The 72,089-nt window shown below is 35.2% G+C and overlaps 2 protein-coding genes across 2 annotated transcripts; one reads left to right on the forward strand and one right to left on the reverse strand.

Annotated features, from left to right (window-relative positions):
- Nucleotides 1-24,819: 24,819 nt before the first annotated feature.
- Nucleotides 24,820-39,788, reverse strand: LOC123527946 (L-amino-acid oxidase-like). Its single transcript, XM_053524304.1, has 10 exons — nt 39,590-39,788; nt 37,662-37,851; nt 37,266-37,349; nt 36,404-36,631; nt 35,159-35,323; nt 33,413-33,416; nt 32,913-33,041; nt 30,029-30,143; nt 27,123-27,283; nt 24,820-25,536 (listed from the first exon to the last, which is right to left on the reverse strand). Exons 1-10 carry the CDS (start codon nt 39,786-39,788, stop codon nt 25,330-25,332), a joined length of 1,482 nt encoding a protein of 493 aa, XP_053380279.1. The 3' UTR covers nt 24,820-25,329.
- Nucleotides 39,789-51,421: 11,633 nt separating this feature from the next.
- On the forward strand, nt 51,422-53,538 carry LOC128549145 (uncharacterized). The gene has a single exon (XM_053525511.1). It carries the CDS (start codon nt 51,514-51,516, stop codon nt 53,536-53,538), a length of 2,025 nt encoding a protein of 674 aa, XP_053381486.1. The 5' UTR covers nt 51,422-51,513.
- Nucleotides 53,539-72,089: the final 18,551 nt, after the last annotated feature.

Consider the following 72,089-nt stretch of genomic DNA (forward strand, 5'->3'; position numbering starts at 1 on the left):
CATAATCAACCTACGCGTGTCATGTATATATGACAAGATACCCGATTTATTGAATTTAATCAAACGTTTCACTATTCTGTAAACTAATACGGTATTTCGAGTTTAACTTTCCATTTGAATCAACTCAGTTTTGAAAAACAAAACAAAACACAATAACAACGTTCACCGCTAAGTAAATATTTATTTCTCGTGATATTTTTTATGCAAAGTAGACCAACTTCAATGAGTCCAATTACTATTTATGAAGTTTGTCTATGGATTAATATCCTTATACAATATACTAACGGTCAGAGGTAAAAGATTTATATTTCAAACGCAGATTAACTTAGTCTTTAACAAAATTTATGCTCATTTTAGCAAATGATGATATAGAGAATAATAGGTTAGTGCCGTAGATGAGAAAGTTTATCTGGCGAGGTGGAGGAGGTTATCGGGTGAGCCGAAGGCGAACCTGATAACGTTAGGAACCGAGCCAGATAAACTTTCTCCATCTTAGGCACTAACCTATTATTCTATTTATCTTGTCATTACTTCATTTTCCGATATCTGGCAATTTATTTTACAAAAATAAGTGTGCGACAACCGCTTTAATGACGTCATATTCGTAATGACGTCACTTATATAATGACGTGGTTACCGGCAAAATCGCAATAACTTCTTCGTTTTTGAATAAAAACTCATTATTTGACCACTCATTTTCTTAGTTCGGACATTTCCAACACAATGATGATGGTTTCGTTGCAAAATTTCTTATGACAACAATATCGATCATAAGGTCACATGATCAATTGACCGTATATCACTGGTCACATGATCAACTGACGGTATATCAAGAAAGATATACGACACCCTGATATCGGGTCGAAAATACTGCAAGTGACAGGATAAATATGTTTATATAACTAATTGTACAGAACAAATCAGAAAGGACGAAACCCATAATTTCATGTTGACGAGATGGTATCTCGAACCTTCGCTATGTCGTCCATTCTACAGGTAGAGGAGCAACTTGGACAGCAAAAATGTGCCCACATCTGATGTTCCCAAATGTAATCAGATTTGTATTCATTTAGTAGTTTCATGCCTTTGGAGTACACCAATTAAATATTTTAGTTAACTATCGACGACTTTTCGTTATTTCGTTGATTTTGCAAAGATAGCTGTAAATCAGCGACAGATACGTTACGCTGCGAATTTTCCTTCAAAAATATTTAGAAATAACTCATAGCAATATTTGTGTCCGTTATTTACGAACTAGAAGAAGAAAGCGACGATTCGAGCGTGTTATTGAATTATATCGATTTAAAGTTAAGTCTATAAATGGCATCTGGTGACAATTAAATTTTAACATTCTTCCCGGAGAGATGCTTCATTTATTGTACATATCTGGTGCTGCATATTTCCGTTCTGAGATATCGACCAAAGGCTGCATCCGCTCTGTAACCTATACAGTCACGGATGATAATTTATATTTTATACTTCTGTTTATTTTCGAAACGGAAGTTCCTGCTCAAGAAGAGTGATTAGGCTTGGTAATTAACAACAAAGCTAGAACTGCTTTAGATGTTCAGACTGTATCTAATGTAGAAACCTAACCTAAGCCATCTTGTCCCTAAGGAAAAAATCTGTTTATAGAGGGAAGTTATTGAATGAACACCGTTCGCCAATCCTTATCCTGCCCATGTTATATCAATGCAATGCAAAAGCAAGATATCTATTTTTACTTGCTATACAAGATAACACAGTTATGCATCTAACAGTCCTGAAATTATGTTCTTTGATTTTCTTGTATTTCTAGATACTCGTATTTTCCAGTATTTTGATGGATTTTTATGGGTAGCAGAATGGTTCTCTTTACAGCAATAGCTTTCTCAATATATTTTACCATGTGAAATTCTGAGGGATTTTACTTTTCTATAAAAATCGTCTGTTTATTGACAAATTTCACCCCACGTGTCTGTTACAAGACTTTACACATGGAATGTGTTCTTTTTGACATGACGTCACAATGTTTACTATTGCACCAACCGCCGCAAGGTAACGATTTGTCGATTCAGACAGCTATGAATGCCAAACTTACTAGGCAATATTGAATCCATGTTAACACACCTCTAGATATGTATTATACATCATGGGTGTAGTAAATAACTCATGCATTTTTCTCTAAGTTAATCTAATATTTCCATTACATACGCATCTAGTCTTAAGTTGATATATAAATGATACATAATACAAATATCATCGTTAAAGAACTTTTCAACGCGACGATATACATGAAACTGACGTCACAAATATCGTCACATACCCGATGGAATTTTAAAATCAATACGGAAAATTATTGACGTTTCAAGCTCCATTGAATCAATTACGGAGTTATTAAATTTATAATACAGACTTACTGTACTAAGTCTTTCATGCCCGCCCGCGTAGCTCAGTAGGGAGAGCGTTGGTCTACGGATCGCGGGGTCGCGAGTTCGATCCCGGGCGGGACACATGTTTTCCGTGACGATTTGATCTTTGTCTGAAATCATTCGTCCTTCACCTCTGATAATTCATGTGGGGAAGTTGGCAGTTACCTGCGAAGAACAGGTTTGTACTGCTATAGAATCCAAGAACACTGGTTAGGTTAAATGCCCGCCCTAAGCCTACTTGACTGAAATACTGTTGAAAAACGACGTTAAGTTAAACCCAAAACAAACAAACAAACAAACAAACAAACTAAGTCTTTTATCCTTGCATAAAACTTTATGTAAATTTAATCAGTTTTAACAGTTTTAAAGGTATCGCGGTGAGACGGGGTGCAAAGCACGTTAAGTTACAAAATGAATCATAGGCCTTAACATTTCATTTGTATAAAGAGTATCGGGTATCGATTTTTAGCTCACCTGTCACAAAGTGACAAGGTGAGCTTTTGTGATCGCGCAGCGTCCGTCGTCCGTCCGTCCGTACGTGCGTCCGTCCGTCCGTAAACTTTTGCTTGTGGCCACTCTAGAGGTCACATTTTTAATGGGGTCTTTATGAAAATTGGTCAGAATGTTCAACTTAATGATATCTAGGTCAAGTTCGAAACTGGATCACGTGCGGTTAAAAACTAGGTCAATAGGTCTAAAAATAGAAAAACCTTGTGACCTCTCTAGAGGCCATATTTTTCAGAAGATCTTCATGAAAATTGGTCAGAATGTTCAACTTGATGATATCTAGGTTATATTTGAAACTGGATTACGTGCCTTCAAAAACTAGGTCAGTAGGTCAAATAATAGAAAAACCTTGTAACCTCTCTAGAGGCCATATTTTTCATGGGATCTGTATGTAAATTGGTCTGAATGTTTATCTTGATGATATCTAGGTTAAGTTCGAAACTGGATCACGTGCTTCAAAAACTAGGTCAGTAGGTCTAAAAATAGAAAAACCTTGTCACCTCTCTAGAGGCCATATTTTTCATGGGATCTGTATGAATGTTGGTCTGAATGTTTATCTTGATGATATCTAGGTCAAGTTCGAAACTGGGTTACGTGCGATCAAAAACTAGGTCAGTAGGTCTAAAAATAGAAAAACATTGTGACCTCTCTAGAGGCCATACTTTCGAATGGATCTTCATGAAATTTGGTCAGAATGTTTACCTTGATGATATCTAGGTCAAGTTCGAAACTGGGTTAAACGCCCTCAATAACTACGTCAGGAAGTCAAATAATATAAAAAACATTGTGACCTCTCTAGAGGCCATATTTTTCAGGGGATCTGTATGAAAGTTGGTCTGAATGTTTATCTTGATGATATCTAGGTCAAATTTGATACTGGGTCAACTGCGGACAAAAAACTAGGTCAGTAGGTCTAAAAATAGAAAAACCTTTTGACCTCTCTTGAGGCCATACTTTCAAATGAATCTTCATAAAAATTGGTCAGAATGTTCATCTTGATATCTAGGTCAAGTTCGAAACTGGGTTAGGTGCCATCAATACCTAGGTCAGTAGGTCAAATAATATTAAAACCTTGTGACCTCTCTAGAGGCCATATTGTTCATAGGATCTGTATGAAAGTTGGTCTGAATGTTCATCTTGATGATACTTAGGTCGAGTTTGAAACTGGGTCAACTGCGGTCAAAAACTAGGTCAGTAGGTCTAAAAATAGAAAAACCTTGTGACCTCTATAGAGGCCATACTTTTGAATGGAACTTCATGGAAATTGGTAAGAATGTTCACCTTGATGATATCTAGGTCAGATTCGAAACTGGGTCACGTGCGTCAATATCTAGGTCAGTAGGTCAAATAATAATAAACCTTGTGACCTCTCTAGAGGCCACATTTTTCAATGGATCTTCATGAAAATTGGTCAGAATGTTCAACTTGATGATATCTAGGTCAAGTTCGAAACTGGGTCAACTGCGATCAAAAACTAGGTCAGTAGGTCTAAAAATAGAAAAACCTTGTGACCTCTATAGAGGCCATACTTTTGAATGGAACTTCATGGAAATTGGTAAGAATGTTCACCTTGATGATATCTAGGTCAGATTCGAAACTGGGTCACGTGCGTCAATATCTAGGTCAGTAGGTCAAATAATAATAAACCTTGTGACCTCTCTAGAGGCCACATTTTTCAATGGATCTTCATGAAAATTGGTCAGAATGTTCACCTTGATGATATCTAGGTCAGGTTCAAAACTGGGTCGCATGAGCCCAAAAACTAGGTAACTATGTCAAATAATAGAAAAAACAACGTCAAACTCAGTTCAAAACTGGGTCATGTGGGGACAGGTGAGCGATTCAGGACCATCATGGTCCTCTTGTTCACATGGTAATGTTTGCAATTTTAGTAAAATGCGCAAGGGACTGAGTGAACCAGGCAGAATTATGTTCTGTCGGCACCTCACTACACTTGCACGTTGTGTAAAAGACAGGGTGCCGTGTAAGGCTTAAATTTTCATTGTACATATATATATATATATATATATATATATATATATATATATATATATATATATATATATATATATATATATATCGATTATATCGAAGAAAGGCTGAGTTACGCTTATTTCACACATATATTCAATATTAAAGAAATTACCACATGTCGAGAAATGCTACAATTGTAAATGTATAAAATACTCACCGTTACTGAAGGCACCGGAAATACATAAAACATGTTTAACAGCCGACTTCGATCGTAAAAATCAGCTGAACAGTCTTGCTTTTTCCTATATTTCCAGCATTTTAATGGTGTTTTATGTAAGAATAGCGATAGCACACGCTTGTTTCGTGAAACAGCATCTGAAGAATCTCTTTGGCTATGTTGGTGCATAAACCATTCACTCGGGATTCTGTAGATGTTGTTACAAGAAAAAGCCATACATTCAGTACGTAATTTATCAAGACAGATTTACGAGATTGTTCGTCCAGATCCATTATTCTTCGAGTTTTTTCTTTGGTATAAATGGCAATACTGCGCACTACGTCATGTCGCCACTACCTAAATGCTGAAAATGAAGGAATGAGAGTACTTTTCCGAGTAGCCATTGAACACCCCTCGTATTGATCTTGTTGATAATTACTACATCCATGTCTTTATTAAAATATTATTGTTGTCGTCTGATATATAAAAGAATGTTGAGCGAATTGAAAACTGTTCATGAAGGTCCTAAAATAAACTCGTATGTTATTTCTGACAGGGCGCATCTGCATATTGATCATTCATATTTCGGTAAATATAAGCACATTTGTGATTGCTTTATATCAGTATTTGAAAAAATAAGCTTTAAACAAATGTAGTACATGTACGCAATTTTGTTGTTTAAGTCATAGTCTTTGTCTTACTTTTACGGAGTCTCTGCAATCACACTAGGTTTGTCAAGACTTATATATTTAAATATTTATCCATTAATTTATTATTCTAATCTATCAGAATTTTCATCGTAGAATGTAAACAAACCGAATGAAAACTGACTCAGAGTTATTTTATGAGAGGTAATGAAAAGTGCAACATTCCGCAGCCCCTAGCACTGGCCTAACTGCAGTTCTATGACAAATATATTAAAAGTACTACATGATCCCAACGAACCAAAAATATAATAACACAGTGTCCAAGTGGGGGAGGGGCTGTTACGACAATCACGTAAAGACTGCTATTATGATAGAAACACAGAACGCAGACAAACAAGATAATATCTCATTTTGAAAGGGTCTGTCAATAAAAGGAAAGATTAAACTGTGAGTATCATTTTAAGGATGACTGCCCGTAATAGGCCTCAATTTCAACAAACGCGTACATACAACTTGATAATGTAAGCTTTGAAAAAGTCAAACGATAGAAATAAAGTGCATATTGACAAGTTATATAGTGACAGATCCTTTACATTACCTCCCCTGAAAAGTTTGGTTTTTCATGAGTTATCTCCCCTGAAAACTAGAAAAAAATAATTTTCGCCTTTTCCCTACGGGGAATTTTAGATTTCTTTTTGATATTTGTTTCAGAATCATAAAATGCAGCTTTCTACCGCAAAATTATTTCGAAACTCAAGCTCAGATTCTCATAATCAAAGAAATTATATATTTCCCATAGGCATCAATGTTAACTTCAATACCGATTATCTCCCCCAAAAATGATAAAATTCGAAAAATCTCTCGGTGAAACGTTTTAAATTTTGAATGTCTTTAAAGTTACCAAATTTCATTTAAATATTACCATCCAGTTACAAGATATGAAATATGGCTATTACACCATGTTATCCTTAAGGAAAAGTTGGAACCTAGAAACTTGAGAATCAACCTTAACCCTTACCTTGCTTAATTTCTATAATGAACTTGTCCATCTTCTTCAATTTGGACAGTGCCGTTAACTGTTAAAGGGAGTGCATAACATAAAGATACTGACCGAATGGCTAAGAGTGCAGATAATGATCAGCACGGATGAGCAGGTTGATCTTGATCTGCACTAGTCGCAAAGGCAGAATCATTCGTGTCCAGCACGATAAGGGTTAACTTCTCTGCCACAGGAAAGTTTTTATATACATCTACTTGTATTCTAAGTGTGTCAAGAAATGCAATATATTAAAACAACAGCAAGAACAGATCAGATATCATTACATTTATCTATTGTCGTGTTTTATCTCACAACAGAAAGAAAATTAAGAAAAAACAAGTAAACGTACCAACAAAACGCATAAACAATTTTTAGGATGTACTTTGGTGTTACAACGTGCTTTAATCGTTATCCTTTCATTTATCGCTTAAAGTTGATAAAGTGAGAGAGGAATAACATTATGTATTTTGTCTATGAAAACGTATCATACAATAATAAATCGATATATAGGGTTTCAATTTTAAGACTTTGGAATACGATTTCCCTAACAAATGTTACCTTTTCTGTCTTCTTAAGTTTTGTATTGTATCAATAAGGCCGCGATGAGAATTTAATTTCAAGGATCTTTTCTTATCCTTCATTTAATACTTGCTAAATCATGCGATAAACAAGAGATATTGGTAATTTCTTTCACATTTTCATGTAGCATGTAAACAAAACCTGACATATGCAGGAAAAGTCACTGTGCAGAGGTAACCTCGAAACTTGTGCGTATTGCAGGGCAAACAGAGACATTCCTTGAAACATTGCTCTAGTGTATGTACTGAGAGCTGGGCTGTTTCAAAGAAGATGGTAAAAATAACTCAATAAACGACCAACTAGAGTTCGTAGCGGTATAAAATCGATGTAAACATGATCCATACAGCAGGTGCGCGTGACGTATATGCCTATCATTGGTTAGTTAAGCAAACTTTAGTTTCAGAATTACAATATTCAAACTAATAAATATCAAGCTGAAGTGGAAGAAGTGACAGTGTTGCATTAAAGAAGGCATGGGAAAGGGCGCGGAATGTAGAAATTAAATATATTCGATCTGAATGCAGTACTTATTTGTGGGTTTAGTTTGCCGAAACTATAGGACTTTTATTTTTAAAGTAGGTGATTTTTATGTGTTAAAGGAGAAAAGTTATTCGTGCAAGTATTTTTTATTTTGAATCGGAAATTCCATTTCTCACATGTAAGCAATTCATTAAAGACTATAATTAATGCAAGTATCTGTGATGTTGAATTGGTCATTAAATTCTGGTCTGTGAAATTGCTTAAATTTTATACATAGAGACACATTTATCCGAATTTAAATGCTAGTTCTGAGAACATTCGTGAAGTGTTTTTCTGAATCTTTTACGAACTTATCAAGACAAATGTCGCTGAAGTTATAACGAATTATTCTTGACAAATTTAGTGATAGTAAATCTAAAACTTTTTTGACGTTTACTTGAAATAACACTTGTATGAAGAAATAAAATCATGATGGGACTGCCCAAGTGGTTATTCGTGTGTTTTACGTTAATGACATATGTACATATTCGCGAATACATCGTAACTATGCAAAATGTCAAATACATCGCAGTGTCAGAGTCAGAAATGTGGTCATCGGTCGAAACAATGTCTGTTCCCTCTAAATTGTCTTGCGGACTCGTGTGCGAAGAAAATGATGAATGTGTCTCGTTTAGTTATAATAATGCAAGCGAAATATGTCAGTTGAGTGATAAAGATCCAATGATTGCACCACTGGAAGTTGTAGAAAGCTATGGGAGCACTTTGTATTATCTGAAAGGTAAGCAATCTTTTGTCATGACATATTAGAAATAAAACTGTTTGTAAAAGCCATATCTACTTTTTTGTTGGAAGTTCGCATACATTTGACTACATTCGAACTATTGCCTTTTTCTTTATGTGTACTTTGAAATAATTTATATGCAAATAAGATTGATCCAAAGGTCACTTTAAAATGTTTAAGGTTTTCTTGATAACAAAAATTAGAACGCGGTTAAATTTTATGAATTTCGATTTGTTTTCGAATTATTTTATTACTTTTAGAATATATTAGAATCTAGTTTTAATTTTAATGCTCTTGAAAATACGTAAAATTATGTTAAAAAGAAATAGGTAAAACGGTAATAAAACAGGAACAAATTCGTCACATTAATTACATGACTCTTTTAGTTGTGCACAATTTCCATACTTTATAATTTTCGTTTTGTGTTCATGTTTGGGTAGCCATTTTGACTTTTAGTCTATACAATATAAAGTCTAGATCTGTTCACAATAATCCCATTGAAATATGACTGTGACGCTGGTATATGATTTCAGGATGCGAAGAAGGTTGGGACGTTTATAAACGCTCGTGCTATTTGTTCACAAATACGTGGTTCACTCGGGAATCTTCTAAGGTTTGTTACTGTTTCAAAAACCCGAAGTTGGAAATCAGTTTTCTATATATTTTGCACTCTACTTAGATGTAATCGTTATCTGATCAAGAAAACAAAACTTCTCTTCAAACATTTAAGTTTTGATCTGTTATTACTATAGCGTGAACTTTACTTCTGTAGAAGGCCAGAGGTGTTTTTTTATTGATGTCAATTTTTTCCCAATATCTTATTCTCGCCTAATTATAATTCGACACTGTCCTTATAAAATGAGTAAACTGTTATGATGCTCGGTAATAGACTTTTCAAGACATGCTTAAAAATCCATAGCTTTGCTTTATCTTTTCACCAGCAAGTTTTATTTTCATTTAAATCTAGGTCATTCTCATTCTATTATATTACTTTGTATTATATTACAGTCATACTGCGAATCCCTAGGTGCCAGCCTTGTAAAAGTTGAAACTCACGACGAACATCAATTTGTTCAACAAAGGTTACAAATAATAAGTAAGTATCAAGCTTTTTTCTAAGTAGAGCAAAGCTTAAGCCTTTCATTTATTTAGTTCGATCTTCGAAATGCCACATTATTGCTGTGCGGTGAACACCACACATTGAGAAGGTAATATATGACTAGTTAACCCAATAAGACACTGTTATGACATAATAACATAATGTTTTAACATAAGAAGACACTGTCTTGACAAGTTAACACCACACTCTGACATGATGAAATTTGCCGACATAAGAAAGCTGCGGCGTTCCATAGGATTACGACTATTTAAGCGAAAAAAAATCATTTTTGCTTTGAGTAATGTGAAAGGTACGCTGCATAAAGTGTTTCATTCTATGAAAGGTAATTCAAGATGGTACTTCTGGATCGGAGCACGCTATAATGAAACAGCTCGAGAATATCGCTGGATTGATGACACTGAAATATCGCACACTTTTTGGGGTGCTGGGAAGCCGGGAACAGTAAAAGCCTGCGTTGATTATTTGGTTGTGTTAGGCTGGTTATGGAATACGGCTAGATGCAACGATGAAGCTGGACCCTGCATTTGTGAAAAAGGTACAGTTAATGTCATGATGCAACGATATACTATATATGAGCCGCGCATGAGAAAACCAACATAGTGGGTTTGCGACCAGCATGGATCCAGACCAGCCTGCGCATCCGTGCAGTCTGGTCAGGATCCATGCTGTTCGCTATTAGTTTCTCTAATTCCATTAGGCTTTGAAAGCGAACAGCATGGATCCTGACCAGACTGCGCAGATGCGCAGGCTGGTCTGGATCCATGCTGGTCGCAAACCCACTATGTTGGTTTTCTCATGGCACGGTTCATATGATTATAGTTTTACTTAAAATGCTCATATTTCTTGATTTGATTTAGCAAATAAAGTTAAAAAATAACTCTTGGAAAAAAACATGATTTTATGTTATATATCTGTTGAAAGTAATTCATACTATACATTTTAGACACATTGAAAAATGCTTCAGCTAATGAATATCTCCTCGAGCTTCATCCTTAATATAACCACCAGCAGCAGGTTCGATTGTAATCCAGACAGATAAAATAATGTTTTGTGCTTTCTATACAAACTTTGTGACTACATTGTTATGTAAAATAAGATAAAAATAAAGAATAAGGGAAAATATTGTTCTTGAAAAAATACAACAATTATCAAACTTGTGCCTTTATATAGCATTGAGACATATGTTTTGTTTCACGTTTTTGCGGGGAAAAAATAAAGAACGAAAATTTGCTTTCAGGGCGCTAAGAAATGCGCTAAAGGAAGACGCCATTGTCGTCTGCTGTAGCAGGAATATATCTGCAATAGTCCAAACAGATGATAACGAGTCGAGAAGGAAGTTACAAGTTGTGTGACTTTACATATTGTTTTATTAAGAAAGTGATTGATTTTAGTGACTTAGTGACGTTGTTTATTTGTTTTTTTTCTTGAATATTTACGCTATATATTTTGATGGAGGAAATGATGTTTCTGAATGTGAATTGAGCCACACCATGAGAAAACCAACATAGTGCATTTGCGATCAGCATGGATCCAGACCAGCTTGCGCATCCGCAGACCAGGCTGGTCTGGATCCATGTTGGTCGCAAATGCACTATGTTTGGTTTCTCATGGCGCGGCTCATTTGATTAATTTCATTTCAGTTTAAAAATGTGTATAACTGCGGTCCACTGCCTTTTGCGAATTAGTATTTTTCTTAAAAAGATGCTTTGATTGATTGAATGTAAATTTTATGTTATTTGTGACTATTGTTATTTGCTTTGAGTTTTATGACATAGTATATAAGGGTAATTATGTTTGTGCTTTGGTAAATGAGCAGATGTATTATGAAAACATGTTTGTACACTTAGCAAATTTAATTTTATAATAGGTCAATACCATATTTAATGATAAAATTCAAGTGGTTTTTTAGAGCATGAAGGAAATTTGTAGACTTTTGTAAGATATCAATGTAAATAACATCTCCCGAAAAGAGGATTGCATAATACGCGGTAGTTATAAAAGTACAGTTTTTAAAACTGTGTCAGTTCTAAAATAAAAAGATTTGAAAAATAGTATGATAATAATTCAGCAAATTTAATTGTACACCTGTGTTAATTTCGCATGCAACGTGCATTGGTAATTGAAAGTAGACATTTGCAAATCAAACTGTTTCTAATTTAAAGCCACATGAACACAAGTTAGTCGAAACAGTTTGGTGTTATTGAACGTGTCTATTACATACCAATTGAAAAGTTCAACCCTTTTAATCAAAGTTGCTGTACATGAACTAAATATTTTGATTTATTGTCTGAAATGTATGTACGGAAGGCCAATAAATGGAAATTTTTAAAATGCTAAGGTAAAATGCAGGTGATTTTACAGTTTTAAGATAAAGAGCGATTAAGCAAAGGATTACTTGATCCTGCTAATGGCCATTTTGCAGTAACTGTTATCAACAAAGAAAGAAAAAACAACCTTTACCTAAGTTATGAAACTAATTATATGAACATATGTATGTTTGCGTATATTGTAAGTTTTCTTTAGTGTTTATTAATCTTTTGAAATAAGAATAATAAAAAAAAATAAAAAAAAATAAATAAATAAAACAAAATGCAACGAAGCGCTTACATTGTTGAGACTGTTGTAAAAAGTACCTAAACTTGGTATAGTTGTTTTTTTTTTTCGCTCGACTTAGCGCAGAAGTCTTAGGGTGAGCTATCTCAATCGATCTGTGATCTTCGTCCATCTTGCATCGTCCGTTGTCCTTCCTTTGCAAAAATTAGACTTTTAACATACTAAAGGTTTTAAGTTTGTCCCACAAACTTCGTCAGAATATGAATGTCAATAAAACCACCAGTTCGTTTCAGGGTCACCTTGGACAGAAACTACATGTAGGTAACTAGGTCAGAAAATATGAAATCTTTGTAAACACTATTATGGAGGCCACGTTTACTACTTGATCTGCATAGACCTTTGTCAGAATACTTATGCCTGTGGAATCTAGGTCAGCTTTAACTTTAATGGATTAATTTTAAAACTTGACCGTTTGTTCAATTCATACACCTTTTGTACAATAATTTCTCACTCATCAGCTTTCATATGCCTTTCATTATTTAATCAATCAGTGTGCTTATTTACATTACACTTTATCTGTCATTATTTTGGGGGAACATTCAAATAATACTTATTAATTTGTTTATGTTTTCGATAATTATTGATACTTACTTCGCTGGAGAATGTCGCAGTGGTTGAATGTTTCATACACTAAAAAAGATAATAGGTAAGGGTAGATTTCTCGTAAGCACAGAGCACCAAAAACACAGCCCTAGAGCCACGCATTTACATAGTAGGCACACAACAAAAAGAAGCTGTAATGGAAAAATATTTCAGACGGGTTGCTTCAAACATCCAACAAGTACATATTGATTTAATCTAAATATTGATAAAGGGTAAGGAAATGGTTAGGGGCGAAATAGGGCTTAACTAAGTTAAGCTTAAATTTACTAATATTTAGATATTGCCAACTTAAATCTTAAAAAACTATTTCATCAGTCTTTTATATGGATTTTCATTTATTGTTCAGAAGTGTTATTTCTGTGACACAGTTTACCTGGTTAGCAAATTAGTTAAAAACATAAAAGAAACAAAAATATCTATATAGATATTGCTACAATATTTGTTGTAATTGTTGTTTGTGGTTATATGTATACTTTATAGATGTTTTAAATGACATGTTTTTGACATTTCTTTGAATATTTTGAATAAAAGAAAACCTTTTAAATATGATATTGCAACGTGGTTTTGGAAACGGTACAAATACTCAAGAAAATGCTTAGATGTTGGTGAGCGAAGTGAGGAGAACGTGTGGGGTAGTGAAGTTGTGCGAGATGAGAAGGACAGAAAACTAAGATTAGGATTTGCGGAAAGAGGTAAAATGTATAGAAGATTTGGTGTTGGTAGCGTTGATAGGTTTATACAGAATAGAACTTTTGGCTATCATAAATTACTTAAATGTGGGACAAAATCATTTAAAAAGCCAATGTATTTATACCTTGACCCATTTTCTTTTCTTCATATTGTAAATAAATATGAATAAACTCGTTTGTGCTAAAACATCTGACTTTCTTTGTCTATACAACCTGCAAAGAGGCGTGTGATGTTACGTTGGGCGTTTCTCGTGCACATGTGACCAGGATTTTCCAACAGAGCATTTTGAATGGACAAAATTATTGGTACAGATATCACAACGGAATCGATGTTCTACGTGTTTCAAAAAAAAAAAAAAAAAAAAAAAAAAAAAAAACAAATTGACCGTTATTGTTTGGCCGGAATTCGCTTTAGTCTGATATAAGATGCACTCTGGGGAAAAGATTGGAAATTTCAAATATCAAATAAATATTTAAGCTATTTCGAAGACAAAGTTGTTTTTAATATTGTAATGTCACACATATTGTTCAAGCAAATCCAAAAACCAGAATTATTTTTTTAAAAGCTCTCTACTCACAAGAATATCAAATGGTCGGCCCGTTATATTACAATTGTATTCATTCAAACAACTGGAGGAAAAATTTAAAACTGAAATAGAACGAAGGCTCTGATCACAGTTCAGAATGTTAGTTATATAAAAGAGGCTGCTTAAGAAGCTCCATTTACAATATACAATAGCCTGAATCTTGCATTATCTTTTAACTTGGAAACAAGGTGTAGAGACAAAAATGTTTAAAACGTAAAAGGAAATGGTCCATAATCGTCTAAATCTAGAATTAAGTTATGAAAATAAAATTAGATTTTATGTCAAGTTCCGAAATTCTATTAAGAAAATCTTACAGCTTGATTTAAACATTCTGCAACAGGTCTTTTTTTCTTTTTGTGTTCAACAGTTCCTAGCTGGTGGTGGGGGAGAGGCGTTCAGAGAAGCCCTTGTCCGTCAGTCTGTCTCTCTCTGTCCAAATTTCCGGCATGCATATCTCTAAAAGTATTTGAGTCATCAAACCTCAAAGGGCTGTTTTTCAGTGTAATACTCTAAAGTTGTCCAGCTAGTGTTTTCACTGGTATTTCAAACCACCAGGCCAAAGTTATGACCCTTTGCTTATTCAAAAATATGCATAAAAATAAAAAAAAAGACTTAAAAGTTTCTGTCGCATGTACCTCACAAAAAGCAAAATCATTTGACCTAGGATTATAAAACACCACAGGAATATTATTTAGCATGTGGAATAGTATACCTGGGACTTTATTTGGGATTTCTATCGATTAGAACAGAATTTTGGCCCTTGATTATGTAAAAAAAATATGCATACAATGTTAAAGGTATGCAAGTTAGCTTTGCAAAAATTTCAAAAAAGTATTTGAGTTAGAGTCATTAAACATGAAAAGATTGCCATATAGCATATGAAAATGTGCATCTGGTGGTCAATTTGTTTGCGATTTCACTCAGCCAGATCAGATTCATGGTCCTTGGCTTAGTGAAAAATACACATAAATTTCGTAAAAGGTTGTGTCACATATATCCTAAAATATTTCACCCAGAGTAATGCAGCTATATACAATAACTGGAAGTGGGGCCGCCTGTTACCTTTAAACACATAATTCATTGGGGCAAAGCATAAAAGCAAGTCCAATCATTCCAATTTTATATAGTCATATACATGGAGGCTATAAACAGTCAACAATCAAGTTTGTGGTTTACAATTTGCAAAAAATGTTTTACTGAAGCAGGGATGTGAGTGAAGTAATTGTCAACAAACTGGAAATGTTGACTCCACTAAAACATGGACCGGTTATATCGCGCCAGATAAAGTGAATTGAGGGAAGGTGAAACCCTTTCTCTACAAAATGGAGTAAACTATGACTCTTTGAATACTGATATGGGAAATTCTCGTTGGAAAATACACAAAAGTGAGACAACAAAGTTGAATAAGGAACCACAGTTTCACGTAATAAATGATGATTTTGAATTACAGTTGAAGCACCAATCAGAACATAAAAGTCAGGTTGCGAAAATTGAGTTAGATGGAACAAATAACCTGGAATTATATTTGAATGATGTGTATGAAGAGGAATGTGTGTTCAAAGCATCACAAGAGGAAGTTGAGTTTATACAGACAGGAATCGAAACTCTTGTACAGAGAATAGTGGATTATACAATTGAAAAATTTTCAGAACATGAGTTTGTGGAAAAAATGTTAACAAGTGATGAATATAAGGACTATAAAAAGGTTTTTAAAAAACGTTTGGTAGAAGTTTATTTTCCGATAAACTTTCATAAAGCCGAACTGCACACTAGCACATTTTGTGAATGTAAACACCACACAGTTATCAGTGATCAGAGTTGGAAGTTTTTATGAAGGAACAAAGAAAAATTTTCCAGACGAGTTTGATATAATTTGTCCTCTTTATAAAATAAGAAATGTCGACAAAGCTGATGTAGCCAGTCTGCGGGTTTGGTACTTATTGTCCCACATACTAGATAAACTTATCCCTACATTACCCCCGGCTGAGAAACAGTCTTTGTATCACGCCTGTTCTGATAGAACAAGAAACCTACATTTCAATAAATATGTTTATAAACATGGTCCAGCATACATGTTACGATTTATCTACAACAATGGGCCAGGAAAAAAATATATACATGTTGATCTTGTTCCCGCTTACAAGGTTTTAGTAGAAGAGCACGATATTCGTAATTTCTATTTTAAACATTTAGAAAAACATGTTAAGCCAAAGTCGTTCCGTGATTGTACATGAAAGCAGGAGACTACCTTAGTGTCGGTGGCAGCATTACACTTACTGAGACTGAGGTTCATTTTATGAGAAATGTTTTGTCACAGTCTCATATAAAAGTGTACAGGATCCTGAAATATCTGCTAAATGGACATGGTGATGAAGAAATATTGAAGAAAAAAATTAGCTGAACAGAGAACTACATATTGTGCTGAAAGCTTCATGTATTCTTCGTATCAGATAAAAACAATGATGATTTATCATCATGATGAGTGTACAAATTGTGATAGAACAAATATTGGAACATGTTTATTACAGGTACTTGGCAAAATGTGCATGTACAACGAAACAAATAGATTTCCAAGATTTGATGGACTGGATGTTTCAGAAGATAACAGTGTGTTGCCTTTTCTTCAACAATTCACGGAAACTTTAAGATCAATGCAGATGTCAAATGAAACATATGACTATGAGATGTACAAAATGAAGTCTGTGTCAAAACAGAGGTTACAAAATGAAAATCGTTTTTTCTAGCGTTGAACCAATATAACATATTCTCTTTGTTTTTATATCGGCGATTGTTGTTCTTCATATTAAGTGATTTTCAACGCACAAATGATAAAACTTTGTTCAAGTACTGTGATATATACTCACCTCAGTTTCTAATATTAAAATGACAATGATTTTTTTCGAATCTTAGGGGTAACGTGATAGTTAAAACAGTTCAGTATACAATGTAATCGCATATTTATATAATTAGCTTCATGTCAGCACAATCATTACAGTTAAAATGTTCGTTACTTACACTTTCGTTATAACATGAACCCCGGAAGTTTATTTCTGACCTGTTTCGCTGTTTTGTCGTGTCCTGGTGTTTTTCTTTACCTTGTGTCTTCTGACCTGTTTTATGGTTTCGCCGTACCCTGGTGTTTTTCTTTACTTCGTGTCTTCTGGCCTGCTTCGTTGTTTTGTCGTGCTCTGGTGTTTTTCTTTACCTTGTGTCTTCTGACCTGTTTCGTGTTTTTTTTTTTTTTTTTTTTTGTTTTTTTTTTTTTTGTTGTGTCTTGCTATTTTTCTTTACCATGTGTCTTCTGACCTGTTTCGTTGTTGCGTCACACACTATATGGTGATTTTCTTTACCTTGTGCCTTCTGACCTATTTCTTTGTTGCGTCGCACACTCTATGGCGATTTTCTTTACCTTGTGTCCTCTGGCCTGTTTCGCTTTTGCGTCGCACACTCTATGGTGATTTTCTTTACCTTGTGTCTTCTGACCTGTTTCGTTGTTGCGTCGCACACTTTATGGTGATTTTCTTTACCTTGTGTCTTCTGACCTGTTTCGTTGTTGCGTAACACACTATATGGTGATTTTCTTTACCTTGTGTCTTCTGGCCTGTTTCGTTGTTGCGTCACACACTCTATGGTGGTTTTCTTTACCTTGTGTTTTCTGGCCTGTTTCGTTGTTACGTCGAACACTCTATGGTGATTTTCTTTACCTTGTGTCTTCTGGCCTGTTTCATAGTTTCGTCGTGCCTTGGTGTTTTTCTTCACTTTGTGTCTTCTGACCTGTTTCGTTTTATCGGTGGTTTCATTCACCTTGTGTCTTCTGGCATGTTTCATGGTTTCATCGTGCCCTTGTGTTTTTCATTACCTTGTGTCTTCTGACCTGTTTTATTGTTTTGTCGTGCCCTCGTGTTTTTCTTTACCTTGTGTCTTCTGACCTGTTTCGTTGTTTCGTCCCCTCTACGCTGATTTTCTTTTTTCCTTGTGTCCTCTGGGCTGTTTCGTCTTGCCCTCTATGGTGATTTTCTTTACCTTATGTCTTAAACCTGTTTCGTTGTCGCGTCGCGCCAACTCTGGTCCTCTATGGTGATTTTCTTGACGTTGAGTGTTCTGGCCTGTTTCGTTGCTTCGTCGCACCCTCAACGGTGATTTTCTTTACCTTGTGTCTTCTATCCTGTTTCGTTGTTTCGGTGCACACTCTATGGTAATTTTCTTTACCTTGTGTCTTCTGATGTTTCATCGTGCCGTCTATGATGTTTTCATATTCTTCTGCAAAGTTATTGAATACATACGTTTATGTCTCTATGGACTTGCTTCATATAAATTTTTAATTCTCCTGGAGGGGATATCTTTTATATACACTATCTTTTTACTTAATTTTAGATTGGGGTTTGATACACTATTGACTGATCTACGCTCCCGATTTGTACTGTTTTTCAACAGTATTTCATTCATGTAACGGCGGGCAGCTAACCTAACCAGTGTTCCTGGATTCTGGATCAGATCGTCACGGAGAACATACGCCCCGCCCGGGAATTGAACTCGCGACCCCGCGATCCGTAGTCCAACGCTCGCCCTGCTGAGCTAAGAGGGCGGGTCGCCAAAAATGTCAAAAGGCCCAGAGATGAATGTAAGTAAATTTTGTAGAAATTGATGACGAAATAAAATATCTAGAATTACGAAATACTTTCTGGATAATGTAATGTTATTGTTAATATTAGCGAGACCTAAGTTTCATACCTGCCTTTAATATACATAATGTATAACTAATTACAACGCACTTCAGATCGCCCTTTTAGTTCAAGCTTGTTTTATTTTACATCGTATACGTGTGCAACAAGTTTTTCTTCAACGTATATTCCGCAACATCAATGACTGCTTCATGTGTTTCTAACTAGTATTCGTGCCTAGAAAATGAGAGATTGATAAGACAGTGAAAGAATCTCGCCCCGACGGGATTCTATGCCGTCACCTCTGGTTTCGGAGAGCGGCGATCTAAAAATCACTGGACAATTAGGCCTCCCTTTGTAGAAATCGGATTTAATCTTTCCTGTTTTAAGGTTGAAATAACCTTTAAATGCATGCTCTTTGTAATGAACAAAATGGAAAGAAATTTGCTTGGGTGCGCAACCCCGTTCAATCGGGTCTATGGTTATCATAATTACCAGGGCTTTTAAATTTTTATATTTATAAGTCCAGTTATTACTTTGAACCACTGGTACTAGAACTTAAAACGGAATTTCAGAATTAAACATCCACTATACATCATCAATTTCTGCATGAAAATCCAATCAAAAACATCAACTGTTCATTTTAATTCAGTCATTTTAAATCTGTCTTCTCTGTTGTATTTTCCATTTCGTATCTCGCATTGTTTGGCCACTAAATTAACGCTTTTTAATATTTCTAACATCTAAGCTTTTATGCCTAAGTCGTCTAAGAGTTCTAATTGTTCTAAGTCAAAATGGCCCTAAAAGGCTTCCGTAGAATTCTCTATGTTAATACAAATTATCTTGGAGCAAAGCAATAATATCTTGCACAGTACGTAAATGAACAAGGTTTAGTATTTAGGTTTTTACCACAGTCACACATATGGCGCGGATAACTACGTTTAGCTACAGATAGAAACGTAGTAATCAGTATCGATCCTAGACTGGCTCCCGTCCCTATGTTTGTTCTTATTTACATATATACAAGTTTATTCATTAAGAGGGAAGTAACTCCAGCAGGTTGTTTCTACATTGACATTTTTATTGCCCCTGGCTCCGAACATAGGACATGTATGGTTCAGCCATCAGATAAAATGTGCTATTTTAGAGGCTTAAGATTTTTTAATTTTGCTTGCAATATTTATATAAAAATAACCATGCAGCCAGGGCGCCAGGCTATATCGATCCATACCTGAGCCATACGGACTGGTACGGATTGATACGGGTTACTACTTTAAGGTACGGATCGATACGGATTACTACGTTTCTATGCGTGGCTAGACGTAGCTATCCGCGCCGTATGTGTGACTGGGGTATACACAGTCACACATACGGCGCGCATAGCTACGTCTAGCTACGGATGGAAACTTAGTAACCCGTATCGATCCGTACCTGAGCTGCATGGATTGGTACGGATTGATACGGATTACTACTTTAAGGTACGGCTCAGGTACGGATCGATACGGATTACTACGTTTCTATCCGTGGCAAGACGTAGCTATGCGCGCCGTATGTGTGACTGGTGTATCACAAATTATCAACGTAAATGGTTCAGTGAGGAAAGATATATCATTGTATATCCTGCCGCTGTACATACGGCGCGGATAGCTACGTCTAGCCACGGATAGAAACGTAGTAATCCGTATCGATCCGTACCTGAGCCGTACCTCAAAGTAGTAATCCGTATCATTCCGTACCAACACTTGGTCAAAACGTATTCAAGACTTATCCCATTGGGCAAACTTGCAAGTTTCTCCATCTTTTGAACATGCACAAAAGTTATCTTTCTATCTATGTTTACTGTCTCACGCCTTTCGCGAGTATTATGGGCAGGGTACACGCCGGGTATTAGTGAAGAATCAAAGTAAAACTGGAAGAAGTCTTCCAGACATAGTAAGACTATGAGACATAGCGTGATTGTTAAAAAGTTTAAAACAGTAGTAGAGTAAAAGAAGGTTAAAAACAACTGCTATATTTAATACTGGAACAGGGCCACTGCCTGCTTGAAGGATTCAAGATAAGGCAGAGTCGCTATATGGGGATGTGGGTGTGGGTGTGTGTGTGTGTGGGGGGGGGGGGGGGGGGGGGGTAACCTCTTCCACAGGACTGTGGTGTGAGGGAAGAAGGAGAATTTAAAGAAGTCCGAATTGACGTGAATTTGGCGGAGACTGAGGGGGTTCATCTGTCTCGTTAACCTGGTTGGGACTTCTAAGTAAGTCGAAAGCGGGATGACCACAAGATGGTGATAAATCTTGTAAAACATGTGTCTAGACGTCTCAGGTGTGCTCCAGCCTAAAGTGTTCTGTAGGTCCGTTACGCTCGTGTACCGTGAATAATCGTTTTTAACCAATCTGAATGTGCGTCGCTGGACCATTTCCAGCATATGTATGTTAACCTCTGTGTGTGTGTGTGGGGGGGGAGGGGGGGGGGGGGGTTGACATACAGATGATGCGTAATCTAATTGTGGTCTTACCAGTGCTTTATATGAAAGTGCCTTGACCTTTTCGTGTTTTGTTTTGATGTTGCGTTTAAGGAAACCTAATGTTCTGTTTATGATATGTGTGTTCGAGTTGAGGTGTTGAGGTCATTGCTGATGTCGACACCAAGGTATTTTGCATCCTTAACTGGGGATAGTATTTGGCCCGGAACAAAATGGCCACCAGAGCTAGAATAGTTAAATCTTGTACGGCTTTTACAGGGTGTAGAATATTTTTTACCTCTACTAGTAATGAACGACTTATATAAGATTGACCGACTTTACAGGAGTGATCAGTACCAAGCCTAGTTATGCTTATCGCTGACACGTTCCGCCTTTCTGCACAAAATGGCCTCCATAGCTAAATATGTTCATAAATACGCTGCAGCCTAACTGTAACAATAAGATGTAGAAATATATTCAGGAACGATTTCCACATAAACTCGTAACACCATACCAATGCAGTTCCTTTTTATGCCCCCGAAGGGAGGCATATTAGTTTTCAACTGTCCGTCCGTTAGTTCGTCACAACGTTAACTTTCAACGTTAACGTTTTGCACGAAGGCACTTTACCCACGAACCACTGCACCCAGGACCTTCAAACTTCACATGCTAATAGTACTTATTGAGTACACGACCCCTATTGATTTTGGGGTCACCAGGTCAAAGGTCAAGGCGCTGCGTGGGCATGTGTCACCATTAGTGACAGCTCTTGTTGTTTCAAATAAACAACGAAAACTTAAGACCCAATTTTCAGTACTTTTGAGCATTTCAATGATATGAAAACTATATAATTATGGTCATTTAGTATATCATTTCTTCTTACCAAAAGTATTGAGACGTTACATATAAAAAAAATAATCTGTTCCGAGTAGTGACTTCCTATTTGGTGTAAAAAGTTCTATAAGAAAATCTTTCTACACAATTAAACTTAGTTACAGTGTTATTTTCACCTAAATTTCACCAGTAACCCAAAGTCATGAAAAAATACATGTGTTTCAGTTTGATGAAATCAATTTTCAAGGTTTTCGACTTCAGTATAATGAATGCTAGCGCGCCAAAAAAATTCCTCCAAAAACAACTGTCGCGACATAATTTTTGACCACTTTTCCTTGCTGGGCTTATGTTTGCCATATTGTATCACTTTTGGTCTTTATCCTAATCACGGGGGCCTCCATGGCCGAATGGTTAAGGACGCTGAGTACAAATCACTTTCCCCTCATCAATGTAGCTCGGATTCTACCCAGGTGCCCGCCCGTGATGAAATAATGCACGGAGGGACACCTGGGGTCTTCCTCCACCATCAAAGCTCGAAAGTTGCCATGTGACCATTAATATTGTCGGTGCGACGTTAAACACAACAAAATAAAAAAAAATATCTTAATCACACACTTTTACTGTAAAATATACCTAACGTCACCTCTGAAAAGTATATTTGTTTCGTTGCATTTATATATTATTTCAATACTTGGTAATACCTTTGGTATACATCTTTGATACAATTAAAATTTATTGTTATTGAAAGAATATGAACTTTTTTTGTGTGTGATATATATCGACAACTTAAACACAAATATACATAGAAAACTGTATTCTTAATAATTTTTGACAACTTATGGCACTTTATAGGCTTTTATCTAGGAGACGTCTGATTTTACACTGACGCATACTGTCCAGTTCCTTTGCTCGGTTGTCAGACGGCATCATAATTAACCAATTGCAAATTAAGTGAATATTTGAAAGGGAAGTACAAGTACCGAGAAGAGATGTGCATGCACATTAACGAAAAGAATATAAAGACATTAATGTTCATTCGGTTAAACAAATGTATACATCTTAGTCACTTGTAAGACTTACACTCTAGGTGATGATACATTTCCTTTTTCATCTCCTCTCACCCTGATTCGAGCATTGCGTGGTAAGAACGGCATTTGATTTTCGAAATAAAGATGTCAAAGTTCGGAGGGACCTTCTACAGTCGCCAAACGGCACTTTAAGACTGTTGTTGCGATAGTTGATAAAATCTGTAAGAAGTTCCTTTGGAAGCATAGAACGCAACTTAGTAATAATGATGGCAGAGATGGTTTGATTGCCTTTGATATTGGCTGTTCAAGAGAGGTAATGTAATGTTCAACACCCCATAACTCCACTATCATCTTCTTATTAAGCGAAATTATATTGTTATACGTGAAAATGAATGTATTCAATTATCCAGAAAATATAACAATACTGTGTCCACATTCGGATGGACGTTTTACAGCCGACATAAAGCACTAAAAGACAGCTTTTGTAACAGTTAACCCTTACCATGCTGGACACGATTGATTCTGCCTTTGCGACCAGTGCAGACCAAGATCAGCCTGCACATCCGTGCAATCTGATCATGGTCTGCACTGTTCGCTATTCAGTCAGTAAATTTTCGGTAAACACCCCTTCAAATACTAAATGGTACTGTCCAAATTGAAAGATGGACAAGTTCATTATAGAAATTTAGCAGGGTAAGGGTTAATTTAATCTAAAAGAAGAACCTTTGGGGGCAAAGAACACAGCGTAGCAAATTAATAGCAGAATAACTTTGATTACCTCTGCTCTTGAGATGTCATGAATGTTCAACCCCCTCCCCCCTCACGCCCCTTAGCATGAGCTTAGTTAGCGATATTCTATAATCATGGCAACATTGAATGTTCATTTGTAACACATGAACCCGAATGCCAAGAAAATATTATAACACCGTGTCAATGTACGAGGGGATTGTGAGGTGAAAAAAAACTTGCAACATTAAGTCAAAGTACAGGGGAGATGGCGTACAAAATTAAAGACATGAAATTAATTACTAGTAAGAAAGCTGTTTGATAAGAACTTCTTTAACTTTTGTCTGAGTGGGATTAGTAGCTTTCTAATTAGAAAAATCCGTACCACCACACACCATGATATATTACGAATATAATAGTATTTTCTATCATTCAACACACACGTAGTGTACGCGAGTAGTGTTGGACTTGCTACCGCCAAGGTTACTAAATACACAATAGACTTTACTTTCACAGTGAGGATGGACGTTCGTATTTGATTTACTGACCCTAGGAGGAGTGAAGTAATAAACAACAGTTTATCAAAACGAAAGGCAGTATTGCACTGGATACACGTATATCATAAAATTGAAGATGAGCCAGAGTGTCATTACTGTTAATTAACTTACGTTTCACACAAGATGGTTCCATACTAAAACAAAACATTTTTATGCATAAAATGAAATCTAAAATCACAACAACAAACACAGCTGAATTCAATTTATTTTAATTGAGTTAATGATCATTAAAACAACATTTTATCTAATATTACGCGAAAATTTAATTTACTAGTAATTCGAAAATGCAATATTTTGCTCAGCAAGTATAAGAACTGTTACAACTTCTAAATACATATTTTGAATGTTTTGTTTGTAATAGATTTTCTCGTTGTTTTTTTTTTTACTATGGTAAAACTACTTGACAGTCTAGGACCAATCAAATTATATTCTGTTCAGTTTCTACACGAAATGAATAATGAAAAAGAATAGAAATACATGTATTCTTAAACTGTCAATACAAGAAAATAAACAGGCCAAAATATTCAAGTTCTGCATACTTACAAAAACAGTGTCTAGTTTAAAAACTTTTTTAAAAGTTTGGAATATCTTAATTAAGTAGAGAAACTCGTAGCAATTTGTTAAATCTCATTTCTTTGATCTGCAAATTATACTTTTATTGTGTTTCATTCAAAACAACACTACAAATTATTAGAATCAAAGAAATGGTTATTTAAAATCAACTTCTACGAAACAACTATATATATTTTTACTACAAGTGTATTATCATTTTTAGAAAAAACAATAAGTTTTCAGTGACTATTGAATGTTGGAAGTATTTATTCAAAATACTTTAGAACTTCCTCCACTTTTTCCATTCCTCCCTGTATCCAATAAGAAGCACTTGAGAACACATTTGACGCAATGTATACCTCATCTTCCGTGGACGGCTTCAGCATGCGAGCTTGGACTTTATCCCACTTGTAACCTGGTGCCCATGCGTACCACGCAGCACCGATTGGATACTGATCCCAGATGGACATTACCTGAATAAATAGAAGATATGAATAACGTTAAGACGAAAAGAAAACGAAAGAATAAAATGCTTACAGAAGGTACTGAGCCGCGCCATATGAAAACCAACATAGTGCATTTACGACCAGCATGGATCCAGACCAGCCTGCGCATCCATGCTGTTCGCTTTCAAAGCCTATTGCAATTAGAGAAACCGGTAGCGAACAGCATGGATCCTGACCAGACTGCGCAGATGCGCAGGCTGGTCTGGATCCATGCTGGTCGCAAATGCACTACGTTGGTTTTCCCGTGGTGCGGCTCAACTATTTACCATAAGTCAGGATGCAGTAGGCAATTATTTGAAACATCAAAGCCTGTAAATGTAGTAATCCTCAATTTGTACTGAATGGTTACTTGATTGACAAAGGCGAAGTTATCATAAACGCTGTAAAGACAAAAGTGAGGTTATCATAAACGTGGAAAAGAACAAATATTATCCCCAAGTGACAAGATGTTGTGATGCGTTTATGATGCGTTTGGAAAAAACAAGATTAGATTTCACTGCGAGCTAGTTATTTTATTTTACTTTTTATTTGTCAATATACCTCAAAGAAGTCTTAAATTGGCTAAAGTATCATATATGGCTAAAGTGTCATATACCTCATAGAAGTCTTATATTGGCTAACTTGAGTATCATATATGACTAAAGTATCATATACCTCATAGAAGTCTTATATTGGCTAAAGTATCATATATCTCATAGAAGTCTTATATTGGCTAAAGTATCATACATGACTAAAGTATCATATACCTCATAAAAGTCTTATATTGGCTTAAGTATCATATATGGCTAAAGTATCATTTAACTCATAGAAGTCTTATATTAAACTGCTACATGTATAATAAGTATGAGAGAAAAATCTTGGACGGAGCGATGTGGTCTTGAGGCTACAGTATCACTCAATGTTTGCCTGTTCATAACAAGACGTGGTCGCGTTTTTTAACACGACACATTCGTTGACAGTTTCCAAGAAAGATAGGTTGTTTGTTTTGTATTTTAGTGCTAGTTTTGACTGTATTTCAGTTAAGTAACTGTAGGCAGTTAACCTAACCAGTTTCTGGATTTTGCACCAGTTCTAACCTGTTCTCTGCAAATACTTGTCAGAATCCTGAGTCATTTAAACCAGTGAAGCTTTATTAACATGGCAAGCTTTATAAAAAAAATGAGCCGCGCCATGAGAAAAACCAACGTAGTGGCTTTGCGACCAGCATGTATCCAGACCAGCCTGTGCATCCGCGCAGTCTTGTGAGGATCAATGCTTTTCGCTTTCAAAGCCTATTGCAATTTGAGAAACCGTTAGCGAAAAGCATGGATCCTGACTTCTAAAAACTAGAATTAGGGTGTAGCCGTGGTCTAGTCTGAGATATCGACCGTTTAACCAAGGCGTCGTGCTGTCGAGCCTCACTATGGTCACATCCATGCCGTCTCATATAACACAAGTACTTATTTTTCCAGGAAGTGAACTCATGAGTGTTTCGAATAAACTCCAAACTTTCATCACAATCGAACGAACTAAAATAAATCAATTAAGTTTAACGTTAAGTAGAAACGACGTACAGCAGAATCTGGCTCTGGTACGTCGGCCAGGGAAACGTTGAAAACTTCCGCATAATATTTCCGTGCCAGATACACGCCGTCACTTGACATAGCAATAGAGTTGTCACCGACTCCTTGTACAGTTTCACCAGATCTCAGTGCTTCCCGCCATACTCTGGTGTCTATAGATATATAAATTTACTTCATGTTTAAGGTAGTTTTGCACGTTTGATAAACCGTAAGTAATGGCGTTATGTCATTTATCCGGAAAAACGAAGAATAAAGCCTGGACTCAGAATAAGAACACATATATCATTTTATGTATTGAATGGTAAAATATAATATTTAATAAGTTGACACTTAAAATTATTCAAAATAATGTTTCAAAATCAGCTTGAAATGTGTGAATTGTTTTAATCCTGGGAAAATATCTTAAAACAAAGTACACGGACCTATACATTTTATTTCACCATATTATTGTCTGACCATATGTTAGTTTATAGGAATTAGAGGTTTCATTAAAACCTAAATTATAGAAAAATTTCTATTCGCGAAAATATCATCAAAATGAGATTTTCCAATAGACTCCCGTTATGAAAACATGTGTGAGGTCCAAATTATTCGGTTCAATTTAACAATATACATACGACCCTACTTTTTTTTATTTCCCGGCTTGTCTTAGTATATTCTGGAGTCTTGAAAAATCAATTTTAAATAAAATTCTGCATTGTAGAAACAATTTTGATCTAAACATGCAGAACTACCTTAACTGCATCATCATTTTAAAATAAAAAGATACGTTAACCATTACTAAAGCTGTTATTGCAAGAAAAAGTTTCTGATACTGTATAGTGGGTTATATCCGCGGAGGTTTAATTTTTGCTATATTCGCGGTCAACATTGACAGCGCGAAATCTTAACACCGCAATATTTTGTTACCGCGAATATACACATGTCTTCAAGGGAGACAACTCAATTACAAACTTACAGGATTGCATTTCCTTACATTTACAGAACAACACTTATTCCTAAAACAAGAGGGCCATGACGGCCCTATACATCGCTCACTAGAGTTGATCTGGCCTACTGACCTAGTTTTTGACCCCGCATGACCAAGAGTTGAACTTGACCTAAAGATCATCAAGACAAACATTCTGACTAAATTTTGTAAAAATTTGGTTACAACTGTGGCCTCTAAAGTGTTCACAAGCATTTCCTTTGATTTGACCGGTGACCTAGTTTTTGACCCCATATGACCCAGATTCAAACTTGAGCTATAGATTATCAAAACAAACATTCTGACTAATTCCCATGAGTTTCAAACTTAAATTGTGGTCTCTAGAGTGTTGAAAATAAATTCCTTTGATCTGGCCTAGTGACCTACTTTTTGACCCCACATGACCCAGATTCATACTTGACCTAGAAATGATGAAGACACACATTCAGACCCACTTTAATAACGATTGGGTCACAAATGTGGCCTCTAAAGTGATCACAAGCTTTTCCTTTGATTTGACCAGGTGACCTAGTTTTTGATTCCACAAGACCCAATTTCGAACTTGACCTAGAGATCATCAAGACTAACATTCTGACCAAGTTTCATAAAGATTGGATAAAAAATGTGGTCTCTAGAGTGTTCACAAACTTTTCCATTGATCTGACCTACTGACCTAGTTTTTGACCCCACATAACCCAGTTTCAATGTTGACCTAGAGATCATCAGGACAAATATTCTGACCATGTTTCATAAAGATTGGATCAAAAATGTGGTCTCTAAAGTGATCACAAGCATTTCCTTTCATTTGACCAGGTGACCTAGTTTTTGATCCCACATGACCCAGTTTCGAACTTGACCTAGAGATCATCAAGACTAACATTCTGACCATGTTTCATGTCAAAAATGTGGTCTCTAGAGTGTTCACAGGCTTTTCCATTGATCTGACCTACTGACCTAGTTTTTGACCCCACATAACCCAGTTTCAGAACTGACCTAGAGATTATCAAGACAAACATTCTAAATAAGTTTCATAAAGATTGGGTCAAAAAATGTGGTCTCTAGAGTGTTCACAAGCTTTTCCTTTGATCTAACCTACTGACCTAGTTTTTAACTCCACATAACCCAGTTTTGAACCTGACCTAGAAATCATCAATACTAACATTCTGACTATGTTTCATAAAGATTGGGTTAAAAATGCGGTCTCTAGAGTGTTCACAAGCTTTTCCTATGATTTGACCTACTGACCTAGTTTTTGACCCTACATGACCCAGTTTCAAACTTGACCTAGAGATCATCAAGACAAACATTCTGACTAAGTTTCATAAAGATTGGATCAAAAATGTGGTCTCTAGAGTGTTCAAAAGGCAAATGTTGACGGACGACGCACGACGGACGACGGACGTCGACGGACGCCGGACAATGACCATTCACAATAGCTCACCTTGAGCACTTTGTGCTCTGGTGAGCTAAAAATAAATACGCGAAGATTGCGCAAAGTAAGATATAAAATGAAAGGTCCATAATACTTTAAATTTTTATTTTAAAAACAGATGAAACAGCTTTCAAAATAGATGTTATGCATAACTACGAGTTAGAAATGTGCCACTTTTAATATTGCAAATTGAACTGTTTTAGTTTGAGCCATAAAGGAAGGCAATAAAAACAATAGATTCACTAAAACTGCTTGTATATTCAACAATATTCAAACCTTTGACAAATGTTAAAGGCTACATTTTAAACAAAGGCATAACGAGCCTTTACGAAAAACGGACACATGCTCATTTACTTTTCGATTCTTCATGCGTGAAGGTAAAACAGAAATAATTATTAAAATATTCCTTAAGATTTGAGAAATGTCTACTAAATATAGATACCTCCATGATCTGTATAACCCACAAGCAAAACCCCTTTGGAATTTTTTTCGACACACCGAAGTCCATAGACTGTTTTAATGGGGTCGTCGATACAGCGAATTTAGAGGCCAAGGGCAGATCCCGCCACCAAGGTTTGTCGTAACCAAAAAAGATTTTGCTGGCGGGTGCATCCTGTGAGGAAAAAAAACAACATTTTGCCACATTATAATACATTTCTGCCTGTTTCATAACTTTGCTGTTACTGAATCATGGAATTTCAAAGTAACCTTCCATGAAATTGCCAGCATTTATATTTTTTACGGTTTCTGAGTACCGGTATGCAAAAAGCAATGTTATTTTTAAATTCAATTTTGTTTGGGAAATAGATTTTAGTTTTGCGCGCATTGTCGGCAAATAAAACACGGTTTTGAGTTCAGATGCGTTGTAAACCACGGTTTTGAGTTCAGATGCGTAATAATGAAGGCCTGAGTGATTAATTACGACGCATCTTAACGAAAAAAGAACGTGTTTTGTTTGCCAACAAAGCAAGCAACACTAAATTCTATTTCCATTCTAACACGTTCGAATTACACCAGGATACTAACCTGGGCTTCCTTTTTAGGCGTAAATGGGCGGAGTAAACCAGAATAGCCAAAAGTAGGTCATGTTGCGAAACGCGTTTAATCGAAAATCGACAAGACGTTTCGCAAAATGACCTACTTTCGGCTATTCTGGTTTACTCCGTGCATTTAATAAATAATGAATAAAGGTCTTAACCATACATCTAAATTTTGACCCTGAAATTTGTTATATGAAAGACACGACTGCAATGAGGGCCGTCGCATGTTACAATCTAGTTACAGAAGATTTTTTCAATTCTGTTTGTGTTTGGTTACATAAAATTTGTTGGAAAATAATCCAAGATAACGAGGACACCACTCCCATCCCAGAAACATACAACAAGAGGGCCATAATGGCCAACAAGAGGGCCATAATGGCCCTGTATAACGCTCACCAGAGTTGATCTGGCTTACTGACCTAGTTTTTGACCCCACATGACCGAGAGTTGAACTTGACCTAAAGATCATGAAGACAAACATTCTGACTTAATTTCATAAAGATTTGGTTACAACTGTGGCCTCTAGAGTGTTCACAAGCTTCTCCTTTGATTTGACCGGTGACCTAGCTTTTGACCTCACATGATTCGAACTTGACCTATAGATTATCAAAACAAACATTATGACTAATTCTCATGAGTTTCAAACTTAAATTGTGGTCTCTAGAGTCCTGAAAATATTTTCGTTTGATCTGACCTAGTGACCTAGTTTTAGACCCCACATGAACCAGATTAAAACTTGACCTAGAAATAATCACGCCAAAATTTCTGACTAAGTTTCATAAAAATTGGGTCACAAATGTGGCCTCTAGAGTGTTTGCAAGCTTTTCCTTTGATTTGACCAGGTGACCGAGTTTTTAATCCAACATGACCCAGATTGGAAACTGACCTAGAGATCATCAAGACAAACATTCTGACCAAGTTTCTAAAAGATTTGGTCAAAAATGTGGTCTCTAGAGTGTTCACACGCTTTTCTTTTGATCTGACCTACTGACCTAGTTTTTGACCCACATGACCCAGATTCAAACTTGACCTAGAGATCATCAATACTTACATTCTGATTAAGTTTCATAAAGATTGGGACACAAATGAGGTCTCTAGAGTGTTCACAAGCTTTTCCTTTGATCTGACCTATTGACTTAGTTTTTGATCCCACATATCCCAGTTTCAAACATGACCTAGAGATCATCAAGACTTACATTTTGACCAAGTTTCATAACGAGTGGGTCACAAATGTGGTCTCTAGAGTGTTCACAAGCTTTTCCACTGATCTGAGCTACTGACCTAGTTTTTAATCCCACATGACCCAGTTTCAAACTTGACCTAGAGATCATCAGGACTACATTTTGGATAAGTTTCATAAAGATTGGGTCACAAATGTAGTATCTAGAATGTTCACAAGCTTTTCCTTTGATCTGACCTACTGACCTAGTTTATGACCCCACATGACCCAGTTTCGAACTTGACCTAGAGATTATCACTAATATTCTGACTAAGTTTCATAAAGATTGGGTCACAAATGAGGCCTCTAGAGTGTTCACAAGGCAAATGTTGACGGACGACGCACGACGCACGCCGACGGACAATGACCGGTCACAATAGCTCACCTTGAGCACTTGTGCTCTGGTGACCTAAAAAATGAAGCAGGAAATGCACAGGTACATCATTCTATAAATTATGATATTTCTGTTTATTTGAACAAAATGAATCAGAGCACGAGAATCACGTGTCTGTGCTCACGCTTCTCATATCACAAACAAAAAAAACATGCAAAGTCTGCTGAAACCTACTTCTGTATTTGCAGAATATATGCATTAGGCGTTCATCTCGTATACTAGGGTTATTATAACAGTAGCTCGATCCTGGATTCTGTATTTGGCTCGAGTGGATTTTTGCCAGATCGGATCTCACGAGGCGCGCAAGCAAAACAAAATCTCAGATCTAACTACTGTTATAATGACCCTTTTATTATATACCTCTGACTTTTTGTTTGTTGTTTTGTTATTGAACAAAATCTTCAATGTTTATCGATATGAAACTGATGGAACTTAGTGAAGTTTTTTTTTATGTGCGCTATTAGAACAGTTTCAGTACATGCATATTAATGAAAATAGTCCGGCAGCAAACAATACAAAAGGTACAATACGGAATTTAAAAGGTACAATTCGGATTTTTTTCTGCCTGTTAATATTTAATTGTAAAATACAAGCCGATTTTTTACAGAATTTATATAGGTATATAATAAATACAAATACTCTCAATCGAAATAAATACTGAATCGAATTTAGGTTAGACTAACTAAAAAGCTATTTTGATGCATATAACTACTAGAACCTGTAAAATACCTTCACTGCATATTTCAGGTAATCTTCAACCGTCTTCTGTCGGAATCCCTCCCAGTCCAGATGTTCTAATGCCAGTCTGGGAAATGCAAGTATCACCTTCTTAGCGCAAGTTGTAACGACTCCATTTGTCTGAAAAATATTATATAGTTTCGGTGTAATTGCTAATCTGGTCAGTGTAGTAGAGTTACACTGTTAACGTTTCGTAAAACTAGCCAGCGGTCCATATATCATGCTTATGTTCAACATAACTGAAACTGAAAGATTTGTTATCTGCATATACCATCGACCAATTACTATAAAAAGAGACAACTTTAGTTCAGAAGAGTCTCTTTAGGTTTATATATTGCAAAAGCTGGTTCTCAGCTTACTTAATGCATTTGCAATTACTCGCACAGAAAGCAAGGTTAAAAAACCTCCATGGGATTCGAAAGCTTTGGTCTTTTTCGTTGTTGTTAAACATAACTCCTATCGTAATACCGGCTGGAATAATATATTAATACGCATCTGAAAAACAAACAATGATTTTATTCAAGAGATAAAATCACTGACTGAGATATATTATTTCGATTCTAACACAACTAGAATTATAATGTATATTATATCCTTGTGAGTTGACGACATCCACCAAATGTTTGTCGTTTTTATTTTTATTTTTTTTTTTTGGTGGCGGGGGGGGGGGGGGGGAGGGGGGGGATGGGGTTTCTTCTCCAGCGCGCCGCTTTGAAGGCACTATGACGTAATAACTGTAATGTACAAACAATGAACAACATTAAAGTCTTCTTCGTTTAATAGGAAAACACACCAGACCGCGTTAGAATGAACAATAAGTTACCGGTTTTGCTTTCCAACAAACGCAACTATGACATTCTTACACATTTTATGTAGAAAACGGAGGAAAACTGACGAAATGATGGCACTATAAACTATGACGACGGTCGATCGAAACTGAAGATAGCATTTGATGAATCCAATGTGGAAAATGGATAAACCTTTTGCACCTAAGAATTCTTATCTTTAGTTGTTTTTAGCTCACCTGAGCACGAAGTGCTCAAAGGTGAGCTTTAGTGATCGCCCTGTGTCCGTCGTCCGTCGTCGTCCGTCGTCAGTCGTCCGTCGTCAACAATTTGACTGTTAACACTCTAGAGGTCACAATTTGACCCAATCTTTATGAAACTTGGTCAGAATGTTACCCTCAATAAAATCTTGGACGAGTTCGATATTGGGTCATCTGGGGTGAAAAACTAGGTCACCAGGTCAGATCAAAGGAAAAGCTTGTTAACACTCTAGAGGTCACATTTTGGCCCAATCTTAATGAAACTTGGTCAGAATGTTACCCTCAATAAAATCTTAGAAGTGTTTGATATAAGGTCATCTGGGGTCAAAAATTAGGTCACCAGGTCAGATCAAAGGAAAAGCTTGTAAACACTCTAGAGGTCACATTTTTAGCCCAGTCTTAATGAAACTTGGTCAGAATGTTACCCTCAATAAAATCTTAAACGAGTTTGATACTGGGTCATTTGGGGTCAAAAACTAGGTCACGAGGTCAAGTCAAAGGAAAAGCTTGTTAACATTCTAGAGGCCACATTTATGACTGTATCTTCATGAAACTTAGTCAGAATGTTAATCTTGATGATCTTTAGGTCAAGTTCGAATCTGGGTCATGTCGGGTCAAAAACTAGGTCACCGGGTCAAATCAAAAGAAAAGCTATTCAACACTTTTGAGGCCACATTTATGACCATATCTTAATGAAACTTGGTCAGAATATTGATCTTGATGATCTTTAGGTCAACAGGTCAGGTGAGCGATACAGGGCCTTCATGGCCCTCTTGTTTTATTATTAAGTAAAATGGGTACGTGCCCTTCTTATATCTAATTATATAGAATATATGACTTCTTTGTGTTGCATATGTCACTTGTAGAAACGCAATTGCTTTTCGCACAATTTTAGTCTGTTTTGATGATTCTCAAAATGTCTTCTCCTATCAGACGCCGTAATCCATCCAATTGCTGTAATCATGAATTCATGTTGGCTTTTGAACGTGCTTAATACTGTATTCAGTCACATTTAGGAGTGCTCATTTAAAATACCAGATGATATATACAAAAAAAAAATGTATTTCAACAAATAACAAAAGTTATCTATAATTTGCATATCGTTTTCTTTTGAATTTGCGTCTTCATGTACAGTTTTCAAAATTTGAATATGTGATTATGACTGCTTTAGAAACGTTAGTATTGTAAATACAACAGGGAGGATAAATTATTGCCATGGCAACCATAATGCCTTCTAGTTACCTTGATGTCAGTTGTTATTCCATCTGTTGTCGTCGTTGGCTTGAACGTCAGTACATAATTCCTATTTTTATGCCGCTTTAAGCTTCTAAGATGGTGATTATAGTAAAAATTGTGCCTGAAAGATGAAATGAGCCGTGCCATGAGAAAACCAACATAGTGGCTTTGCGACCAGCATGGATCCAGACCAGCCTGCGCATCCGCGCAGTCTGGTCAGGATCCATGCTGTTCGCTAACAGATTCTTCAATTCCAATAGGCTTTAAAAGCGAACAGCACGGATCCTGACCAGACTGCGCGGATGCGCAGGCTGGTCTGGATCCATGCTGGTCGCAAACCCACTATGTTGGTTTTCTTATCGCACGGCTCAAATATGCATAGTGCAACAGAAACATTACGCGAATATCTTTGTGGATTCCTCTAAACTTGGTTTTTCTTGCCTACCCAGCGGGGAAAGTATACATTTGTCCGAGCACGCGCCCGGGATAAATATTCCTGTCTTTCCCTAGGAAAAAACCTTGTCTAAAATAGCGTGCACTAAGGTCACGTCACATAGTACTGGCACCATTGTGACGTCATAAACTTTATAAATAATGTCAGGAAATACTCAAGTCTTTTTGTCTCCACGATCTATTTTGAAAGTGATAGGCAAGAAAAATGATCTAACATGTCTGCTTGTGTAAGACAGCTGTTTTCCCAACCCTCGGGACAGCATGGATAAAAAACCTCGCTAACGCTCGGTTTTCCATTCCACACTGTCCCTCGGGTAGGGAAAACCCCGTCTTACACAGGCAGGTATGTAAGATCCTTATAATGTTACCTGGCAAAAACTCAACTGTTCCAATATTTAGTTTTCAAATACAAAGTTTATCAAATTTTAATACGAGTTTTACAGTGATTTGTGACCTTTTTGTGTCGATTCGCTGTCAAATCCACATTAGGCCTACTTTATATGAGTTTGCAATTCATGTCTGTAATATTATTAAATGTTTCCGGATAATACTCTGTTATAGCCGTTGATAACACATAAGCACCTGCATTAATAACTTTTCACTGAGATAACTTTAACAATGTTGCGCTAAATACATATACAGTAGCCCAACAGAATCAACGATCACATAGGATATACCTCTATTTCAAAATCTTACAATTTGAAAGCTCTCAACAAGTAAATAAAAAAATCGAACAAAAGATTTTTACTTTTTACTAGCCTCGAGAAATTGTTCAACAAGTCCTGTAGGAATAGCCTGGAACCCTTCTTTGATTGTTTTCACGGGTTCTGGGCCCGGGGAAGACAAGCTTGGATCACTAACAGGAATACTTTCGACCGCTGCAACATCTGGGCCATGTCCTGAGACCCAACTATCACTGTCTTTGACAAAACTTTCAGTTTCTTTGTCCAGATACTTTGCATAATACCAGTCTCGGCTAATAGAATGGATGTACAAAATATATAACTTTAAATCACCGCATTGTCTTCATACACGGTACAGACCAGCTACTAATTATAGCTGTGCATATATATCATAGATCAAATTTAAACGAAATAGTTCCAAATTTATGTTTTCAAAATGAAAGCAAATGCTCAAATTCTAAGATTCACAACCTATAAATAAGCATATAAAGTCAGGTCTTCAATTCACAATCTATTTCTTTCCTTTTATGACGTTCATTTCGTATGAAAAGCAAAAGGAAAGGCGCGAAAGTTACGTCAACGCTGCTTAGTGATAACCGACCCCTGTTTTGACGATATCTGCGTATAGTCAGGGAGAACGTTCCTTGGACGACGTCGCATTTGTTTTTTTTTTTTTTTTTTTTTTTTTTTTTCCTGGTGAACAGAATGATCGGAAAGCTGATTTTAATGTGAAATAGAAAAAACTTTTTGCAACTTATAACTAAATCTTGCTTACAAATGGAAAAGAAATAAAATGTTAATATAAGAATTGATTTTGTTCGGTGTTCATGCGAAATAATAGCGCATATTTGATCCTATTCTGTCGTTCACTTCGTATGAATACAGAAAAAAATATTCCTTTTCTAAATACTTGCCGTAAGAAATTACCTTTGTTTATACAAGTCCACGCCATCAAGTGATTTAATGACGTCTCCATTTTTAGACGAAACGGTGAAGTCATTGGACACCTTCCTGTAACGATTTAGATAACAATATTGTAATATTTGAGAGATAAAAACTTGACGGTTGTATACAGATATTATGAGGGTGTTATTCTGGTAATAGATTATAGAGATACACGCACTTATATGCTTTCGTCCAAAACATCTACATGCATAGCAATACATTATTTAACTCGCTCGCTATGGGTATATTTTGCACGTGTACGGATAGATTGTGCGAAAAATGCAATTTCTATTTTTGTGACATCTCACACGATTACTAGAATAATACATACTCGAACTTGTATATCAAATTGTAGCCTTACTAACATAATGGACATACCAATTAAGTGTACTGATAGGAACTCGGTATTCTGGCGGAAGATTGTAAGGCGAATGCGTCGCCAGCTCATTGTATTGCATGTGCTTTCCTCTTAGATAGTATAACGAATCTTCACTCGGTCCTTCCCCAAGCTCAAAGTCTACAACTTCTAGCCCTAATTTGTCGACGACCTGGTTCACTAATTCATGTTCTAAAACGAAAAGAATAAATTAAATATATTTTTGAATGTTAAAGTGGAGTGGAGGTGTCCTCAATCTTTTGTTCAGTCTTCGACTTCTGTCGCTGTACCGCCTCAGTAGATGTATCATAATCAGTTCTTTTTCTTTCGAATAGGACACTAAAAACCACTGAAGATATCCTTATTAGCATAGTTATCTCCATAGGTGGCACTGCTAAAACAGAGGGTGATCGATGCCGGGTATTTAGTCGGACTAGCAGGCGAACATTCACTTAAATACAGGGAATATTTGGTTAACATTCGAATCATTAGCCTTTTTGTGTGTTTAAGCTATCAAATAATTTACGTTTGACATACATTTATATTACACTGAACACAAGATCCTTAAAAAATGAACAGTTGAAAGATCACTTAGTATTTTGATTATCAAAACGCTGTTAGGATAGTGCTACAGCTGAATAATAAGCAGAAAGTCACTAAATGGATTATTATCACAGACAACGTGAACTAAACTTTCACAGGAAGTCTATAATCATATTTATTATATACCTATATAAATTCTGTAAAAAATCGGCTTGTATTTCACAATAAAATATGAACAGACAGACAAAAATTCCGTATTGTACCTTTTAAATTCCGTATTCTACCTTCCGTATTGTATGCTGCCGGACTATTTTCATTCATATGCATGACCCGATACATTTCTATAAATAGCGCACATAAAAATTTCACTAAGTTCCATTTAATATCGATAAACATTGAAGATTTCGTTCAAGAACAAAACAAGAATCAAAATGGTAAAGGTATATTATAAAAGGGTCATTATAACAGTAGCTAGATCTGGGACATTGTATTCGGCTCTCGTGGATTTTGCTTGCGCGCCTCGTGAGATCCGATCTGGCAAAATCCACTCGAGCCGAATACTGCATCCCAAATCAAGCTACTGTTATAATAACCCTATTATCTTATATCATTTTATTTATTTATCTTATATTCATTTTTAAAATGGTTTTGCTGCCTCAGTACAGAATTAATATCTTTATTTAAGCTTCATGTGGCTCCAATATCACGTGGACATACATTATTTACGGGCAATATATCATTACTAGGCGACAGAAAACCGGAAGTAGGGCCTACTTATTTACCCTGAAGAAGCTGAACAATTAATCGATATGCATTTACGCAACAGAAACCTTTAATTTCTAAATAATATGTTTATGTGTTTATTTTCCATGAACTTTATGAATCAAGTTTTATTAACTGATGGTATTCACTACAGACCAGGAGCGGTCTTCGAAATCTGCGCATGTCCGGAAGTGATTATCAGTCGGAGCGCACGGCAAAAGTACGAATATTATTGTATGTCCGCACACATTTAGTGAACAATATGTATGGTATACCGACTAAGGTTATGGTTAGGGTTACCATGGTTACAAAATATATACATTAAAAGTACTCATCATTCAAATAGATTGAATCCGGTATTTAACGGAGTCTGTAATTCATCAATGGCGCTGCAGGTTTTTAGTCACATTCTTTATTGGTTTAAATAATATTATTTAATATAATTACATTTGTTACAATGTTACATATACCAACATAGAGGACTGAGCAGGAAGCTAACAGTTTTTTTAGAAACTTTCTCCCTAATTCATTCTTTATTAACACTTAATAACCAGTCAGGCTGAAAGAAATTTGAAAACACTACAAAATGATAATTGTCCATTGATCCTTGTTAAAGTCAACTTACCTTCTGGTTTAAATCTCATTGCTCCCATTTCAACATTCACATCCGGTATGCCCGGAAGTTGTACCGTGAAACAACGTCCGCCGATGCGATTCGAGTACTCATACAGGGATATTTTTAGATTCTTCTTACGAAGTCGCCAAGCAGAATAACTTCCGGTAATCCCCGCTCCAATAATGGCGATATCATCACACTTCGACATGTCTGAATCTCCTATAGCATCATGAATATAATCATAAAATATTATAGAAAAAAAATTGTAAAAACAGAGGGCAAAGTTCTTAGGCTCATGTATCTTATGCGGCATGTAATCATTCCTCAAGTAGCTTAGTCTTAGCTCAAAGATCTAACACACTTCTATAAAGAAACAAGCGCTATGCCATAGAGGTTCGTTTCATAATAATTAATAACTCGACTTTATCGAGAAGATCTATGGATTTTAATAAAATCTCTAGAAATGTCATCACTTAGCGTACAAATAGCAACTGGCAAATGACCAAATGGCAACAATCAACTTGCAAGCAGCAAATGAGCAAAGGGCAAGTATCAATTAGCAAATCCCAGACTGCGTTTAGCAAATGGCGTGTGTGAATTCGTATTTAGCGAATAGCAAACGGCAATGAGCATATAGGCAAATGGCAATTTGCCTGCCCAAACCCGCTCTCCAAAGTTAAGTTTCGATTTTTATTTACGCTATCATTTGACTTGGAACATATTGGAGTTTAGCGTGACGTTTGGTCTACACCATAACACAGTTCAAAATGGTCTACACCATAACACAATTCAAAGCGTAGCATCACTGTTTATCTATTCGTTATGTCACTGATTTCTCTATTAAGCTGGCGTAAAAATCTTAAGATGCGAATCAGTTACATATCTATATATACACCGCTGAACGGTTTTGTTTCCTGAAAAAAAAGTGGTCACGAAACGGACTCAAGTTCCTCTTTTATTATTGTCCCAGAGTTTGCAGTCCTTTAGACTGACACAATTTCAAGACTGTTGGAAACAAATTCCGTCGAAAAACAAAAATATCAAATTAAAGTTGAAAACTGTGAGAATTGTCTGTGAATATGAATTTGCTACTGTAAACACTCGGGTTGCTGTTTCTCAATTAAAATTATTAGCATAGTTCTGATGAAATCTGTTTCAATCTTAGAAGTGAGCGTAACATTCTCAAAAACTACGACTATGAATTAGGATCAGTATACCTTTCAATATTTGAGCCGTGCCATGAGAAAACCAACATAGTGGGTTTGCGACCAGCATGGATCCAGACCAGCCTGCGCATCCGCGCAGTCTGGTCAGGATCCATGCTGTTCGCTTTCAAAGCCTATTGTAATTAGAGAAACTGTTAGCGAACAGCATGGATCCTGACCAGACTGCGCGGATGCGCAGGCTGGTCTGGATCCATGCTGCTCGCAAAGCCACTATGTTGGTTTTCTCATGGCACGGCTCATTTTTTCCACCCAATTTTGATGCGGGCTGACCCTTGTTGATTTCTTGTAATTACCCTCACATACATCTTCCTCTGATGACGAAAATCCTGCCAAAACCCATTCATCTTTTATATTCCCAAAGATCGGACGTCCAGCTTTGATCTAAAATCGATTGCAATTGTCTTATTATAATAAGAGGAACGCGTGTAATGTAGATAAGATACTGTCGAATCTGTGATAGGTACCGCCCCTAAACAAAGGCTTCTATTGAATTTCCTGCTTAAAGACGAGACCAGTATGTTCTCTCCCAGTTTAATCACATGTAATAGTATTTTGCCAGTGTACAGAGTTTGGTAATCAACAAAAACAACTTTTATCATCTCATTACGATGGTTTTCATTCAGACAGGTTTGAAACTATCTTTATGACCAAGATAAGTCAATGCTTTTGTTTTCTTGTTTTGCATGAAATAGGAAAAAGTGGAAACTTCACAGGTCGCCCAACACGACAAAAACGAAAATGTTGCAGGCTCGGTTTGATTGAGTCTGTTCATGGACGGTAGTGGAAATGCATGCTACCGCCCACGCCCTCTAGCCCCGGGTTGAGCAGAATTCAACATTTACACATGTTAAAAGTACAAAAAGCAATTTAGAGACATCCGCAGATGTATTCAAACGGCGGTGAACATGGAACCTTCAATGATGCACGTATTGAGGCGTGTAATTCCATGAAGAGCGGTGTTTGTAGTCTTTTCAGTTATTTCCGTATTTCGTAAGTCAAAAACAAGAAAACAACGACAGCTGCCATAATAACGAATGAACGAATGAAACACAATGTTAAATATGAATGCGAAATTTATTTTAGGAGACACAAGTATAGAACAGGCCTAGGAGTTACAACTGAGAAGGCGTCGGTGTCAGAAGATTCTGAAGCTACATCACCGATATTGTGGCACATTTATCTAACACCCTTAAACTTAAACGTTTCACCCTTCAAATGGTGGCCTGGATCCTCAAAAAGTTTGCTATTCTTGAGGAATATAAGTCTTAATCTTGATAAGGAGGTTAAGCTGTCACAACAAGTGATACTGCAACGAGAAAGTTGATTATTACTGATTCTTATCGCACATCGCTACGTGTCTTGACGTTACGTGCCGTGACGATAATAATTGTGTCTGTACGAGAACATTAGTTTCTAATACAAACAAGAGAAGAAGAAAAGACATAGGTCACCGATCTCGTTTTAATTTTATAGAGCATTTTCTTCACCCACTGTGTCTGAAAGTTTGTAAAATTAAAAAAATGTAGGTGCTTTATAAAACATATATAATATCCCACTTAATGTTACAGGGATTTCATCTTTTACAGGTTAATATAAATACAAGGTGATGTCAGTATTGTATAAGCATAAATGTCACTAACACATCTCTTTCATTTTAACATGTTGACATAATTACCCCACCCACTTTATTTACAATGAAAAAAACGTATTTAGATCTACAACAAACATCTGACGTTAAAAATTAAAAAAATATTTTGCAGCTTTAATGACACACAAAAATGCTTCAAAATGGAAAGAAAATAGTTAGGATCACCGTGCATCTAAGATATTTATTCAGAATTTTGATATCTTTTTTGTTCTTTTTGTTTTAATTTATATTTTCTAGATAATTTAAGGTGCTATCTTTTACTTCTATTATAGCTTGTCATTATATGTATCAGTCAGGAAAATATCAAAACCAAACCTGATCTACTTTAATAGATATTTGAAACTAAAGTCTGTTCCACCTATTACGTTTACCTCGTTTCTGAATTATCAGTATCGGTAAAATCGTCCATAAAAACATATTTATATCCCATACATCAATATCTCTAGACCTTTTTTTCATTTTTTTAATAAAGTATATATTAAAGAAATAATCTTGGATTTTTCTTTTTTCCCCATAGACCGTAATGCTATATGACGTTACGTCGACTATTCAATATGGCGGCGCCCGTAGCGCAATAAACTAGGGGTTAACTCAAAATTAAAATGCCCGATTTATAAATCTATACTTCAAAAAACTGGGAAAGTAAAGAAGCTTTGTGTTGAATTGTATAATTTATATATGGTTACCACAATTATATTTGATAGTACTATCTAAATACATTGTTAAATATCTTCATGTATGTGCACATTGTGATTAAGATATAAAATGTGTTGTTGTTTTTTCTGTTCATTAGCCAAAGGCATGTTATTGCCGATTTTTGCTAATAAATGTGTTGTTGTTGTTGTTGTTAATATTTGAAAAGACTGTGTTTGTTATTGTATTATGTTAATTCTTGGGGGAATTCGTGACAGGCCACCTCAAAATGAAAAATAAATAAATAAATAAGAAAATAGAAAGAAATAAACACAAAAAAAAAACAAGGTGATTTCTAAAAAAACAAAAAACAAATGTGCGTGCGAACGTCTCGTTATTTTAAGAACACATGGGCATTATTCTTATATTAAGTTTTCTGTCACTGAAACTCGAATGAAAAATATTATAAATACAGACGTTTCAGAGTCTGTCATGGACGTACAGGCACAATATAAAAATTCGAGCTCTAAAGCATGCATTTTCATTTTGTTGTAGTGCATTTTGTTTACAATTACATGAAAGTTTCAACATAGTACTTAACGTTTCTGGTGACGCGAAAATATAACGCCAACACGTAATTTTCCATAAGCACACGGTCATTTCCGAAGGAGCATCATGGAAGGCAATGGAATTTTCCCGCCAAAATACGAAGAAGAAACGTCTGCTTCCGGTTCTATGGAGAAATTCATTATGTTGTATACGATGGCCCGATATTTACGTATATTTAAGCTGGATTTTCATTATGTTACTATTCCCGTTTCCATCTTAACGTTGTGTTCAACATCTGCCGAACAATGTATGAAAATGTATATATCGATCTAGCATAGGTTCTACAGAAATATTGTTTCGGAAGAATCGTGTTGAGTCATTACAACTAGTATCATTCCCTGACGCCGACAAGGCTTGTAATTTCTTTGGACATGATTTATGGAAATTTGTTTTTGTTTGTTTGGCTTTGGGTTTAACGTCGTTTTTCAAAAGTATTTCAGTCATGTAACGGCGGGCAGTTAGCTTAACCAGTGTTCCTGGATTCTGTACCAGTACCTGTTCTCCGCAAGTTACTGCCAACTTCCCCACATTAATTATCAGAGGTGGAGGACGAGTGATTTCAGACACAATGTTTTTTATTAAATCGTCACGGAGAACATACGCCCCGTCCGAGGATCCCGCGATCCGTAGACCAACGCTCTTCCTACTGAGCTAAGCCGGCGGGTTAAGGAAATTTAGCCCGTTTTCAAAATAATTGCACGCAGTATATGTTTTACTAAATTTGCTTTAAAAGCACTGATCCCCAGAAAGTATGACAACAACAAAAAAATAGATATCAGAAAATTATTGCTAAATTTCTCATGAAAGTTTTAATAGTTAATGACAGATTATGTTACAGAAACACAAAAGGATTTTTTTTTTTTTTTTTTTTTTGCGATTTATTCAAAATAACGGGATACTGGAGGTAAACTGCCTTAATCATAAAGCTTTATATTTATTTAAATATTCCTCCGTGGTGTATTGGTCACGACCCCAGGGAAATTTTTATCGCGGCGGCGGCCCGGGTTCGATTCCCGACTCGAGCATGTTTTTATCTCTTAATTTGGCATTCTGAAACAGATTAGCAACACAACCTCGTGTTCATATATTCAAAATCTGACCAAACTTTAAGCAAAAATCTGGATGTCAGTGCCTTTAAATGGCTAAACGCTAAAGTAACAACTTGTGATTTTTAACGAGGTACAGTACATAATCGGTGACATGATTCTATTACGTCAGAAAATGTTGACTGACATACTTTCAGCGATTAATTAAGGACGCTAAAAGCATGACCAAGACTTCAAATTCAAAGGGAACGAGACAGAAAAAAGGGAAATGCTTAATGAACAGAAATTTATCACAAAAGATAATATTTCTTAGATCGGTAATGTCAAAATTGCGTTCATTAAAGTAGCAACTTATAGTTAAAAAGAAAGGAAAACGTCCGTAATTAATTAAAAGAGGTGATCAAACACCCACCCACCCATATTTTATACATTTTTACAATTAACCCATCACCCATAAAAACGTTTTCTGTGAGGACCACCACCATAATTATGATTTTTGGATGGACCCCACCACCCATAATTATGATTTTCCGATGGAACCCACCACCCGTCATTAAAAGATTCGGTTGCCGTCCGACACCGCCCCTTCCCCCATAAATTTAATTCTGGAATCGCCAAATATGTTATAAATAACTTCAAATTCCGAGTAGGCTCTATGACTGCTCTCTGGATCGTTCATACAAGTTATTTAAGTCAAATATAAATCTGGTATAATAATAATGATAGATTTGATAAAAATAAATAGAGAGAATGGGTTCGCGGTCCGATTTCGCTTTAAAAGAAATCTAAATAAGCAGCCATCGGATCAAGAGTAAGTCACGAGCTTAAAAGAAAAAGGAGATGCTTCCATATAAACAACAAAATTTAAAAAAGAAATGAAATAAAATAGATAGGTTGATAAAACGATAAACAATTAAGCATTGTTTAAATATATATTTCAAGAAGTAGAGTATAATTCTAGCGTGGCATAGATACGTCAAGATTTCTATCTTCTATCAGCTGATTGTGTATTTAAACCTAGAGGTAATATTTCCCTTGTGCGCCTCGTATAAATCTGCATATGGCCACAGCAAGATTACGTCATTTGTCTAATACGTCACAAGTTTCTTTCGGAGAAAAAGAATTCTCTTGCATACACAGCCGGTGAATATTGTTTATTGAAGTTCAAATCTGACCATTGTGAAAGAAATTGGATATGTGGCGGACTGTAAATACTTCAGTAAGGATGCTAAAATACAGGTTATCTTTCAACCATGCGTTTGGAAATGATGTTATTTTGAACAAGTCATCGTTTCAAGGGCATGGTGCGATTGATGCCTGAATTTCACCGATGTTTAAAAGAGCTTGTTTGTTTACAATTTACTCATCGAGGATTGGATAGAGCTACTGAAGACTTGGAAGAATTCTGGAGTGTACTGTATATAACTTTGTTAAAAGTGAGTCAATTTACATTTTTGTTAGATCTAAATAATGTGTTCATTGTTATAGCTTTTTTTTAAATACAACATTTCATTTCACTCATGCATGCATAAACGAAATGAGTCTTGAATCGCTCCCGATGAAATTCACGTGAATTTTCCCGTAATACTCCAAATTTAGAGAGCAAACTCCAATGGCGACAAGAAATTACAATGGGAGACTGCCGTTGAAAATATAAATTTGTTATTTATTTGGATATTTGGCAAAGCAGAAAAAATCGTTAAATTTCTCGAGAGTGACTTTTTTTTAGTTTATCAAACCATCTTTACTTTGCCGGTAAATGTCGTAGTTTTGTCATGTGACACCAAAGTTGGGGTAAACCTTTGGAATGGAACAGACTTTACCTACCCTTGCCCCATTGTAAATCCTACGTCAATTTTAGGCAAATGCCAGCCACAAATAAGGGTGATTTGTTTTCGCAAAAAGTAGAAGCTATTTGGTTAAATTGTACATTATAAGCCATACTTCAATTATTTGGCTTTATTTTGACCCCCTATCGCCCCCATCATTTTCCCTTGCAAATGCGCTCACTTGTTTTAGCATCCACTTCCCTTTAACCATGAGTTCGTTTCGTGTCCCCCTTTATTTTGACTGCCGGAATCCTAAGGCGGTACACGAATGTTTTTCCTGCTTATATGTGCGCGTTTGTGTGCTTGTGTGTCTAAAGCGGTGCCCTACAGAGTTGTTGTATCCTATTTGCCTATTATTTTTGGTACATGAATGTCTGCGCTATTGCGGTTTACGTTGTAGTGTAACTGTGATTAAGGAACGTAGCATTCCCTTTGTATATTCATCCTTGTTCTACTTTCCCCTTCAACCTCCTCCCACTCCCTTTCTACCCCTTACCCCTTCCCCCCCCCCCCCCCCTCTATCTATATTTTGCATAAGATTTAAATGTACTTGTTGGATTTTTGAAGCAACCCGTCTGTAATATTCTTTCGTTACAGCTTCTTTTTGTTTAGGGCCTACTTTGCAAATGCGTGGCTCTAAGGCTGTGGTTTTAGTGCTCTGTGCTTCCGAGAAATTTACCCTTACCTTATCTTTTGGCCAAACTGTTGTTAAAAAGCAATATTCTAAGAAGCATTTTTCAAAATGAAGGACATCCTGAAAAAACGCTCGTACATCCTTCAGCAAGATGTAAGAGAACTTATTATGCCAAAGGGAGAAAATTTATGCAATACCGCTCTTGAAAAACTTATCAACAAAATCCTGTCTCTAATAAAATCTGGACACGCCTACTTAATGACAGACTTACCTCAGCAATACCAAGCAATACTACGGATTCAATAACCGAGGACGGAGCAAAAGCTTACACTTCTCAAAAGCTAAAACTGAAACTAAATGTTCAATACGAATACAAGTTTTATATTATTCTGTCCAACCGTAAAGGTTACCCTGACTTGTTGATCGATAAATCACTGAAGCTGGAAGACGGAATAAGTTCAGCAGCAAGATATAAAGAAGCACTGAAGTCTGCACAGATAGAGGCAAATTTAAGCATTTTAATTTAAGTAAAGATACAAATCCGACAGTAGAGTGAGTGTTATTTCACGCAGCTCATATACTTAGATACTTCAGAAGAGAATGCAACGGAATACTGTATCAGTCGACATGACTGAGATGCAAGAGAGAAACACAAATTTGCATCAGAAAATACTATATCTGTCAAGCCATGATATATACATGCTCTAGAGGCAAGCGTATCTAACACCTAAGCATGTAGGTTTAAGTCTAGCAATTAACCAGCTGACACAGTCAAAAGATGCAGTCGTTCTAATCAATAAGAATGGACCTGGAATAAGTTATGGAGAGATAGAGCGTATTGACACAAACTGGGCTAAATATCAACAGAGTGAAGAAAAAAAAGCAGTACCTTGAAATATTAAACCTGGATTAACACTCCGAGCAGCAGGTGATAATTTCAACAGAGCTAGGTAAACATCTAGATATTGTGTTGTATCAGGTTAATGGTAGTAACAATATACAAGATGGGTTTGCCCCAAATCCAAGACCATCAGTCAGGAGAAAGGGCAAGACGAGGACAACTTCAAATGTAAGCGATACGAAATCCAATTGCTGAGACAAACATTGAAATACATTTCAAATCCAGTTAATAAGGTAAATTTGTCAAATGCAGATTTTGTTTTAAGAAAATTGGGAGTAAAGTTGAAATAGACTTGTCGGATGAAATGACAATGTGCCATGCTGGTGGTTCCAAAGATCCCCAGACAGCTCTTAAAGTTTTGAAAAATTATAGCGAATGCATAGAGTATCTAAAGTCAGACTATGAAGAGGCTGACTCGAGAATGTTCATCCATATAGACTGTTTTGTTAGAGAGCATAATGTTACAAGTGTCGTACTTTGGATTATTGACTCTGATGTTACAGCTATGTGTCCAAGACTGACATTACATCTTGGAATCAAGATATTCTTCAAGACTGATGTTCGTCAGTCAGTTGAGACGATTTATTCCAATGCATGATGTAACGTCAGAATTAGGAGAAAACCTAATTTCAGTGGGTTTCCAGTTATACACGCTTGAATAGGTTTTGACTCCACGAGTGCCTTCTGTGGAATAGGAAAAAAGACCTGGAGTACAATAATAAAGAATACCCTCATTACTTGAGGTAATGATGGAACTTGGATCCCATACAAATGTCAGATATAGCAAAATTGGCTGTGACGCGAACAGGTGTCTTATTTATATTGTGGTAAACTGAAAGAAAATGTAGACGATGTTAGATATGAGATAATTTAAAAAATAAAAAGGATTTTCCGGTGAAAAACTTCCACCAACATCTGATGCATTGCATGAACACACGAGAAGGGTTAGCTACCGGTCATATAGATCTGGAAATCAGCAACTTAACCATTCTTAAACCTACCTTGACACTTAATGCTGGTTGGACCTATGCCGAAGAAGGGCATGTGGTTCCTGTTAAAATGACACAGGCAGCCTTCATCTGAAGCGCTACTTGACATTTCCAGATGTTCTTGTAAAACTGACTGTCTAACGAGGCGATGCAAATGTAAAATGGAAGACTTACTGGGTACTGATGCTTGTGTATGTGTCACACAGGATAGAATGTGTTTGTTCGGAAAGTCAAAAAGATGACTAATCTGAAAGTGTTTGTTAACAAGAATGTCGGGTATATTTATGTAGAAATAGAGACATTCGAATGATGATGTTGTTCTTGATGATGATGATGATGAAAATGATGACTGAAATTATCTAAATATATAATAATTCAGCTACAGAATTTCATTATTGCTGAAAGTGTAACATAATAATAAAACGGATACAAAGGGATTGCCAAAACGTTACAGTCCTACGGTTATTAGAGGGGCGGGGGCAGGGGATGGGTGCTGCTGGTGGTGTATTTAAAGAACTACTACGATATATTTTCAACTAATTAACATGTTTGTTAATATCAGATCGAGTTAATATCAGGATCGATGTTAATGCATACGGAAGATCAACATTTTACAAATATACAGATAATTTCATTCAACTTAGTAAAATAATTATTCCATATACTAAATTTCAATAAATATTGTAAAATCTGAAGCACGAGTTATTGCCCCTGTGGAAAATATTTGACAATTTCCTGATCTAGCATCTGCCTTAATTAAAGCGCAATGATCTATATAATTCAAATATACCACTGGATTTTTTTTATACCTGATGGGTTTAAAGAGAATCCATTACACGGTCTTTTGAAAAGTTAGCCCTAAGACTACATGCCTTCTGTTTGCAATAGATTGCTGCTTTAAAATGGTAAAACACAGTGTTCAAGTTTGCATCACTTTACAGTACGGTACGAAAATATATCTGTACCTCTTTAAAATTGATACGCATGAAGTGCGAAAATAAAAAAGTATTACGAAAATAAGCTACATCACTTTTTGTTTTATATCTAATTTGAATATATATTATGTCATTATATAAATCCTATAAATAAACGTAAATAAACACTTTCAAACGAGAGATAAAAGATCTTTCGCCAATAACAAACACATCACCAGTATATTAATATACCTGCATCAAACCCGACTACGAAAATAACTTTAAGAAATGCGAAAATAAGGTTTAAACTATACAATTTCCTCCCATTTTAACTTTATTTTTCATCTCTCTAATGCTCATTTATACAAACTGAGAATTTGTTGAATAAACTTGGAAACTTGTATTTAACCTTAGTTTGTTTAAGTTGTTGCATTGCGTTGCAGTTACATATTTTCCGTTAAGGTGTGATTTTTGATTATTCGGACTGACTGGCATGTCACGCTTGGTCTCCTTCCCGTCGAGTGAATTTTTCATCAACTTGGTCGGAGCCCTCGCGCTTACCCTATCAAGTGTAATTAGAGCGGCCGTTACAAACCATCTTGTTATAATATTATCCCATCTTCTTATAATATTATGTAAATGAAATTGAACCTTCAAACCAACTTGACAGGAGCCTCAATGCCTACCCTGTCTCGTTGAAAATGTTACTGCCTATTTAAGATTGAATTAGGTTTTAATTACTTAACGGATAACTTTATTTTTGTCATATATAATTTTTGTTGTTGAGTATGTTCAGAATTGTTGACAAGGCAGTTAAGTTCTTTAACCTTCATCAGCTGGGCAGGAGCCTCTCACATACCCGGTACCGTTTAGGAGGTTACTTTTTTTGACATGAAAATAGTTATTAATTATTTAACTTATGGTCACTTTATCTTGTCACATTTGTCGTTATGATAGAATTGTTTGCACGGTAATTATTAAACATATAGAGGAGGCTGTATGTGTTTATTTTTATTTCGAGTAATTTCAGATAACTGAAGATAACAGATTTATAGACTAGTATTAATCAATGGATTTCACACTGATTTTCAATTGCCACCTTTTACTAAAATATTTTGTCTTTAGATATTAGTTCAAAAGCACTAATCCTCATCAAATGTATTTTACTTTACTGAACATATAAATTAAGTTTACATATAGAGCTAAGTCATGCAGGAACAGTTGAGTGTTAGATAACAGACAGTTTAAGTGGTAGTACACATTTACATTGTATTTATCCACACATGTACTCTTTTAAACCTTATGTATAGTAGAGATAAAACCTAACGCATCACATAAACTTGATCCTTTTATGTTAACATAAACTATTTGAAGCGGTTGATCATGTTTTCAAATTTGAAATTGGGATCTAAAATACCTTTTAGTTAAAGGTAACGCGAGCTACAATAATTAAACTGCTGATCAAACTATGAGATATATTCCAAACTTATATCAACAGTAGAAAATGCTTCGCTATAGATACCCAGGAAAAAAGAGTACAGATCTTTCATTAAGGATTAGTAAAGTGTTAGAAACAGGATACGGACTGCAATTTAGGAAAGATAAAAAAGTGACTCAATTGATGGGAGAATATTTGGAAGAATATTTCCATCATTCTAAATCGATAACAAGCGGAGGAAGAGCAGAATGTTCCATACTGGGTCCTGATAGCGACTCGGACGTAATGGGAGTTATTTGTGGGTATTTAGTTGTAAACAACGCTAATATTAGAAGCAAAAATATCGTATGTATATTATTCGACAGGACAGAATGTTATCCGGGCTATTGTAAGCTAACACTTTCATCTGATCAATACTGTCAATTTGAAAAACTCAGCGGAGACAATTATATTGACAACGGAATCAAAAGAAGTATAGAGCATTCCGAGACTAGATACATATCTAGTAAAATGTTCAATCGATACGTTATTCCTCAAGATTTAATTCCAGGGGATAGTTTTAAAGATTCATCCTTTCAGATCAATGGTCCAGCGAAAACAAACGTAAATGTGGATTATGTGCACGCTTTTGAAATGGAGACATGGCCTGTAGAATTCAAGCAATGGAGATCACGCAGAAGAACAAGTAATTGGCCAAGTGAAAAGATACTTAGCACACTTGAAGAAGAAACTTCATGTTATGTTGTTCCGACTGGAAACAAAACCTCTTCAGCGTTCGACCTAGAGTGGAGATTATCTTTTGTTGAAATTGAACGAGAATTGATGTGGAGCATGAACGATACACAATTTAAGTGTTATGTTTTGTTGAAAATTGTCAAAAAGTATTATTTTGGAGATAATACTATTCTTAAAGAGATATCGTCATATCACATTAAAAACATTGTTTTTTGGATGTGTGAAGAGCTTCCTGAGAGTGAATGGATTCCGGGAAATTTGCTGTCTTGCGTTAAAACCGGACTGAAGATGCTTGAACTCTGTATCCTGCACGAAAATAATGCCAATTACTTTGTGCCAGAAAATAATTTATTTCACACTATGAAATTTTCACCAAACGAGAAGACAGGGGCGATTATTAAGCTTCAGACTATTTGCAAATGTGATCAAGAGTTATTGAACTATAATTTGAATTTAAAGGATCGTCAATCGAATTCAGTTAATGTACCTAGTGAAATTCACGCCTATATTGATAGATGTAACATAGTGTTTAACTATTATCAAACTGTTGAAGACAGTAGTTTCATTAGAAAATTTCATACAAAATTTTCAGATGTTGATCTACTTTTCCCAGTCATCCGTATTGCTCAGGCATTAGCACAGCTGAAGTTAATAATATATGGCAATGCACTTTTCACTACTGATATAATGATTGAAGTAGCGGTGGAGTCGATTAAAACAGGTCATGCTATAGACTGCTTGACTGTTTCAATCTATATCGCTTTTGTGTATTTTATGCACACCAAATACGAGAAAGTTTTAAAAGTGCTGAGACCAGTTTTGTCGAAAAATCTCTACAAGCTGTTTGTTTCTAACCTAGGGGTACCTACCTACATCAACTTGAATTCTGGTGCAATGACTGATAAATGCAATGATGAAAGTTGCAAAGTTAAAGACATCAGGCATGACCGTAAGAACCTTGTGATGCATTTCAATATAGAATATCACAGAAAAGACATGTTTCCATATCCCTTCAAACTGTTGTTATATATTACTGGACGGAGAGCACAATATAGTTGTAATCCAGTAGTTGTGAGCTATTACCTTCTATATATGTCAGAATTCCAGTGTAGTTCAAGTAAAACGAAAGAAACAAGACGTTTGTTCGAAGAAGTAGTATTGAATAGCAGCCAACAGCGAAACTACTTTTTACATCTTGCCCTACTGGGCTATGGTTACTATGCGACTGGTGATAACGAGGCTGCATACAAATGTTATGCAAAGTCTTTGATTATACACCCTTCGGTCATCAACGTCGCTGTGTATCTTCTGACAATCTTACTGAATGATGTGTACAGAAAAAATAAACAAATATAAAGACATGACCGTTCATTGGCAACAGCACAATCTTTCGTTTTTTTACTTTATGTATAAATATTTATGTAAAATGTATGACTTTATCAACAACTGTTATTTAACACGAATCAATGAAGAACTCTTTTGTGTACTTTTGTTGAGTGATGCATGAATGCAATAATTAACTCACAAACACAATTTAATGTTTTGTTGAAATTTGGCAAAACATATTGTTTTCATGGTAATACTATTCCTAAAGAACTATCTTCATATCACATGAAAAACATTATTTTTTGGATGTGTGAAGAGCTTCCTGAGAGTGAATGGGTTCCAGAAAATTTGCTGTCTTGCGTAAAAACCGGATTGAAGATGCTTGAACTCTGTATTCAGCGTTGGAATAATGCCAATAATTTTGTACCAGAAAATAATTTATTTCACGCTATGGCATTTTCTTCAGCAGAGAAGAAAAATGCTATTATTGAGCTTCAGAATATATGGAATGTCTTCCTAGTGACCTGGAATAATTGTTTGATTCTTGATAATTGTCAATTGAATTCAATTGATGTACCTTGTGAAGTTTATAGCTATACTGACAGATGTAACATTGTGTTGGGTTATTATGAATATCCCCGAGATAGAAATTTCACTAGCAATTTTCAGACAGAATTTTCAGAAGCTGATCTGCTTTTCCCAAGCATTCGTATTGCTCAGGCATTAGCACAATGGAAGTTAATAAAATACGGCAATACACTTTTCACTACTGACAGAATGGTTGAAAAAGCAGTGGAGTCGATTCAAACAGGGCATGCTATGGACTACGTGACTGCTACAGTCTACATCGCTATTGTTTACTTCATGCACAACAAAAATGACAAAGTTATAAATGTGCTAAAACCTGTTTTGTCAAATAAACTCCACATGTTGTATATTTCTAGCCCAGGGGAAGCTACCTATATAAACTTGAATTCTGGTGCAATGACTAATATATGCAACGATGCAAATTGCAAAGTTAAAGACATCAAGTATGACCGTAAACACCATGTGATGTGTTTCAATATAGAATATCACAGGAAAGACATGTTACTATATCCCTTCAGACTACAGTTATATATTACTGGACAGAGAGCAATTTATAGTTGTAATCCAGTAGTTGTGAGTTATTACCTTCTCTATTTGTCAGAATTCTTGTGTAGTTCATGTACAACGAAGGAAACAATACGTTTGTTTGAAGAAGCAGTAATGAATAAAAATGTTGAATTAAGCGACCAATCTTCTTACACAGAAAAATATTAGATATAGAGCACACACTGAACGAGTCATTAGGCCCTAATAAAGTCAAAACATATACATGCACAATAATTTTACATAGAATACCAACATCATTATTCAAAAATATAAAGATCTGGGCAGTGCACGGCACATTAACTTTATTTCAAGGATAAAACGTAAGCTTTTATTAATGAGACATTAAATCAAGAGCATACAGTTAAAAACATTCGGGAGTGAATTTTACTATTTCTCATTATTTATTATGTTATGTTATGTTATGTTATGTCTTTTATATTTGTAGACAGCAAGTATGACAACAGTATCCCCTGTTTCGACACCATTCTGTTTTATTCAAGGAAGTCTGACAATTGACAAGTTCCTGTCAAGTGCTTGCTTTTAAATGCAATTTGACAAAACATAAATCTACGCACATGTCGATGCGGTTTAGAATGTCGCTGATTTTTTTTGTTTCATATGTTTATTTTACCTTACGGCTGTCATAAACTATTTATAACTACCATTAATACTATGATACAATAAAATTTTATGCAAATGGATTCATTTATCTGTTTGTTTTCTCTTTTTTCATTTTTATTTTTTGTTTTGCCTGCAAAATGAAGACATATTTAATTATATGAATTGTCAAGTAAACAGATCACGGGTTTTTGTTTCCTTGTTTCCACCGGTCTAACAAAAACATGGTTAATAGGTTTCGGCAAGATCTTTGTCCCTTTTGGTTTGTGCCATTGCTATGATAGACTTGTTTATCTTTGCTGGTCTGGAAATTGTTTAATTTAATTGTGGAGGAGATTTAATCAGCCCTATGATATGCCAGCAATGTCCGACCGCACTGAAAATAAAATTAATATGACTACCAAATGTTCAAAATTTTGTAAGTTTTCACGCAAAAATTAGTTCTGAAATATACACCAAGCATGGACATATGTTTATTTTTAAGACAACTACATGGTATTTTACAAATGTATATTACAATGTAATGGGAATAATTAACTTAATTGATATCACAGCGGTGATCGACAAGTCAACAATCAGTTGCAACAGCAGTGCGATCGCGAAACATACTTGTAAAATAAGAACAGTAGAGTATTACGCAACGTTAATATAAAGCTATTGGACCAATTAATAAATTTCTTTATCTGTTGAAAATGGTATCTTGATGTACATTGTTAGATCTGAGCTATTCTTCAAAAAAGGATTTCCCAGTGAAAAACTTCCGCCAACATCTGATGCATTGCATGAACACACGGACGGGTTAACTACCAGTCATATATCTGGAAATCAGCAACTTAACCATTCTTAAACCTACCATCGACACTTAATGCTGGTTGGACCTATGACGAAGAAGGGCATATAATTCCTATTAATATGACACAGGCAGCCTGCATCTGAAGCCCTACTTGACATTTCCAGATGTTCTTGTAAAACTGACTGTCTAACGAGGCGATGCAAATGTAAAATGGAAGACTTACTGCGTACTGATGCTTGTGTATGTGTCACACAGGATAGAATGTGTTTGTTCGGAAAGTCAAGAAGATGACTAATCTGAAAGTGTTTGTTAACAAAAATGTCGGGTATATTAATGTAGAAATAGAGACATTCGAATGATGATGTTGTTGTTGATGATGATGATGATGATGATGATGGTGGTGATATTGATGACTGAAATTATGTAAATATATAATAATTCAGCAACAGAATTTCATTAAATATAATGCTGAAAGTGTAACATAATAATAAAACTGATACAAAGGGATTGCCAATACGTTACAGTTCTACGGTTATTAGAGGGGCGGGGGCAGGGGATGGGTGCTGCTGGTGGTGTATTTAAAGAACTACTACGGTATATTTTCAATTAATTAACATGTTTGTTAATATCAGATCGAGCTAATATCAGGATCGATGTTATTGCATACGGAAGATCAACATTTTACAAATATACAGATAATTTCATTCAATTTAGTAAAATAATTATTCCCTATACTATATTTCAATAAATACTGTAAAATTTGAAGCACGAGTTATTGCCCCTGTGAAAAATATTTGACAATTTTCTGATCTAGCATCTGCCTTAATTAAAGCACAATGAGCTATATAATTCAAATATACCACTGGCTTTTTTTTTATACCTGATGGGTTGAAAGAGAATTCATTACAAGGCCTTTTAAAAAGTTAGCCATTAGACTACATGCCTTCTGTTTGCAATAGATTAGTGCTTTATAATGGTAAAAGACAGTGTTCAAGTTTGCATCACTTTACAGTACGGTACGAGAATACATCTGTACCTCTTTAAAATTGATACGCATGAAGTGCGAAAATAAAGAAGCATTACGAAAATAAGCTACATCACTTTTTGTTTTATATCTAATTTGAATATATATTATGTCATTATATAAATCCTATAAATAAACGTAAATAAACACCTTCAAACGAAAGATAAATGATCTTTCACCAATAATAAACACGTAACCAGTATATTAATATACCTGCGTCAAACCAGACTACGAAAATAACTTTAAGAAATGCGAAAATAAGCTTAAACTATACAATTTCCTCCCATTTTAACTTCATTTTTCATCACTCTAATGCTCATTTATATAATTACTTGAAATCAAACTGCGAAAAATAACAATATTTAGTGCGAACGTATGTCACACATTTTGCTAACCATTAAGTGTCAATGTAGCAATACATTCTCTCAATTAAACGATACTGTCACTATGAAAAATCTCAAAGTTTTAATCTATAATTGACTAAACAACGTATTATTACAAGGTAATGTAAAATCGGACATACACTCATTAATATAAATGTACTACTACTATTCAAATATTTAAATACTTCTTTTTATTAATTTCAATTGAAAATATCTCATTCATCAATAAAAATGTAAAAAAAAAAATATATGAATTTTCTGTTTCGGAATGAATTAAAGACAAACTATGAGTCAGTGATCAAAAAAGGCTGAACAAAATTGGAAATGACCTGATATACATTTATTATTGCGAATTAATTGATCATACTTAAATTGATCATATATAAATACAAAAAAAAAAGTTTAATTTATGCGCCGCACGAAATATTATATTATAAAATACCCTTTTACTTCGAAACAGACCGTCTTTATTTGCTTTAGTTGCGTTTTTCAAAAACTCTCGGTTGATACTGCGGGTATAATTCCCCACAACAGTTACTATACATGCTTTTTAATAAAAAAAACAACAAAAAAACAACAACAACAAAAACAAAGAAACAAAAAAAAAATCAAAAAACAAAAACACAGGAGGATCATGCACGGAACAGTGTGACTACATATTCTGTAAGGTAAACGTATTCAAATGTGACTGCGCAATATATAAATGTAAATGCGCGCATCTGAACGTTTATGAATTTCGTTTCTGTACGACCATCTGAAATAATTGAATTTATGATATTTTCCTTCCACAGATATTGATAGTTTGATTATGTGTTCAACTTCAAAAAAGATGTTACGTTGAATCATTAAAAGACTGATAATGACGATCCTATAACTTATTCTGGCGAACAAAAAAATAATTGCCGATTGAACGATGTTTAATATACCCCTTGCACACCTCGTACTCTTGCAAGAATTGATAAATACGAAATGTACTTGCTGTTTTCAATGACATACATTTACAAGTTGTCAGGGGTGTACCTGGGCATACGCCGATACACCGGTGCGTACAATTCAAATTCGACTCTGGGGAAACGAAAAAGTATAAAGTGTGAAAAAATGCAATAACATGTAAAGCCTAAAGGGGGTTACTTCAAGTTCTTCGTTTAACAAAATCATCTTCATTTTTGAAATAGTAGACTTATTTGTTCTTGTAATAATCTTGGAAATATTTCTTGAAAGCATAAGGCAAATACAGCCAGAGCCACACATTGCCCAATAGGCCCTGCACAAATAGAAGCACAGACGAACACATGCACGCACATAAACAGCGGTGACAAAAAGAATACTCTAGACACCGCCCATGAACGAGCAGTGGTAACACCTTCGATATTTGTCTTCATTCTAAATCAATTTCGCTTACATTTATGAAAGTTTGTCCAATTGACAGTATTTTATTCAAATTATTTTTGGTTACCAGGTTATTGTATAACAGGCGGGCACCTGGGTAGAACCCCCGACCTTCCGTAAGCCAGCTGGATTGTTTCCTCACATGTGGAATTCAACATTCCGGGTGAGGTTCGAACCCACATCAGTAAGGTGCAAGTGATTCGAAATCAGCGGCATTAACCATTCGGCCATGAAGCTCCAAGTAATACATTGATATTCAAGCACGCATGGGAAGAACAAAAATACTTTAGTCATCCGAGGCTTCAAATGTAAAATAGGCTTGCCCTTAATATTACATTTCGCGTGAATATTGATGTGCAATTTAGCAATTTAATCTATCAATCTATATCCACACCCATATAACGAAATAGAAAAAAGAAGTTTACATAAAAAAATATTAGATGTTGTTTAAGTTGTTTAGAAAAAGTTTATTTTCGTGGCAATAATTATTTCACAAAACTTGACATCCACAATGTGTGGGTAGATGCATTTATCAGAAACCTGCAGAAGTTAGCATGAAAATTAAACATTAACGATGATTGCAAAAACGATAACGACCAAAACTAGAATACCCTTACACAATCCAAATCTGCCAGGAGATGGAGACTCTCACCTACCATATACTCGCAGCATCGCTGATTTGTTCATAACTATATGCTGCTCACGTATCTTGCGTACAGTTCAAAAGCATCCAAGTTCGCCCCTGGTAGTGAATCGAGTCCGTTACGATTAACAAATTTTGCCATATAATAATAATAAAACGTTAAATTGATATCTTCGGAAATGAGACCATGGCCAATTCTACTTTTTCCCCCCAGTGGTGTTGAGTTTATTTTATTCTTTTCCGAATACTCACTGGTCCAGAGAATGTACTTAAAAACTGGACATTTCAATGGGACGTTTTCTGAAACTGATATTTCATTATTCGGTCATAAATATACATTAAAATTACATAAATATTAATTGCGGTTATTTATTGGTGAGAAACCGTTCGTTATTGGAGGTCGATTAAATTCTGGGGGATCAGTGGGCCGGGTGAAAGTTATGTGAACACCGCCTTGCTACTTTCTTTTACATCTTGGGCGAGAAAAGATACAAGGTAGTCTGTTACTCTGATGTGTCTTAGCGAATACAGTTAATATGTAGTATAAACGCGTGGAAGAGTCGAGATACAAGGTCGGTTTCAAGAACGACCAAGATTTTTTTTTTCAAAAATATTTCAAACAACCTGACATCATGGTTTTAATGCTTAGATATTAGTTCACATTTTGATGTAGGTTTTTATGACACCATAATATGGTGGCATAAAACTGCCACCAGTTAATTATCAGGTTTCATGAAAACTTTCACGAAAATAATTTAGGTTTCCACGTTAATAATGGAGGATTTTATGAAAACAGTAAATTATCACAAAGGCCACTTAAATATCTTAACACGAAATTATGCTAGATAGTGCTTTGAACTGACACCACTTAAAGAAAATTTTCATGAAAAGTTTCGCGAAAGCAGATAATTTTTCACGAAAGCAGATAATTTTTCATGAAATCAGATAATTTTTCACGAAACCACAAAACATTTCAAGAAAACTTTTCATAAAATATTCGCGAAACCAGATAATTTTTTACGAAACCAGATAGTTTTCACGAAACCAAATATCTAAAAATAGATAATCCCTCATTCGGCGAGCATTACTGTTTATCGTTTGGGACACAACTGGGAGGAGTATCGTACATAGTATACATATGTTTACCTTGTTCAGTGTTCCTGAACCACGTTACCCTAAGACAGAAGAATCGTTCCGAATATGTTCCGTTTCTATTCTTAGTTAACTACTTTCATGAAAAGTTAATTGGCATCATGAAAACTTTAACTGTTACGCTGAGGCAGTTTGAAGCATTAATATGATGGCATATTTCTGCATACGATAACCAGATAAGTTTCGCGAAAATGTTTCGAGTTTTCACGAAAAACAAAAACGTTTTCGCAAAAACATAAAAGCTTTACGCGAAAAGAACTGCAATACGGAAGCTTAGAAGGGCCTTCAGTTGTGAGAAAATGTTTTCACAAGTGCCGAAAATTAAGGCGAGATCCCTAAAACATTAAGGTTTTTTCGCGTTGAAATTTCCGCATTGGTTCGAACTTTTCAAACAACTTGATTTGAATCTTCGTACAAAGACAGAAAGATTTTATTTTTCGTATTATTATTGTCGAGAAGTTGTACTTAATTACATCGCGGAAAAATCTTTGCGCGATATTGATAAGATGTTTGCCTTTCTCGCCAAAAATACTCGCATTGAAGTAATTTATTTCTAACATCTCGACTTCAGCTTATTGCAATGAAAAACACTTTTAACATTTCGTACATTTCTTATCGACATGGTTTCCTATTCATCTTTCAAAATAAATCACACGTTCCATATTGAGTGTCTCTATACCTCACCTTTGCTTTTTATCCTTCCCACAGGGGTATGGATAAACTGCGTTGTCCGTCCGTCCGTCGTCCGTGTTTCAGTCCGGTTGGAGCCTTATCAGAGATATGTCACTGTTTTGAGTATTTAAAATAAAATATGGTAGAAATGTTAATTGCTAGAAGGAAATGCCATCTTGCAAGTTTCAGTCAGATTGTCTATGAAAGACAATGTTTATCGCCCTTAGTACATCTATATATAGTACAAATTTAGTGTTTTTATTCCAATTTCCGTCCGTCCAAAGCCATACCTAAAATATGGTTTAGACTATTTTTATGAAACTTGGTAGCAATGTAAACTGAGGTAAGGAAATGCGATCATGCAAGTTTCAGTCAGATGAAACGAGTTAATGTCCCTTGTGCTTATACACATATATTACTTATGTAGAGTTTTATTGTCTTTCTATCCACCTGGAACCATATCTAAGACATTGTAAGGGGTATTTCAATAAAACGTGGTAATAATTTTGACTGTCTTTGGTAAATGCGGCACTGCACCAGAATAGTGTCCTTAGTACTTGTATAATGTTTACTATATATGACATTTCTTTGCAAATGGGATGTTGCAACCAAGTTTTGTACATATCAAACTTTCTTGACTGAGGTACGCGTTCTGATCACTGGGGTCAATGGCAATGTCACCGTTACTAAATATAGAAAACTTATTTTCTCACAAAAATGAGATAAGCAGACCAAATCTGCTAGCTGTGTAGCCTTAAAAAAGAGCAACGTATATTTGAGTGGAATTTGGTACCTTGGGTCAAGGCCACTGTTACTAAATTATAGGCAAAGGATTCAGTCAAAAATCGGAAGCATGGAAATCTACGCTGTAAAGCCCGAATTCTCGATTTTCATTAAACCAATCCTGAAAAATCTTTGACCTAATTATTATAATTAACATATTATAAAACAAGAGCCTTCACAGGAGACAGCGCTCTTGCTAATTTCGATGCTGGATAGTGACATTGAGCACATTTGAGGAAGCTGGAGCTGTCACTGCAGTGTTTAATGACTCTAATCCGGATGAAGCTTAAGCTTGTGTCAAATGTATTTAGTAATAATAGATATAGGGATAGTGTATCAAAACATTACATAAATATAAAAGGGACATAATTCTTGGAATATTTCTGCAAGAGTAATGCCCCATGTTTCATATCATGTGACTAATAATGTGGAATAACTACTTTTAAGAATCACTGAGATAGAGCAAAAGTGCATCACAACTTTAACCTGAAATTCTAAGTAAAAAGGGGGCATAACTCGGGTGTTAATGCTATTGACCTTATGACATATGATGTAGGTGATGATGTGGAACAACCATTTTAAGTTTGAATCAAATCCATTTAGTGACAAAAGAGTTGTGATGAAAAAGCTTTAAAATTAAACTAAAGTTCTAAACAAAAAGGGGGCATAATTTACTAAATATTGGTGTAATGGTTATGGCCCTTATGTCATATGATGTTGGTGATGATGTGAATCAACTATTTTAAGTTTGAATCAAATCCATTTGGTACTAACAGAGATAGAATGACAGTGCATCAAAACTTTAACCTGAAATTTTAAGTGTAAAGGTAGATCATTCATAAATCATTGGCGCAAGTGTTATGGCCGTTGTGTTAAATGATGTGGATAATGATGTGGAACAATTGTTGTTAGTGTTTTTAATCAAACTCTTTCTATAATAACAAAGATACGATGGAAATGCATCAAAATCAACCTAAAATCCTTAGTAAAAAGCGGGCATGTTTCACGAAAAATTTGTGCCAGAGTTATTGACCTTGTGTCATATGATGTGGGTGAGTATGAAATGGGTGATGATGTGGGACAATTGTTTTAAGTTTGAATCAAATCGTTTTTATTATAATTCAGATAGAAAGTGCACAAAAAACTTTAAACTGAAATTCTGAGTAAAAAGGAGGGTAATTCATGAACTATTGGTGCGAGAGATATGACCTTTGTGCCATATGATGTGGGTGATGATGAGAAATAACTATTTTATGGTTGAAGTATCCATCAAGTAATTACAGAGATATAAAAGAAAGTACATTAAAACTTTAACCAAGGTGTGTTTGCGGAAGGGCCGGATCGAGTAAGATAGATAAAACTTATACAAATAAGGAAGCCGACGTAGATGCAGCCAAATGGATGATTGTAAGAACCCTATCTATTCTCTGAAACTAATTGATGTAGTACACTTTGTTCAGAGGCAGCTAAAACATACATTCTGAGAAAACAGTCTTATGCACGTGGTCATGTACCGTATAACGTCTTCGCAGTTACTTTCAAAGAAGTATTTGAGATGCCACTTCCAAAAATAATGGCGACAAAAATACGCGAAATGCAAAAAGTTTTTTTTTCGGCATCGTGAAATATTTAAGACGTCATCACCAAAACATATCTAGCAATCTCATAAAAATTATTCCAACATGTTTATTCAGAGCTAATTGTCGATATAACAATATACGAAATGACAAAAGAGTTTTTCTTTGCAACTAATTTAAATCTTTGTTGAGGAAAAATATACTACAGGTGCGAGCATTTTTGCGAGGAAATCCATTAATGTTTTGGCATCTTGTCTTAGTTTTTGTACTGTGAAAACATTTTTTTTCACAATTGGGCCCTTCTAGCTTCCTTTATGCATATTAAACTGGAAATAAATTAGCGTTAGTACCATTGGCACAAAACCATTATAATTTCGCGAAAATGGATCAAACTTTCATGAAAAAACGGTACAGTTTTCGTAAATAATAATGTTTTTCGTGGAAAATTATTTTATTTTCACGAAATCTTTTATCGATTTTCATGTAAGTTTGGGTTTCCATTAATCGCGAAACTTTTTCTGATTTTCTTATGCAGCGGGGCACTAAACAAAAATTTTCCACTTAATATTTGCAGTTCTTTTCGTGAAAAGCTTTTATGTTTCCCGAAAGCTTTTATTGCATTTCGCGATAAACTTTCTGTTTTTCGTGAAAAACTAGATACATTTCGCGAACTTTTTTGGGTTTACGTTTGCGAATATGCCCCCATACTTAACGGGGCAAATTTCTGTTAAGATATTTTCTGATCATGAAATGTTTTTCGTGATTTTATTTTGCTTTTCGTGAAAATCTAAATTATTTTCGTGAAATTTTCATGAAACCTGATTATTAAGTGGTGGCAATTTTATGCCACCATAAGATGTTTTGTAATTACGTGGATATTTAAAGATTTGAAGAAAGTTAAACGGAGCTGTGAAATTGCAGATTGCATTTTTAAGCAAAGATAAAATTTAAAGCAATTTAGTTCGAAAGTGGAATAGATTTTATCTGAAATTCTGTTTGGTCATGAAACATTTGTATGGTGGTTGCTGATCCCCAGGATCAGTAATCAATGCTTATGGCGAAATGGGAAGTTCAGCAGATTTATTAAAAAGTTAAAGTGTTTTGGGGCAATTTATTGTATTTAGCCTTTTGGGGCAGTTTTTGAATTTAGCCTTTCTGGGGCAATTTTGAATTTAGCCTTTTAGGGCAGTTTTTGAATTTAACCTTTTGGGACATTAACGGATTGTAAGGTCGCAATAAACGACAAATTTGTTTTGTGACTGGTTGACCTAGTTGGGTCAACATGACGAGTGCGGGAACCATGTCCAAGATATCAAAACCATAAAAATAAACAAATAAAGTCGTGACATTTTTTATAAACTTATAGATTTTTAAATATTAATAAAACTTACAACAGATTGCTTTAATTTTATGCTTTTGTTTTGCAAATTTTAAGCTGCTGTTTTTTTACTTTATCATGTTTTAATTTTAAAAGGGGGAAAAGTGGTTATTTTAATGAAATTATTCAACGGAACAAAAATTTAAACGGTAGGTTTATCTCCCAATTACAGGGTAAACAATTTGCTACCAGTCTGCTTACCATGGCAATTTTTTTACTTCAGTCTGAAAATTTTCAGAGAATAATATTTTGTTTTAAAAATCAGTATTTTTAACCTCTTTTTTACTTTAATATTAGTCTGTTGGTGTTGAAACACATTTATGTTAAGGTAAATGAAAACATTTTTAAAAAAAAAAATTGTTTTGGTTTATTTACTTTTGTTGTTATAGACGTTATATTGTTTATTTTATAAGGTTTGGGGGAAATTAATTCAAAAAAACATAACATGAATAACTTCTCCAAAATGCTAAAATTTATTTATTTAATCATGTTCATCCAGGTATTTCTTTTAAATCTTTTTAAAGAGTATAATGTTAATAAGTGAAGACTAATGTTACCTCTATTTGCTATAATTTGGTGAACTTGGAAGCTGCGGGGTGACATTTTTTGGCCTCATTTTTTTATCACAATGTTACATTTTAAAATTTTTTAGGTCATTGAGTACCCAATAATAAACCAATTTTTTAATGAACATTTAAGTTTTAAACTAAATTCTTTTTCAGGTATAGCACCATATGTGTATATTAAGTTTGGCACACATGAATGAACTGGGACCTAATCAACGCATTGTGTTCAAAGAAGACTTAATGAATCCAGCAGTTCAAAAACATGTAAGTATACTGGCATTATGTATTACTATATATACATGTACACACTACCATAGTTTGATTTTATGTGGGCAATTGAAAAATGTTCCCCGAACATGACTTAATGGATCAATTTTTAAACTTATTTTCAGCAAACTCATGGCAGGTGTTATAATTATCTCCTTTATATCAAGTCCAGATCAATATATATAATAATTAAAAAATACCAAATGAAGTAATCACATTACAGTTAACATAACTTGAGATGTAAGAGCATGTAACCGGCAGAAATTAAACTAAGTTACTATTTATACAATATGGTAATGGTAATAGCAATGCATAACATCCAACCTACTAGTATTAATCACTACCCCAAAACATTGAATATCTGCCTGCCATCTTTGGAACCTTATTCTATATCAACATTTGAAATCAAATTAAAAAAAATCAGTTTCTTGAAAATATAACAAGTAATGTTATGATTATTTTATTTTAATTTTGAATTATAAACAAAGAAAAAAAATAATGAAGAAAACTGCTTTTATGGTTTAATATCTTTGGTTTATTATATCTACATGTTTTGCAGTGAGACGAATGGTGGCAAATGATGACTTTGTGGCGGTTAGTGAAAAACTGTGACATTTTACACTGATGGTGGCTAACATTTAAAGAAAATTTCAAAACCAATAGTGACATTCAGTTGATAGTAATGGCATATCTAATTACACTGACTATACATCAGAAGATTGTTGAAAAAAAACATGGCAAAATGTGGAAAATATTGATATACTTCAATGACTTTAGAACTGAGTAGAAAATGGTGAAATTTTAGCACCATATTGTGTGTATACTTTTTCTGGCATCCGCGCAGTCCGGTCAGGATCCATGTTGTTCGTAATGGTTTCTCTGGTTGCAATAGCATTTGAAAGCAAACAGCATGGATCCTGACATGACCGCGCAGATGCGCAGGCTGGTCTGGACCCATGCTGGTCGCAAAGCCACTATGTTGGTTTTCTCCTGGCGCGGCTCATATATAAATTTGTTTCATGCAGGTAAATAATGTTTTGTTTATTGTATTTTTTCAGCACATGTAATGAAACACTAAAAAAAACCATAAAATATATTAGTGTTTGTTTAAATTTGTAACCTAGCTCTTTTGAATATCACATGTTTTGTTGGTATTTTGTTAGCAGTTTCTTTAGCACATATAATAAAACACTAACAAAACATCAAGTATTCTGTTAGTGTTTTGTATAAACCTGTAACATAATTTGCATATCATATATGTTGTGTTGGTATTTCGTTAGCAATGTTTTGTTAGTGTTTTGTTTGTGTTTTTTTACCTCATTTGCATGTCACTTGCTTTACTAATAAAACATCATCAAAACACAGTATAGTATTAATGTTTTGTTTAAGTGTTTTGTCCCCCCACCCCCCCTTTTTTTTTCGTTTGGGTAGGTCGACTGAATGTGTAACAACGGAATATCCCAAGTGAAAGCATACTGTATAAAATGAATCACAATCTTTATTCACATGTCAATTTTAATTTAAACCCCAGGATTTTGCATAAAACAAAGTGGGAGGAGCCTAATTTCAAATGGTGGCTTTTTTTGCAACATTTTATATTCAGAAAAATTTAATTGACATAACCACTGACCCTAGTCATGTAATGTAAACTGGAAGCTGCTGCTACGGAGTGTTTATACTAGCAAATAAGCAGGCAGGCTTACCTGTAGAATACATTATCAGCCCAGCGAATAACTCCTTTATAATCCAAGTGTAATAAAATGAATGTTCATATAAAACGGGCTTTGTTTTATCTAATTTATTGCAATCAAATGATTTTCATCATTGAAACTCTAATTTCTTTCATTTTTTTTATATTTTTTTGGTAATTGTCAGCAATATCCAGTATTACATGTCAGACAATAATCCGCTTCATGTACAGATCATCACAAAGTAAAGGCCCATGTAAGGCTGTCTTTCAACATTCGGATTTAAGCCTCTCACTACATCCAGGACACAGGCATTATTTCCCGTACAGTCCAAACAGTACGCAGGTCCTCCTCCTGGCTCCAAGCTCGCATTTCTGTTAATCTTCTGGAAGGACCCATGCTCCAGCATCAGATAACAGTTTCCAAAAATGTTTTTATCTTTTTCTCCTAAGATAAGGCTGGTGTGAATTAGTGCCCTATCCAAGCCACGTTTCTCGCTAAGATATCACAAATTGGTTAAAGAAAGTGGACAACGATTACCCACATGATTTTCATGCGACTGCAAATAATTTCCATCTTGTTGATTGTCACTGTCATTGTCACGTTGATTATTACTGTCATCATTTTCGTCATTCGTTCTTCCTGTTGGAATTGGGTCAAGTGATGATATTGCATTTTGTTCAGGAATATTATGCTCCGTTCGAAGGACAGGTTCTTGGACATTTTCCAGTTGTCCATTCTGACAAAATCAGTGCCTCGTAATAATCCAGAACCACTATGATTAAAAAATAAACCACAGCCCAGAATTGTTCTTCTATTATATTTAATCGAAGTTCCCGTCTTTCTGCTATGTTCAATAACAATGATAGAAATGGGGATACTGAAATCATATGATACAGTAATATTTCTAATAACAGTCGCTTCATAAACTACCCCAATGGACGAGTGCAAATATAAAGAGATACCATAAAGTGATAAGATATTCCATATTTCATGAAAAGTAAAACAAGAAATGCCACAGTAGATGACAAATGCCCCCGAATAAGTTATTGAGCGGAAAAGGCATTTTTGTCAAATTTTCAAATTTTTAGTCGGAAAGGGGCCATAAATCCGTCAAAAATTATTGAACCAAAGCTGAAATTGAACTTGAACTGCATTTTATCGTTACAAAAACCTTTGTACTAAAATGAATTTAGTCCATGAATCCTTTCAAAAGTTATTGAACGGACAAGGAATTTTTGTCAAATTTTCAGTCGAAAATAATTCCGTCAAAAGTTATTGGACCGAAGCAAAAATTGAAAATGACCTGCACTTTATGGATATATATACGTGTACCAAAAATAAACCTTGTTTATTAATCTATTCAAAAGTTATTAAGCAGACAAGTTTGAAATGGACTGACGGACTAACGAACGGACGGATGGACAGTGCAATCACTATATGCCTCCCTCTCTGCTGCTGCATGCATCCCTCTAGTTATAACATCTACTTATAAATGCAAAATTTCCTACAGTACTCTAAATGTGCAAAACAAAGTATCATGCTTTAGAAGATAGTGGTAATTAAGATATGTTTCAAGGGTATTATCTAACACCAGTATTTATGCTTACTGTTATGTCATATTTAGTGTATTTTCGTTATCACAGATGTGTGATATGGTACTTGATAAAACCAATCAGCAGAAAAACTTCAGCTTCACCAAAGCCACAGAAACAGACACAGCTATAAGCAACATAATCAATACTTTATTAAAATATAATTATTTCTCAAAATCAAAATGAAAGGAAGTAGAAGATCAGTACACTGGTTGCCTCCTACAATTCATCTACATTTCATCTATGCTAGTGTAGTATTTACATTACAACAGGTTTTAAACCTCACTGACGCATTGAACTGATAAGCCCAGCCCACTTTCATTCGGTAGGAGCTACCGCACACTTGGCTTACTCAACTGAAACGAATATGCTTTCATTCGGGTGTTGCTGTTTGACAACTGGTTGACCTCGAATCTCCAAATATTTATTTATTTATGTAAGAAAACTCAATATTTCTATTTCTAGCAGATCAGCCTCTTGTAAACGGTCACGAGGATTTCTTAAGCATTGGCCAAAGTCTCACCGGAGCAAATATTTCGAGAATTACTCACTTTTATGTAAAAAAAAAATAAATTATTTATTGCCCTTTCCGTTAAGATCAATGTGACCCAGACAGACTTCGACGTTTACATTCCGATTTTATTCAAAAAGGATAGTATATCATTGAATCCCTAAAACCACTTCCAGTCCCGACTCGGCGACGGGTAATATTTAAGTAACATCAACTGAAGTGAAGTTACATTTTTAAATGACAGAAAAAATATTAAAATAACGAGGCATGCGCGCGCACAAATTTGTTTGATGTTTTTTTTCTCTTTACTCCCTTTACTCTATTTGTGTTTTTTTTACGTTGAGGTGGCATGCACATGAATTCCCAAGTATTAACTCGATATGATAACCAACAGTCTCGGGCATCTTAGTTTAGAGTTGACCTCTAGTTTTCCGCTGCAGGAGCCACCTGTATTGGAAAGTCGACGTAACGTCAATTTAGCCTTACGGTCTCTGGGGAAAAATAAAATGTTAGACTATTTCCTTAAAACAAATCATACTGAAAAAAAAATGAAAAAAAGCTCTAAAGATATTGATGTATGGTATGGAAGAACTCTAGGGAAAAAAGTTTCAATGACAAAAGCGAGAAAAACATAGACAAAAATAAACCCTGAAAAATACTATAGAAGTATTCTCTTAAAATGCCAACATGACTGATCGATCCACCACGCTCACAAGACGCACGACCCAGCTGATGTAGAATATAGATACTAAAAGTATTCTGTATACAGGAAACGCTATAATACGGAGTCATTTTTCAAAGACAAATCGTTTCTAGGGAAAAAGAAATTTCGAAGAAAAAAAAACTTTTTGCAATATTGTAGCTGGTATTTTGTTCAAAAATAAACAAAAAGTGTTGAAGCAGAGATAAATCTGGTCCAAGTAAAAGGTATTTTACAAAAGAAAGATTAATCTTATCCAAATGAAGTAGACGGCTAATGTAGTTATGTCCCTTGTATTGATTAAGTATAGGTTAATAAATGGGAGAGCGGTGCCTTTGAATGATAATGGCCCTGGTAAGGTGATAATAGCCCGAGGGCTTTAGCCCGAGGGCTATTATCTTCGTCCAGGGCAATTATCACTCAAAGGCACCGCTCTCCCATTTATTAACCTGTTTATTACATTTTTACCTATAATATAGTAAGAAATGTTTTGTTTTTTTTGTGTCATTTTTATGGGTACTTGCATCTTCTGGCACAATAATTTCAGCTTTTCAGTTTCTATATTATTTGTTTTAAGAGTCTATTTACTGTTAAAATCAAATACCTGGATAGTTGTACTTTCTTGCTTATTGCAAAATTTGGGATAAAATACGATATTTCAGGGAAGAATACACGTTGTTCGCTCAAGATGATAAATTAAAAAGGGAAAATTTATTCGCTGTTTTACCTCCACGAAACGCCATGAAGTCTTTTTCTGTTTACAGACGTAATTTCCCGCGTAACACCAGGGCCATTTATCGATAATGGCCCGGGGTTATTATGAAAATGTGATAATGCATGACGCAATGCGAAAATTGGGAGAATTTTCAACACAAATTTGTTATATTTATAGGTACTCATGTAATAAAATACTTTACAATAAATACAACTTGATATAATACTAGTCATATACATGCATACCATGCTTATGAAAGTATACATGCATATCACTGAGTCGTCTATCACCAGGCCGTTTAGCTCAATAGGGAGACCGCTGAATCACAGTGTCATGAGTTGGATCCCCGCGGGCGAGGCGTATGGTCTCCGAGATGATTTGATAACAAACATTGTGTCTGAAATAATTCGTCTTCCACCTCTGGTAAATGTGGGAAGTTGGCAGTTACTTGCGGAGAACAGGTTTGTACTGGTACAGAATCCAGGAACATTGGTTAGGTTAACTGACCGCCGTTACATAAATGAAATGTTGTTAAAAACGGCGTTAAAACCCCGTTTTTAACAAACACATAACAAACAAACAAACAAACAAACATTCAGTCGTTTATATGAATTTATAAGTAAACACACAATATTTTCTGTGTTAACAGAGTAATATCAGTTTTCTATTATATAATTCCTATTAAAGTATATTGAACATGAACACCGTTCAATCGTTTGTATATATATTAAGTGTATCACAAATACTTTTCATATTAAACACCAGATTACGTAATATATATCAAGTAAACATGACAATAAAAAATGCATTTTTCGTGGCATCCACAATAATCATTGGTAAATTTCTCGTCACACGACAAAAGTGAAAACAAGTGTAACGTCAATCTTTTATCGCATCATAAATTTAATAACGATAAATGTGGGTTGAAATGTTAATAAGGCATTTAACAACAATAAATGCACGTTTGTTATAAGAGAAAAAGAATTAGTCTGA

Source organism: Mercenaria mercenaria, chromosome 15 (assembly GCF_021730395.1).
Source record: "Mercenaria mercenaria strain notata chromosome 15, MADL_Memer_1, whole genome shotgun sequence".
NCBI classification, from domain to species: domain Eukaryota; kingdom Metazoa; phylum Mollusca; class Bivalvia; order Venerida; family Veneridae; genus Mercenaria; species Mercenaria mercenaria.

Bases quoted from the DNA above. Each gene is read 5' to 3' on its own strand.
- LOC123527946 (XM_053524304.1), bottom strand. From the start codon at position 39,788: ATGTCGAAGTGTGATGATATCGCCATTATTGGAGCGGGGATTACCGGA. The intron at 36,632-37,265 runs GTAATTTCTTAC...CCATTCTATTAG, and splicing joins GTGGACTTGTATAAACAAAG to CCGAGACTGGTATTATGCAA. The intron at 35,324-36,403 runs GTAAAAATCTTT...TTCATCTTTCAG, and splicing joins TTTCTCGAGGCTAGTAAAAA to GCACAATTTTTACTATAATC.
- LOC128549145 (XM_053525511.1), top strand. From the start codon at position 51,514: ATGCTTCGCTATAGATACCCAGGAAAAAAGAGTACAGATCTTTCATTA.